The 55,454-nt window shown below is 36.6% G+C and overlaps 2 protein-coding genes and 1 long non-coding RNA gene across 3 annotated transcripts in view; 2 read left to right on the forward strand and 1 right to left on the reverse strand.

The window, feature by feature from the left end:
- The first annotated feature begins 11,752 nt into the window (after positions 1–11,752).
- LOC115226403 (mitogen-activated protein kinase kinase kinase 5) lies at positions 11,753–32,379 on the forward strand. Its single transcript, XM_029797404.2, has 3 exons — positions 11,753–11,912; positions 26,348–26,567; positions 32,179–32,379. The coding sequence occupies exons 1-3, from the start codon at positions 11,800–11,802 to the stop codon at positions 32,362–32,364; spliced, it is 519 nt and encodes a 172-aa protein (XP_029653264.2). The 5' UTR covers positions 11,753–11,799; the 3' UTR covers positions 32,365–32,379.
- An 11,073-nt stretch (positions 32,380–43,452) lies between these two features.
- Positions 43,453–43,737, reverse strand: LOC118762056. The gene is made up of 2 exons (XR_004997844.1): positions 43,604–43,737; positions 43,453–43,572 (listed from the first exon to the last, which is right to left on the reverse strand). It is a non-coding gene; the product is annotated as an uncharacterized LOC118762056 (long non-coding RNA).
- A 3,827-nt stretch (positions 43,738–47,564) lies between these two features.
- LOC115226414 (phosphoacetylglucosamine mutase-like) overlaps positions 47,565–55,454 on the forward strand; it is a 22,367-nt gene continuing 14,477 nt past the window's right edge. Inside the window, exons 1-4 of the mRNA XM_029797415.2 lie at positions 47,565–47,703; positions 48,535–48,690; positions 51,149–51,191; positions 54,984–55,064. Coding sequence (XP_029653275.2) covers positions 47,581–47,703; positions 48,535–48,690; positions 51,149–51,191; positions 54,984–55,064 — 403 coding nt within the window. The 5' untranslated portion in view covers positions 47,565–47,580. The remainder of the gene's footprint in view (positions 47,704–48,534; positions 48,691–51,148; positions 51,192–54,983; positions 55,065–55,454) is intronic.

The raw sequence follows: 55,454 nt of genomic DNA on the forward strand, positions 1-55,454 counted from the left end.
GTTAGAAAATCCACAATATCCTTAGGAGATGGCCCTGCTCGATCTGTAGAAAAGGTGTAGGTAGAAACTCTATAAGATGTACCCAGTGTAAGCTATGGACACATAAGAGGTGCAGCAATGTCAAAGGTAGGCTAACTGGGAAGATAGTTTTTGTATGTGGCAGATGCTTGGAGCATTACCTCCGAAAATCTGCAGAAAACAACTTCCATCACTTTCCGGGAGGAAAAACTAGAAGTAGTTGATAGCCTCCGCTATCTAGGTGACCAAGTCAGTAGTGGGGCGGGTGCGCTGAAAGTGTAACTGCTAGAATAAGAATAGCCTGGGCAAAAGTTTAGGGAGCTGCTTACCTTTGCTGGTGACTAAAGGCCTCTCGCTCAGAGTAAAAGGAGACTGTATGATGCATGTGTACGAACTGCTATGCTACATGGCAGTGAAACATGGGCCGTGACTGCTGAGGACATGCGTAAGCTCGTGAGGAACGAAGCCAGTATGCTCCGATGGATGTGTAATGTCAGTGTACTTACTCGACAGAGCGTTAGTACCTTGAGAGAAATGTTGACCTAAGAAGCATCAGTGTTGTGTGCAAGAGAGACGATTGCGCTGGTATGGTTCATGTGGCGAGAATGGATGAAGATAGGTGTGTGAGAAAGTGCCAATCCCTAGCAGTTGAGGGAACCCGTGGAGGAGTAGACCCAGGAAACCTGGGACGAAGTGGTGAAGCACGACCTTCGGACGTTAGGTCTCACCATGGAAATGACTAGAGACCGAGACCTACTGGAAGTATGCTGCGTGAGAAGACCCGCAAGACTAGTGAAGCCATAATCCGTGGTCCCTACCTGGGACGTAGTCAGTCCACCTGTGCATATTCCTTCTTGTGACAATTGTGAAGACCTGTTGAGGCAAGTGAGAATCGAATCGAATCAATCACAATCGAATCGAATCAAATCAAATCAAATCGAACCAAATCAAAATAGATGAACATCAATGGAATTTGTATCCTTGTGGTACCGTGCCGGTGGCACATAAGAAAACCATCCGAACGTGATCGTAGCCAGTAACCGCAATGACTGGCCTCCGTGATTGAGGGCACGTAGCAAACACCATCCGAGCGTGGCCGTCCGCCAGCCCCGTCTGGCACCTGTGTCGGTGACACATAAGAAAAACACCATCCGAGCGTGGGCGTCAGCCAGCCTGTCTGGCACCTGTGTCGTGGCACATAAAAAAAAACACCATCCGAGCGTGGCCGTCTGCCAGCCTGTCTGGCACCTGTGTCGGTGGCACATAAAATCACCCACTACACTCTCGGAGTGGTTGGCGTTAGGAAGGGCATCCAGCTGTAGAAACACTGCCAGATCTGACTGGCCTGGTGCAGCCTTCGGCTTGCCAGACCCCAGTTGAACCGTCCAAACCATGCTAGCATGGAAAGCGGCGTTAAACGATGATGATGATGATATATATATATGTGTATATGTATATATATGTATATATATATATGTATATATATATGTATATATATGTATATATATATATATATGTATATATAATATAGTATATATATATATATATATATATATATATATATGTATATGTATATATATGTATATGTATATATATGTATATGTAATATATGTTATATATAATGTATATGTATATATATGTATACATATATATGTATATATATGATATGTCTATGTATATATATGTAATATATTTATATGTATGTATATATCATCATCATCATCTCATCATCGTTTAACGTCCGTTTTCCGCGCTAGCACGGAGGGTTGGACGGTTTTTCGACCGGGGTCTGGGGAGCTCGGGACTGCCCAGGCTCCAGTCTAGTCTGGCAGTGTTTCTACAGCTGGATGCCTTCCTAACGCCAACCACTCCGCGAGTGTAGTGGGTGTTTTTTACGTGCCACCTGCACAGGTGCCAGAGGGGTCTGGCATCGGCCACGTTCGGATGGTGCTTTTTATGTGGGGGGGGGGGAATCTATAGGGGAGCACCGTGTGGGAGGGGTGGTTCAGAGAAATGATGACAGGTTAGGCAAGTAGAACGTAGGATATCAAGAGAGGGGTAATGCATGGTGAAATAGCGTATTGAAGAGGGGGGGGGTTCGAAGAGTAGACACCTATAATGGTGGTGGAGAAGCGACATCCGGTATAGATGGAGCAAAAATATAGAGATATCCGGTATTGGTGGTGGGGGTGGGCAAGGGCGGGTTGCACCGGGAATATGACGGGCTGGCTTAAAAATGCTCTTAGCAAAGGAAGAGGGGGGATGGCAGACAACGTAAAAGAGGGAGAGAGAGAAGGGAAATAGTGGAACCCCGCGAAAATGGGCCGCCATTGAAAAAAAACCCCTGTATGGAGAAATAATATGCAATACAAGGCGAAGCTGAAAATAGTAATAATAATAATAATACTAATAATAATAATAAGCAAATTTTTCGACGAGGATCAAGGGACAATACTAATACTACTAATAATAGTAATAATAATAAATAATAAACAGCTCAACCACAACATTAGATTAGAAAGACTCTCTTATCTTGGGAACATTTCGTTTTCGGCCTGACACGGGAATATGACGGGCTGGCTTAAAAATGCTCTTAGCAAAGGAAGAGGGGGGATGGCAGACAACGTAAAAGAGGGAGAGAGAGAAGGGAAATAGTGGAACCCCGCGAAAATGGGCCGCCATTGAAAAAACCCCTGTATGGAGAAATAATATGCAATACAAGGCGAAGCTGAAAATAGAATAATAATAAATAATAAATAATAATACTAATAATAATAATAAGCAAATTTTTCGACCGAGGATCAAAGGGACAATACTAATACTACTAATAATAGTAATAATAATAAATAATAAACAGCTCAACCACAACATTAGATTAGAAAGACTCTCTTATCTTGGGAACATTTCGTTCTTCGGCCTGACACGGGAATATGACGGGCTGGCTTAAAAATGCTCTTAGCAAAGGAAGAGGGGGGATGGCAGACAACGTAAAAGAGGGAGAGAGAGAAGGGAAATAGTGGAACCCCGCGAAAATGGGCCGCCATTGAAAAAACCCCTGTATGGAGAAATAATATGCAATACAAGGCGAAGCGAAATAGTAATAATAATAATAATAATAATAATACTAATAATAATAATAAGCAAATTTCGACCGAGGATCAAAGGGACAATACTAATACTACTAATAATAGTAATAAAAATAAATAATAAACAGCTCAACCACAACATTAGATTAGAAAGACTCTCTTATCTTGGGAACATTTCGTTCTTCGGCCTGACACGGGAATATGACGGGCTGGCTTAAAAATGCTCTTAGCAAAGGAAGAGGGGGGATGGCAGACAACGTAAAAGAGGGAGAGAGAGAGAAGGGAAATAGTGGAACCCCGCGAAAATGGGCCGCCATTGAAAAAACCGTATATATGTATATATATATATATATATATATGCATATATATATGTATATATATATATATATATGTATGCATATAATATATGTATATATATAATATATATATGTATATATATATATGTATATAATATATGTATATATATGTATATATATGTATATGTATATATGTATATGTATATGTATATATATATATATATGTATATATATATATATATGTATATGCGTTATATATGTGTATATGTATATATATGTGTATATGTATATGTATATGTATATATATGTGTATATGTATATGTATATATGTGTATATGTATATATATGTATATGTATATATATATATATATGTATATATATATATGTATATGTATATATATATATGTATGTATATATGTATATGTATATATATATATATATGTGTGTATATATATATATATGTATATGTATATATATATATGTGTATATATATGTATATATATATAGATATGATATATGTGATATATATATATGTATATATATATATATGTATATATGTATATGTATATATGTATATATATATATATATGTATATATGTATATGTATATATATATGTATATATAATATATGTATATATGTATAGTATATATATATGTATAATATATATATATATGTGTATATATATATATGTGTATATATAATGGTATATATGTATATTATTATATATGTATATATATATATATATATGTATATATATATATGTATATATATATATGTATATATATGTATATATATGTATATATGTATATGTATATATATATATATATGTATATATATATATATTGTATATGTATATATATATGTGTATATGTATATGTATATATATGTGTATATATATGTGTATATGTATATGTATATATATGTGTATATATATGTGTATATGTTATGTATATATATGTGTATATATATGGTATATGTATATGTAATATATGTGTATATGTATATGTATATATATGTATATGTATATATATATATATATATGTATATATATATATATGTATATGTATATAATATATGTATATATGATATAGTATATATATATATATAATATGTGTGTATTATATATGTATATGTATATATATATATATATGTGTATATATGTATATACTATATATGTATATATATGTGTATATATATATATATATATATATATATATATATGTATATATGTATATGTATATATGTATATATATATATATATGTATATATATATATTATATGTATATATGTAATGTATATGTATATAATAGTATATATGTATGTATATATATATTTTTTGTATATGTATATATATATATGTATATATGTATATGTATATATATATGTATATATATTATATATATATGTGTGTATATATATATATATGTGTATATATATATGTATATATATGTATATATATATATACGTATATATATATGTATATATATATGTATATATATATATGTATATATATGTATATACATATTACTCTTTTACTCTTTTACTTGTTTCAGCCATCTGGCTGAGGCCATGCTGGGGCACCGCCCTTGTTGCTACCCTCTCTGAGTCCAGTTTGCCGTGGCTGGCCACTGATCTAAGAGAGAGTTTGTAGCTGCTGCCCTTAGGTTACCTTCGTATCTTGCAGTGAGTTCATCTGGGATCCCGGAAAGCAGCTTGTCTAGATGTTTTTTGAAAATGTCCACATCCGCATCATGTAGATCTCTTAGTTTTCTTGGCAGTTTGTTGAAAAGCTGAGGGGCCCTGAACCCCAGGCTATTACAGTATCTGCTCCTTACCCTGGATGTGGAAGACGGGACCTTTGGCAACACACAGTGACGTCCTGTACGGGGATTGGAAACAGCTCTCAATTCCAAAATTTGGTGCTAGTCCCTCCAGGATTTTCCATATGTATATCACTGCATATCTCTCTCGTCTTCGTTCCAAGGAGTACAAATTGAGTTCCCTAAGCCTCTCCCAATAGTTCTTTTCTTTCATGGTGGAAATCCTCTTGGTGAAATGTCTTGGGATTTGTCTCAAGCTCTGTGGTTAGTTTGACACTATGCGGTGATCACAGTTGGGAGCAGTAGTCCAGGCGGCTTAGACAAATGTCCTCCATAGTGTCAACATGGTCTCGCAGTCTCTTGTCCGGAATGTCCTCAGGATCCAGCCAGTGAGTCGTCTGCACATTGTCGCCACCTTCGCGATGTGTGAAGAAAAAGATGCATCGTCACTCATGTCTATCCCCAGGTCCGGTATTGATTTCGATACTGGGATTTCGATCCCTCCTGGACCAGTATAGTTGTGTTGTAATGTATATGTGTTTACAGCTTGATATTGTAAGGCTTGAAATTTACCAGCATTAAATTGCATGTTGTTGTCTTCAGCCCATTTGTATATGGCATCCAGATCTTGTTGTAAAAGGTCAGCATCAGCTGGGTTTTTTTTATATATGTATATATATATGTATATATATATATATGTATATATATGTATATACATATATGTTTATATATATGTATATATATATATATCTATATATATTTGTATATATATATATGTATAATGTATTATATATATGTATATATATTTGTAATAGATATATGTAGTATATATATATATATTGTGTATATATTATATATATATATATTTGTATATATATATGTATATATATATATGTATATATATTTGTATGTATATATATGTATATATATGTATATATATATGTATGTATATATATATATATGTATATGTATATATATATTGTATATATATATATGTATATATATGTATGTATATATTTGTATATTATATTATGTATATATATATATGTATATATATATGTATATATATATATGATATATATAATTATATATGTATATATATATGTATATATATATATGTATATATGTATATGTATATATGTATATATATATATGTATATATCTATATATGTATATATATATATGTACATATATATATGTATATATATATATATGTATATGTATATATACATGTATATATATGTATATATACATATGGCCCTCTCAGACATGCCCTCAGCCACGCAGAGAGCCACGATCACAAGTTATGCAGATGATACAAAAGTTTCACAGGCAATACAGAACCCTGAGGACACTAAACACCTGCAATGTGAGCTAGACAAAATATACAAGTGGGCCGAAAAGAATAGCATGCAGTTCAATGCTGAAAAGTTTCAAGCTCTATACTATCAGCATGCAAAACTAAATGCAATACCCAATGAATACACTGGACCCGGAGGAATAGCAATCCTAGAGGCACAATCAGTGCGTGACCTAGGTATTTACATGAGTGATGACGCGACCTTTCGTGTACATGTTGCTAAATTTGCAATGAAATGTAGACGACTGGCCGGATGGATCCTCAGAACCTTTAGAACAAGAGAACAAGAAACCATGATGGTCCTCTGGAGGACACTTGTCCTAAGCCACTTTGACTACTGCTCTCAGTTATGGTCACCATCCAGTGTCAAGTTGATCACAGAGCTCGAGGCGATCCAACGTTGCTACACGAAGAAGATAGCCTCTATGCAGAATGTAAGTTACTGGGAAAGACTCAAGAGATTAAAACTATATTCCCTGGAGCGTAGGCGGGAAAGATATGCCATAATATACATCTGGAAGATCCTGGAGGGAAGTGTCCTGAACTTTGGCATCGAGAGTTACGCAAATGCCAGAACTGGGCGCCACTGCGTGGTGCCTAGGACTCCAAACTTGCCATCAAGATGTAGGACAAGATTCTGTGATAGCCTGGGCTTCCGAGGCCCACAGCTCTTCAATATCCTCCCGAAGAACCTGAGAGACCTGCATCGGGTGGATGCAGATGTCTTTAAAATGAAGCTGGATCTCTTCCTGTCAGATGTCCATATGGTGTTGCAACCGTGCGTTGGTGCGGATAATTGAAGTTTAATATAATTAGTGAATGGAAGAAATGGAGTTGAACGAAGATTGTACAGAATTCCTTTTATTACATTCTACACATGTTTCAAAGGCCACAATTTTCCAAATTCTGATTAAATAAGGATACCATATTGCAGCTTTCTCTTCAGGAAAAACCAGGAATTACGTTGTCAGAACAAAACAAAACAGAGGCGCAGCAAAGCAATTCGAACGAGGACGCTCCTTAAGAGCCCAAGGGTAAACTGTTTATCAATGTACGTTGAAATCGGGGGGTTGGTGGGGGCCGACAAAAGGTCCGTTGGAATACTTACAGGTCAGGCCGCGGTCAAATCTAGTAGGTGAGGAATTAATGAGAACAGGGGGTGTGGAGATGTTCTGTGTGACCAAAACTAATGTTCTGAATATTTAAAGAATACAGGGTGTATTTTTTAGGATTTAATTTAGCGAACATAGATAATTTACGGTCCAGGGGAGGTCATACTAAACCAAAACCTTTTATTCAAGCTAGAATCACCCACCCTAATGTCAGAGCTGGCTACCCGACCCATCACAAAAATAGGAATAAACATATCTGGTTTGTAATTCCCTTTGGTAAGCAGATTAGAACTAATCTTCCCCTCCTGTTTCGCCAAGCCATTGCCAGTAACTTCCCCAGAAATTCCAAATATTACTCCACGGTTAATTCACATAAAGTTAGGATAGCTTTCTCCAACACAAAACACCTTTCCCAGATAATCGCCTCCCATAATAATAGGCTGCTTATTAAGACCCTACCACCATTGTCCGGAGGCGCAGCTCCGTCTAATTCCAGTTTAACGCGCAGTAGGAATAATAATAGTAGTAATAATGATAAAAGAGCCAGTACAGTGACTGGTAATCTCAGTACCAACCAGGGAGTAAATAATAGGATTAGCGATAGAAGAAATGGTGATGCTAATAACGTTAGTAATGGTAATAGGGAGGTGAGCTCAGTTCGGGTCATTAATGTAGAGAGTCCTAATAGCAACTTTAGCATCGTTTCCGGCAATAGCAGGTCCACGGATACTAGCAATTACAGCATTCTCACTGATAGGGAATACACAGGGGATAGTCCGTTAATTAATAGTGATAATGAGGAGTATAATGTAGTAGGCGGCCGCAGTTTTCACAGTCAATATAGTAACAGAAACGCAGTATTAATATCAGAAGCTAATCCCAATAGAATAAGGTTCTTGTCTAGTAACTCCAAGATCAGAAATGCCATTTACCAATGCAATGTTTACACGGATTCAGATGTCTACTCGTATGTCGGGGCCTCATCGTCAAAATTGGTCTTGAGAATATCGAACCATTTCGCAACTTTTCGCGACGTTAATAAATACCAAGCTACAGGACTTAGCAAACTTATCTGGCGTTTGAAGAACGCGAATTCAATTTTTAGGCTGGAATGGTCGATTTTGTCGGTGGCCCTCCCGTTCGATAGGGGCAGAAGGAGGTGTAATCTTTGTAACTCTGAGCTTTTCCACATATTGTTCGCCAGAGGCCGTTTGGTAAACGGGCTTTTACAGACGGCTTTTCAATATCCCCATTGGCGGCGTCTTACTTATCTTACATATAAATGATACCTAAGACAATTAACACCTTGTTACCCTATTAAAATGAAAATAATTTTTGGAAATAATTTTTGCAAAAACTTTTTTAAAAAAATCTATGAATAACTCTAGCAAGGGGAAATTACTCCCCTTAGGCGATTGGTCGGTTTTTTGGTTTTTTTTAGAAGCAAACGCTGGAATTATATACCCTTATGATTCTTTGACGATGTTAATTTTTAGACAAGCAGGCCACAGACGAACACACGAACACAGAATTTTTTCAGCCGCCTGACAGGCTTTTTTCAGCAGTGCTCATTATCTAGCGCCCCTCGCCAACATACGGGGGCGCACACATAGGCCAGTATACACATACATGCTTTTAGGTAGGTTTTGTCTCGCTCCTAAAAAATACACCCTGTATTCTTTAAATATTCAGCACATTAGTTTTGGTCACACAGAACATCTCCACACCCCCTGTTCTCATTAATTCCTCACCTACTAGATTTGACCGCGGCCTGACCTGTAAGTATTCCAACGGACCTTTTGTCGGCCCCCACCAACCCCCCGATTTCAACGTACATTGATAAACAGTTTACCCATGGGCTCTTAAGGAGCGTCCTAGTTCGAATTGCTTTGCTGTGCCTCTGTTTTGTTTTGTTCTGACAACGTAATTCCTGGTTTTTCCTGAAGAGAAAGCTGCAATATGGTATCCTTATTTAATCAGAATTTGGAAAATTGTGGCCTTTGAAACATGTGTAGAATGTAATAAAAGGAATTCTGTACAATCTTCGTTCAACTCCATTTCTTCCATTCACTAATTATATATATATAATATATATATTATTTATTATATATATATATATATATATATATATATATTATTTATTATATATATATATATTATTTATTATATATATATATATATATTATTTATTATATATATATTATTTATTATATATATATATTATTTATTATATATATATATATAATATATATATTATATATATATATATATATATATTATATATATATATATTATATATATATATATATATATATATATTAATATATATATATATATATATATATATATATATATATATATATATATATATATATTATATATATATATATATATATATATATATATATATATATATATATATATTATTTATATTATATATATATATAGATATATATATATTATATTATATATATTATTATATATATATATATTATTTATTATATATATTATTATATTATATATATATATATATATATATTATATATTATATATATATATATTATATATATATATATTATTTATTATATATATATATATATATATATATATATATATGTATGTATTATATATATTTATATATGTACGTAAATATGTAAACACACCCAAGTCAGTACATGTATAAATTATTGATAATTTAATTTTCTACAAGAAATGACTTTTATAATTTTAATTAGTCAAATATGGCATTTGTCATTACAATTACACCTAGGAATCCATAGTTGTATATATTATTGCATAATATAGCAATATTCATGAGACTGAATTCAGATGAAACAATTGCACATAAACAATTTGGGAGTGCATGCACCATATTCTGGAGCCATCTTAAGGCCATAGAGGAAGCTGTTATCTCTGAGACATAATCTAGTTGGTATTTTTTGATTTTTCTGAGATACTTTTATTTTTGGATGGAATATTGTTTTGTTTTCCTTTTATGCAAACTGTCAAATTTTCTCCCAAATCCCTGTTTATGTATTTGTTGTGCATTCCATGTTAATAGTAAGCTTTTCATTGTAACTTATGTACTATAACTTATGCAACTTTCCACATGAATAATGAAATTGTGTCTTAAATTTAGTTTCCTTTGGAAAGCTTTCTCTTCTGCTATAAACATCTATCCAGTTATGCATAAATTTTTCTGTTATATTGTAGCATGTGTGCTCTCTAACTTGATATACTTTCCCCCTCTCAATGTTTTTGAAATCTCGTGTGTTTCTGACTTACATTTTCAGTAAAAAAAAGTTTGAAATCTATCCTCACACTGTCTATTTAGAATAGTTCTTATACAACGTATTTACAATCTACTTCATCTACTTTCTGTTGCCACCCCATTTATTCAAGCATAGATATTGATTTAGTATTAACACAATCATTTGCAACTCTTTGTGATGATGGCATCATGAAATGGTAAAAATGCAGTTAAATAGAAGAAAAGAGCAGGATTGTATCCCTGAAACACTTGGCTGTAGTAAAAGAAGTGCGGTGGCTTAGCATTGTCACTAGTTTCACTCTGGTGGAATTAATGGGAGCATATTTAAAACATGCTGGACCATGGGAGTTGCCAGGCTATGAGATGTTCTAGCCTGTGCTTATACATTTGTTTCATGTCTCATTTATAGTTACCTGTTCATACTGTAGATTTTTATGGAATTTTTGAAGAGAAAATATTGAATAAATTATTTTCTCATACCATCTTTTTATTTTTATGCATCTTTAATTGCCTCTTTATTTCTGAACTGAAATACATAATGTAGATATGGTTATATATTTAGTGAAGTGTTTACCAAGTATATAACTATATTTATGTTATGTATTCTCTGCTTGTTTAGAGTAAAGCACCAAAAGCTTGCTAGTAACCTCCTAGTTTTGAAATATAATTCATCAGTTTCAAACTAAAATCTTTAAGAATTAGAAATAAAATATTTATTGGAAATTATATTATGGTCTTATAAATGATTTATAATGAATTGCTGTCTTTATGAAAATGTCAAGAGAATTCCACTGTATATTTTTTGCTTCCTTTTGCAGCAGTTGCAGTAGCCATCATGCCTAAAAGCCGGCAGATGACTATCGTATGCATAATTAACCTAGAGCCAAGCAGTTCTTCAACCACTATCAAGAATAGGGCATTCACTGACATTGAGAAAGCATGTCAACGGTAAATTTATGCTTTTTTTTTCTCTGTGTTTATGTACAATGTTCTGCACAAGTTATTGTTGTCATTATATCACATCAGGTTAGCCATGACTGAACAGACTTGTGATAGATTGGTAGCCAATGGAGTAACAAAGTGAGTCACATCTGTTTTATACATTGCTTCTATCTAGCTAGTAATCATACTACACACTAAACATTCTGCTGGTGGCCACAACAGAGGCTGTCATGATGTATTCCATCAGAGCACAGCAGTTGTTCTGCATTTAGTATTTGTGATTTGCATTCCAGCACAGCATCTAAGGCTAGCAAGATTGTTGATGATGTTGCTCTTTCTATGCACATATTATTTCTTTTTTATGTTTTGTAATGGGTTGAATGGGAGAGTTAGTATTTTTAGGATGCTGTTGTACTGGTATTTTGGAATGTTTGGGTGTGTGAAGCTGATTTTTCATGAAGAGGCTGGAACTGTGAGGTTTGAAGTTTGTTGTGGCAACACTGCTCTTTGCATGTTCAGGTAGGCTTTCATTTTTAGTATTTTTTTGTTTCAAAGGTTGTCTGTGGGTATGGTCTGTGTGAAGCTCATGTTAGTGTTGTGGTTACTTGTGAAGATGAGTGCACTAAATATGTGTGTGTTGTTTCATTTTCTTTAGTAAATCTCCATTGCATGCTGTGGATGTTGAGAAAGTTTATGTCTCTGCTAGTATGTTGCCTTATATGTGAAATATATTTATATTGTTGAGTGTGATGATTGGTTGTACTTGAATTTCTCTAGTGTTGCTTATTAGAAGAGAGAGTTAGCTTTCTGAATAGTAAGCCCCTATCTTGCACTTAAAATTAGGCTGTTTCCAGTTAGCTACATATGAAACACAAAAATAATATAAACTAAAGAGGAATGAAGCTAGTATGCTCCATTGAATGTGCATTGCTGGTATGGATGTAGGACACAGTGCTAAGGTATTAAGAGAAAAATTAGGTATAAGAAGAATCAGATGGTTTGGCCGTGTGATGTGCATGGATGAGGATAGCTGCATAAAGAAGTGCTGGTTGCTTAAAATGGATGTAATCGCTTGAGTGCAGTACTAGTGCATATTATTCTTTCCCCTTTCTTTGCACCACCTGTGCCTTCAGTTATGTCTCTCCTCTGCTGTACTTCATTTAATACTTCACATATCTTCTTTCACTCTCAGCAGCTTGCCATATATGTCCTCATGTTCTGTCATTATAGCTACCCTTATGTACCTCTATACCCTCTTGCTCATCATCTCCTTACATTCTGATCTATTCTTCCTGAGCTACCTCTATCTCTCTCCTTACCTGCTCTCCATATTGATATTTCCTATCAACAAACCAGTTCAAAGATGGCTTTTATTCAAACTTTATTTCTGCTCGCCATCATCATCATCATCATTTAGCGTCCGCTTTCCATGCTAGCATGGGTTGGATGGTTCAACTGGGGTCTGTGAAGCCAGAAGGCTGCATCAGGCCCAGTCTGATCTGGCAGTGTTTCTACGGCTGGATGCCCTTCCTAACGCCAACCACTCCGTGAGTGTAGTGGGTGCTTTTTACGTGCCACCCGCACAGGTGCCAGACGGAGCTGGCAAAGGGCCACGAACGGATGGTGCTTTTACGTGGCACCGGCACGGGGGCCAGGGGAGGCTGGCAACGGCCACGAATGGATGGTGCTACGTGCCACCGGCACAGGGGCCAGGCGAGGCTGGCAACGGACACGAACGGATGGTGCTTTTATGTGCCACCGGCACGGAGGCCAGTCGGGGCGGCGCTGGCAACGGCCACGATCGGATGGTTCGCTTAACCACAGCTGCAATTTCCATTGATGTTGATCGACTTCGATTTTGGTTCTGCTTTCTGATATCTGATTTGATTTGGTTTGATTTTGATTTTGATTTGATTTTGATTTTCACTTGTCTCAACGGATCTTCACAAGTGGAGTTTTGTGTCCCAAGAAGGAAAGGTATGTAGGCCACAGGTTATGTTCTCACTAGTCTTGCCAGGTCTTCTCACGCACAGCATAATTCCATAGGTCTCGGTCTCTAGTCATTTCCTTGGTGAGACCTAAAGTTCGAAGGTCGTGCTTCACTACCTCGTCCCATGTTTTCCTGGGTCTACCTCTTCCACAGGTTCCCTCAACTGTTAGAGTGTGGCACTTTCGCACACAACTATCTTCAGACATTCTCGTCACATGACCATACCAGCGCAAACTTCTCTCTTGCACACCACAACTGATGCTTCTTAGGTCCAACTTTTCTCTCAAAGTACTTACACTCTGTCGATTATGAGGAATATAGCATCAGTAGTACTTTTCCCTGGCACGAACCCAAACTGCATCTCATCTAAGCTAATTCTCTCTCTTATTAGTTGGGCTATAACCCTCTCCGTGATCTTCATTACCTGATCCAGCAGCTTGATACTCCTGTAGTTATTTGTATCTAGAGCGTCACCTTTACCTTTGTAGCAGTTGACTATTATGCTGCTACACCAGTCATTGGGTATGACTCCTTCGTGTATCACCTGGTTAACTATACGGGTGACTAGGCTATAGCCAACACTACCAGATATTTTGAGCATCTCTGCAGTGATTCCTGATGGGCCAGGGGCTTTCCCTGTTTTTATGCTTGTAATTGCCTTAACTACTAAGGAACTGTCAACTCGGATTGCTGGTCCCTCTGTTGGGTCGACATTCGGCAGACTCTCTTTATCCCATTCATTTTCCTCATTCAGCAACCTTTCATAGTGGCGTCCCCAAACCTCTCTCTTTGCATCCTCATTTAGCGCAAGTGAGCCGTCATCCTTGCGAACACATTTCTCTCCTACCACGTCACGATTCTCTCTCACACACTGTCTTGCAATATGAAATACCTCAAGTCTTTCATCCTCATGGCGCAGAACATTGGCAAAATTTTTCTTATCTGTTTCCCCTCTGGCTAAATACACCTGCCTCCTAGCTTCCCTTCTGGCAGTCTTATACACATCCCTGCTACCACCGTTCTTCCAGTCCTTCCAAGCCTGTTTCTTTTGTCTAATAGCCCTGTCAACAATATTGTTCCACCACCACGTTATTTTGGGTCTTGAGGGGACTTTGCACCAGCCACAGATCTGGTCAGTGGCTTTCAGCAGGTTGTCCCTTAGAAGCATCCAGTTATCTTCTACCCCATGTGTAGTTATACCCCCTTCTATTTCATCGAAGGCTTCAAGTAACATGTCTCTAAATCTCTGTCCATTTGCAGGGTCTTTAAGCTTCCAGACCCTTCTTCTCCATGTTGGTCGTCCTCTTAGTCCTGATCCTAAAGTCACTAACTACCAGTCTATGTTGTGGGGTACATTCTTCGCCTGGGAAGGTTTTGGCATTTATAAGTAGCCATCTTTCCCTTTTTCTGGCAAGGATGTAGTCGATTTGGCTTGTATGCCGGCCCGATCGGTAGGTGACCAAGTGGCTTGTCGGTTTCCTGAAGTTAGTGTTGCCAACCATAAGACTATTCGCATCACAGAACTCCAGCAGCCTGGTTTCCTCCTCGTTGTGGGAACCATAACCGTAGTCTCCATGTACGCCATGGAAGCCCCCAGCATATTGTCAACATGCCCATTGAAGTCACCAGCCACAAAGAGAAGGTCCCTGTCATTCGTCAGTGAGGTGGTCTGCAGTAGGGTGTCATAGAAACGGTCTTTCTGTCCATCAGGTAGCCCTGGCTGAGGGGCATAGGCCGATATAATAGTTGCTAAACTATGATGGAGCCATCTAATCCATTAATCATTAAGATGTGTTGTTTTATATTAAGTAAGGACAGTATCCATCTATCAATGTCATTTGACACTGCCATATTTTCGTACTCAATACAAAATAAGATATCTATATTTTCATCTAATATTTGCTATTGTAGAAAGGAATTAATGATAGGATATTATAATTCATAACAGTCTTCTGTGCTGAGTGAAAAGTTAGTTACAGTGCATTCAAAACGTATAGCCTTTTAGATAAAAAGCATCTTAATAACTCGTCCTGATCTCCATTTTCTCCTCTCTTTGGCATTTTGTTACCCGTATTATCTTCATTCAGGTATTCTTTGCAAGTTTTGCTACCCTTATTATTCTCTTCCAGCCATTCTTCACCAGTTGCTAATCTGTTCATGTTTCCAGGTACCAGACTGTGAGCTCCATTTCTTTGTTGATACATTGCTTCTAATGGTGTACTGTCAGAGTCGGTTCCTTGTTGATTTATTATTTTTGTATTTGGTTGTTCTATATCAAATTCTGTTTTTGTAGTTAACCCTGGTTATGTTTGTGTGTTATCTTTGCTTCCTTGATTGAAAGATTGTCCTGGAGTGAGAGTCTGTCAACACTGTATCTATTTGTCAGTTTCCAAATTGTACATGTGCAAAGTGGGGGAAAATAGTCTCCAACAATTAAACATTTTCTATAAGTGGATCCCCCTTATTTCTGAGATGTCAGCGATGCAGTATTGTGCTTCTCATATTCTGGAGGAATTCAGGTAGAATGGTTCCCACTGTCGATGATCTTGAAAATTTAAACATTCACTCATGAGGGTTTGTGTTGGTAGCTGTACAGAGGAATGCTCTCATGGCTGATAGTATCATGAGAAGAACTGTCAACCATTGTTTTTTATCTAGTTGTAGTGAACTAAGTGCTAGTTTTATGGTCTTCATGAGAGTACCGTTGGTCCTTTCACAATGGCCATTGCTTTGCAGTCAATATGGAGATGTTCTAGTTTTTATTGTCCCATTAGCGTGAAGGAAGTCCTGGAGCTTCTTATCAAATTGGGTTCCTCTGTCAGAGTGGATACAACTTGGTGATCCAAACAATGAAAAGATGCTGAGCAGGGGGGTAGTTACTGTTTCGGTACTTATGTCTTTGCATGGGTACCTTGAGTACTCATCAACTGTTACCAATAAGTAGCGGTATTGTGTGGTAGGGGACCAACAACGTCAGTGGAGAGGCACTCCCAAGATCTTGATGCCTGTATTAATTGACCTATAAGGGGTTTGTGGAAGCAGGGTTTGAGCTTGTTGCATGTAGAGCAAGTGAGTGTCATTTCGCGGATTTTGTTGAAGAACTGCAGGTTTTGTGCTTTACAGTAGTGAAGTTGGCGGGTTACTCTTGAGTAGCCCAGTTGTTTGTGAAGAGTTATGAGTGTTGTAGTGTCTCTTGTTGCTGCACATCTTGATAGCGCATCTGCTGCTTTGTTTTGAGTTACTGGGCTATTGGAGATTGTATAATTTATGTCTGAGAGGTCCAAACGCCAGCGTATAATTTTACATTTTTGATTTTTGATGTCCTTGCTTATTGAAGATCATCACTACTGAGCGTTGATCGGAGATGATGTTGCAGTATGGGGAAACATGCATTAGGTGGTGCTATTTGTGGCAACATTCTATGATTGTGCAGGCTTCTCTCACGACGATGGATTGGTAAAGGGACCTTGAGTAGAAGGCCACTGGCCATCCTTCTTTTGATAGTGACCCTCATAAGGCTAGGTTGGAAGCATCTGTTTCAATAGTAATTGGTATTCCAGGTTGTGGATCGGCAAATATGGCATTTACCAATGCAGTCTTTAGAGATGCGATTGCTGTTTTAGCTTCTTTTGGCAGTCCTGCTTTGTTGAAATTCTTTATGCTCTTATGCTCTTGGTAAGTCTGGAGCACTTAGGTATCCACTTAGCACAATATGCAAAAATGCCTATTATTTAACTTTTCTCAATGTTCTTGGTTCTGGTATATCTAGTAGAGATTGATACCTTTTAGGGTCAGGTTTTATTGTTGAATTTCCAATAATATGTCCAAGGAAGCTGATTTGATTTTGAGAGAATTGACTCTTGCTCTTATTGATGGTCATGCCAGATATTTTGGTTGCCTGGATAAATCTGAGTTTATTGTCATGTTCATGATGATTTTTGCCAGCTATGATGATGTCATCTAGATAGGCAAAGGTTTTCTGAAGATTGTTTCTTTTTATGAATTCATCCATGACACGCTGGAAAATTGCTGCATACAACCAAATGGGAGGTGTTTAAAATCGTACAGTCTCCCCCCTGCTTTGAATGCAGTCAGTTTATAGTCTTTGAGTAGGAATTCCACATGGTGATATGCAGCTGTCTTTCTATGTTGCTGAAAATCTTGTTTGCTGCTACTTTATTTAGAAGATCATCGATCTGGCGGCAGATTGTATGCATCTAGTTGTATGTAGATATTTATAGTGTTCGAGTAGTTGATCACCAGTCTTTTCTTCCTTCCATTAGATGTCACAAAGCATTGAGCTCGCCAGGGGCTACAGTTTTCCTGAATTATTCCTCTGAAAGTAACCTGTCTATTTCATGCTTAATAAACTCTGTGTCTTGAAGTTGTTGAAATTGGTTTGAGCTTAGAGGCTTTTATGCCAGGAAGTAGTTTGTACGTGGTGCATTTTAGGCTTGACATGCAGAATGACATAGGTTTCAGTGTGCCCTTGAAGTTAATAGTAATTGTTGAGTGTTGACTGAGGATATCGATTCCAATGATGACTGGAGCTACAAGGTAGTTGACTGCAAGAAAATTAGCATTATATGCATTATTTCCCAGTTGTAGTTTGCTACTGAATTTGCCTTTAATTTCTAGTGCTGTATTGTTAGCCAAGTTAACTTTTTCTGGGCAAATATGATCTAACACATGTTATTCTCCCCCATACATTTATGGAAGTATCCACTCTCACCTCTCCTGACCCACTGACTATATCCTAGACTGTAAGAAGATTGAACTTCTATAAATGTCCTGTTAGAACCTGTGTTAAGAAGGGCTTGTGTATTGTTGTCCCATATTTTAATGGTTACCAGTTGTCCTGTACCATTTGTTACTGCTAAAATGATGGATGATAAGGTCCCATCACTGTTTTCCTTTGAGTTGCTCTCAGGCTCTGTGATAGCTGCTGTTTTAGGAAAATTTTCTTTATTTCTTGGTGGCTCTTTTGAGAGGCAGACTTTCTCCCAGTGGCCTTTCTTCTGAGACTTTTTACAAGTGGAGTTTCTCGCCGGGCATTGACTTTTTTTATGGATGTATCCACAGCACCAAAAGCATGCTGATTTAGTAGCTGCAAGATGAGGAGATTGATACTAGCTGAGCCTTGTGATAGGTTGCGAGTGTTTTCAGTGGCCATCTCCATGGTTTGAGCAAGCTTTTAGTGTTTCTAAGCTGTCATCTGATGACTCGAGAAGTCTTTGTCTGATTGATGGTGATTGAAGCCCAGCCACAAAGGCATCACCAATTAGAATTTCTTGATAACGGTCTGCCATTAGGGCTTCAATTTTACACTTCTTGGCCAGCACCTGAAGGCTTGACATAAATTCTTCTATAAACTTGTTTACCTTTTGTTTTCAAGTTCACAGCTTATGGCACATCATTATGTTTGAACTTTTCTTTATGATCTTTGAGTCCAGGCATTCTATTGCTGCTTTGAAGGTTTCAGGTTCTTTGATGATGGGATAGGTCCTTGCTCTGCAGAGTACTAAGAGTACCTCCTGCTTAGATTCACCTGGAACTTTTGCTTTTGCTATGTAGATGTGTAGATCCGTTTCCTCAGTTGGGTCATCTGGTAGGGTCTTCTCGAACACTTTGGCATCCATTTAGAATAAAGTTTGAATAAAATTTGTCATAAACCAGTTCAAAGAAAGCTTTTATTCTCACTTTATTTCTGCTCGCTATCTAATCTGTTAATCACTGCTGTCCAACGATTAAGACATATTGTTGTCTTGTAAAGTAAAGACAATATTCATCTATCAACGTCATTCAACACTATGTCACATTTTTGTACTCAATACAAAATAAGATACCTATATTTTTATCTATTATTTGCTATTGTAGAAAGGAATTAATGATAGGATATTATAATTCATGAGTGCTCTACTTCTGTTTCTTACCATACTCTCCCCTCACACATGTTATTCTCCCCCATACACTTATGGAAGTATCCACTCTCACCTCTCCTGACCCACTGACTATATCCTCTCTTAATCTCACCTTCCTGTACCTTGAGAGATCATTCTGGCACTCCATTACTACCATCTTTATCCCTTTCCCAACTACTCTCACCCACTAATCTATTATCCTCTTTATAACAAGACACATAGGCTTGTCCCTCGGTCATACTTTAGCCTTTTAACACATAGTATAAAGTCCCCCCAATACTTCGCCCTACTTACTTTTGGAAGTGTTTTTTTTCTCCTCAATTTCTTTGTGTCTTGCAAGTCACTTGTGCCAATGGCATAAAAAAAGCATCCAGTCACATTATGAAGGACATTCAGTGATAGAAACAATGCCAAAGTTGACACAGGAGCTTCGCACAGCTCTGCAGCTTCCTGGATCCTGTCAAACCATCCAGCCCTTTCCAGTATGGAAAATGGATATCAAATGATGATGATGATGATGATGAACAACACACACGCTTTATATATATCATCATCATCATCATTTAACGTCCGTTTTCCATGCTAGCATGGGTTGGACGGTTCGACCTGGGTCTGGAAAGCCAGGAGGCTGCACCAGGCTCCAGTTTGATCTGGCAATGTTTCTACAGCTGGATGCCCTTCCTAACGCCAACCACTCCATGAGTGTAGTGAGGGCTTTTTACATGCCACCGGCACAGGTGCCAGACGAGGCTGGCAACGGCCACGATTGGTTAGTGCTTTTTACGGCACAGAAGCCAGTGAAGGTGGCGCTGGCATCAGCCACGTTCGGATGGTGCTTTTTACGTGCCACCTGCACAGGTATCACAACTATAATTTCCATTTGATTTTTGATGTTGATGTACTTGACTCAATAGGTCTCCTCAAGCACAGCAGGTCGCCCTATGCTCCAAGGTAAGCACAGCAGGCCGTCCTGCGATCCAAGGCACTTTGGACGGGCTGGGGCTTCTATGTGAAGCTGGTGCAGGAAACAGCCATGAACTCAAATTATTTGTCGGGTCTTCGCAGTTACAGCATATCTCCAGATATTGCCTCTGTAAGACCCAACGTTTGAGGATCATGCTTGACCACCTCATCCTATGTCTTCCTAGGTCTACCTCTACCCTGGATTCCTTCAACTGTTTGGGAGTGGCACTTTTTAACACATCTCTCCTCATCCATCTGTAGTACATAACCATACCAGCACAGATGTCTCTCTTGTACGCCACATCCAATGCTTCTCAGGGCACTTACACTGTCGTGTATGCACACTGACATTACACATCCAGCGGATCATGCTAGCTTCATTTTTTTCAAGCCTACATGAAGGATGGCAGTTTGCACACATGCGTCGTACAATCTACCTTGTCACCAGTAGGGGTAGGAACTTTCTGAACTTTACCCAGGCTATTCTTATTCTAGTGGTACCACTCTGAGCATCCACCCCCACTACTAACTTGGTCACCTAGGTAGCGGAAACTATCAACTACTTCTAGTTTCTCCCCCAGGAGTGTAATGGAATCTGTTTTCTGAGTATCAGTAGTGTTATGGCCCCTGTGCATCTGCCGCACATGAAAGCTATCTTCTTGGTTAATTTTCCTTTGATGTTGCTGCGCCTCTTATGTGTCCATAGCTTACACTGGGTACATCTTATGGAGTTTCTACCTACACCTTTTCTACAAATCGAGCAGGGCCACCTGCCTGAAGGAGTGTGTGGTGTGTTTGCCTTCCTACTTACTAGAACTTTGGTCTTTGCTACATTGACTCTAAGGCCTTTTGATTCTAAACCTAGCTTCCACACCCGAAATTTCTTTTCTAGTTCCGGTAGTAATTTTGCTATGAAGGCCAAGCCATCAGCATAGAGGAGCTCCCAGGGGAAACCGGTCTTGAATTCCTCTGTTATTACATGGAGGACTATGATGAATAAAAGGGGACTGAGAGCTGAACCTTGGTGGACCCCTACTTCTACCCGGAATTCTTCACTATACTCATTGCCAATCTTAACCTTGCTGACGGTCTATCTGTATAGGGCCTGTACAGCCCTTATTAACCATTCGTCAATCTCCAGTTTCTGCATCGCCCACCAGATAAGGGATCGGGGGACCCTGTCAAAGGCTTTCTCCAAGTCCACGAAAGCTATGTAGAGGGGTTTATCTTTAGCTAGGTATTTCTCCTGCAATTGTTGAACCAGAAATATGGCATCAGTGGTGCTTCTATACGGCACAAAACCGAACTGCATCTCATCTAAGCAGACTCTCTCCCTAATGAGATGGCTATGAACCTCTCTGTGACCTTCATCACCTAATGAGATGGGCTATTAGGAGCTGATGTATATATATATATATATATGTAAATATATATTTCCTTTTAGACAGACATACGAGGTGTGATCAATAAGTATCGGGCCTGTTACCATAGTAAAGAAGCTAAAGTATGTAGAGTGAAGCTGTTTGGCAAAGATTGACCTTGAACTCTGCTGTGCACACACACTAAGTTTTAACATTCTAGCTCACTTCTGTTTACAGCAGTGCTTGGAAGGACAGTGTGTAGTGTGTGATTGTCACATTGATCATGACAGAGAAAGTTGTCATTGCAGTACCTGCTCAATGGAGAGGTGTATGAGTCACACACAAGTGTATGAGTGGTTCAGATGTTTCCAAGATGGCTGAAAAAATGTCGTTAGTGACGAACATTCTGGGAGACATTGTAGATATGCGTGCAGCTGTGAGGGGAAATCATCAAATCACCATCCGTGAGTTATAAGAGAATGTGCAGATTAGTTATTGTTCAGTTTAGTCTATTATCACTGAAGATTTGGATATGAGATGCGTGTCTGCCAAGTTTGTGCCAAAACTGCTTTCAGCTGACAAAGAAAACACTTGGGTTTCAGTTGCACAAGATCTTGATTGTGTTGAGAACAATGAAAACTTTTTGAAAGCTTTGTGTAGGCCTCTGAGCAGGTATCTTCAAGCTTTTGGCAAAATTTGATGCTGATTCTCTGTTCAAATATCTCTGTCAGGGTCAGTGAGACAATCACATGCTACACATGTTCCTTCCAACCACTGCTGTAAACTGCAGAAGTAAGCTAGAAAGTTAAAACTTAGTGTGCGTGCATAATAGAGTTCAAGGTCAATCTGTGCCAAGTGGTTTCACTCTGCATGCTTTAGCTTCATTTCTATTGGTCAGACCATGCATATGATAAATGGAAAAATTCAGATAAGCACTCTAACTTTTCTTCCCTCTCCTAATAGTCTTTTCTCCAATCTTTCATCATTATCCCAACATAAGTATTATTATTACTAACATGTTAAATTCTCACTTTGTTTCAGTTTTTCTTCTTTCCTCCCCGTTTAGACAATGTGTAGTATATTTTCTCTCTGTCTCTCTCTTTTTCCTTTCTCCATGAAACTTGAGGCTCGCTTATTTTCAATGTATCTGCCAATATCTACCCTCACTCACCCTTACTTGCAACACCATCTCTACTGGAAGTCTGTTTTTTCCCTCACTTCTGTTCAGTGTGAAGCCCCTACCTTCTCCCCTCTGAGATAATAAAGTATAAGTCATATCAAGACATATGTAATAATGTATTTATTCAAAATCCTTCACTGATAGTAGTTTGAATGTTATCTGTTGTAGTAAGTGTATGAGAATGAATGAATAAATGAATGATGGCTTATCTAATGAAAGGGAGAAAGTTACCAATATATGTAAAAATTCCCCAAATGCTGGCAAAGCACAGCTCAACTTTTCTTCTCCATAAGTACAATAGTGATCATGGGGGTGGGATAGGCATACTGTTAACTGAGAAATGGATAAAGTAATTGAGGTATACAAAAATGATTAAATTGAAACTGATTGTAGGTAGTTCAATGGCATCACAGGTAGGAATACTAGAAGAATGGATGGATTGCTTCTATGAGATCCTTCTGTAAACTATCTGGATAAAACTGCCTGTGACCTTATTATCATGGCTGGTGACAACAACAGTTATGTTGGTTAGCATGTCCATAGGATTATGGGTTCAGTTTGAGACATGAGGAAGGTGTAAGTCTCCTGGAGTTCCATGATGCAACTGATCTAACGATTTACAACATGCACTTTTGGATATCAGCCAGCCACCTCATCTCTACCAATGTAGCAAATACGGAACTCAAATAGATGACATTCTCATCAGGAAAGTACCACACAATATAGATTAGTGGGAAATGACTTTAGTCAGTTAGGCAAGACAACTTGGAGAAGGGAGTTATGGAAACTAAAAAGATCCAGTAATTGGCAACAGATTTAGAAAAATTCCACTTGATGCATATGATTCTAAGGAAGAAGACTTAGATTCCTGCAGTATAGATGACAAGAGGGAATTTCTGTGAGATAACCTGCTTAGGGCTACAGATCAGGTATGTGGATGGAGCAAAGTTCTAGCTGAACCAGAAGTAACAAAAGGTAGAGTGATAAGGTTGGTACAGTGATAAAAGGCTAAGAGATAGGCTTGGAAAAGAAAACGTTAACTTGGTGTCAGGCATACTTGACTAAAGGTGAGGTAGAAAAGAAGAGATTTGCACATATCCTGCAATGTGAGAGGTGTGGAAGTGTTCAGGATTGTGAGACAATGTGTAAGAGAACTGAGATGTCATTGGTGAGAAATGGAGAGTACAGGATCACCACCCAAGAAAGTAAATCAAGCTACACAAGAGTCATACCCAGACCATTATCATTGCAAAACTACTACAAAGACAAAGGGGATTCTTTGGAGAGAAGCAACTATAGAGAGCTCAAACTACTAGATTAGGTCATCAAGGTCACAGTCATATAACAATTGATTCATGACAGAGTAGACCTAGATGTGATGCGGTTTGGCTTTGTCCTTGAAAGCAGCTCCAAGGATGCGATCTTCCTAGTGAGGCAGCTGTAGAAGGGGAATTTGCTTGGTGTTGGAGTATGGATATCTTATTTCATTTTATTCTCAAACTGTTTTTGTTGACACTAATTCTATTTTGTTTTAATAAATAATTTATGAAGAACTAGCTTAACCCTTTTGATACCAACCTGGCTGAAACCACCTCTGGCTCTGAAGTACAAATGTCTTGTTTTCAAAGGTTCTGAATTAAAATCTTCCACCAAACCTTAGCCACAATTTATGCTCCTAACATCAGCTTAATGATAACTATGTTATTTTACTAAATTTTTTGTTGTACTTAAATTTAATTGAAAGAAACACACAGCATCTCTATAGAAATATGGTAATGAAAGGGTTAAAAGCCACACTCCATGTGGACTTTTAAGCTGGTTCCTTTAGGGAGATAATTGGGACCGCAGACCAAAACTAAAGAGGGAAATAATAAAGCATTTATTGGTGTCCTACCATCACAGGCTTATATCACAGAGTATCGCATTTGGAGATCACTATAAAGCAGCAGAATAAACAATATTCTTTGTTTTACTATTTGGTGTGAGTATGAAAAGATTGTTGTTATTTCCAACTCTGGAACAACCAGCATAGAGCTGACCATGGGAAAAGCACTACTGCATGAGGTGAAATCCAACAATTTTCAGCGATTGTCCTTGACTCTTGTTAATTGACATTGCAAAACTAACTCTTAATGAAAATTGAAGTCTCTTGAATTTAAAGAACATGTCTGCTGTAATCAGTGGAATTCTTGATATAAACACATTTTCTTCTTTTCCTTGTCCAGTAGGATTGTTGCTTCCAAAAGATGTGGATGCATTTGCCTGACAATCAACCTTGTTCCATTGCACAGCTTTGGGAGATTCAAATTTCTCATTTGATGTCAGTTTGTGAGAAGGCATTCCAGGAGGATCCAAAGAGTTAAGAAATTCAGTAGAAGATATTCATATAGAAGAGATGTATATATATATATATATATATATACACACACACACACACGTTTATGTACTGTGGCTTTGTGCCTGTCTTTGCCCCCCACCACTGCTTGGTAACTGGTATTGGTGTGTTTATGTTCATGCAACTTAGCGGCGTAGTAAAAGAGGTCAATAAAAAAATGGACCGGGCATAAAAAAGAAAGAACTGGTGTCGATTTGTTCAATTTAAATTCTTCAAGGCAGTGCCCCAACATGGTCATAGTCTGATGACTGTAAAAGATAAAATAACCACTAAATTCCTTTGTAAAACTTTAAGCTAAGGGAGGTAACCCTTGTTCAGCTGTCTGTAATGCTATGGCACTGAAACCTCTTGCACTCGCTTTACCTGCTAGAAATAGCAACCCAAATGCTTTGAAATCAGAATCTAATGCTGGATGTTCAAGAACCAAATAAAGAGTAGATTTTCAATCCTGGGATCATCCTATGTCTATGTGGAGTAAATGTAGACTGAGATATATGGGTCCCAGAATGACAAACAGAATTTTGCCTTTATCAATATAGAAATATTTACAAAAGTTCACGAATATTTGTAATATCTCATTTTAACGTTTAAAGTTATAAAATATTGATGTTAAAATTTAATTCATTTTCAGAATTAAAGCAAGTCTCACTGTTGTACCCTTCAAAAATCTTGATTTTGGTGAAACATCTGCTTTGGAAAGTTTTTACAATGCTGATGTTGTGATTGTGGATATATCGACAGGAATAGTTCAAGCTCTTGGCTATCATGTTGGTGTCCGCCACAGTATGGGTATGAAACACAACATCATAATTTCTTGTGAGATAGATACTGAAGTAACACATCCATTCAAGGTATACATATTTTTGTCTTTTAAGAATAACGTTCATTTACTTTTGTAGTTTATGTTTTGATATTGTCATCATTGTCACCACCACCACTTTATGTCCATTTTCCATGCTAGCATGGTTTGGATGGGTCTTCACTTCTAAGGTGGTTCTTACTTGGAGCTACTGTATACGTAAAAGGTTTGGAGACCATGTCTCATTTGTGTGCTCCATTTTGGCATGGTTTCTATGGCTAGATGCCCTACCTTATTCCAGCCACTGTATTTTATCATTGTTCTGGTATTAGGGAGGTTGCTTTGTCTCCTGCAAGATTGAAGAGTCATCCCTACTTTACTTTGTTCTAGATGTAACCAGGAATGTTGATACAAAAGAAAGTTATGACATCAAGAGAGTGACAGAAGAGAAAGTATGGAGGTAGAAACAGAGTGATAAAAGTAAGAGAGTTGTTGAAGTGGGAGAAATGGAAGAGAGACAATGATTATAGTTACACGTTTACTGGTAAGGGATTGAATTGAAACATGAGTGATTGGCTGAGGGAAGATAGTGTGACAAAGAACAAGACAGAGTAATGTAAGAGTAAAGAGAGTAATGAAAGTGTGAGTGATGAATGTTTACAATGAGCTAGAGATAGGAAAGTAATATTAGCAAAGGAAACTGATTGAGAGTGGTGAACATAGTTGATGTTTAAAGAGGGAGTGAGGGATCGGTAGTACTAGAAATGGGTAATGGTGAGGGAGAGAGTGAATGGCATTCATAATGCATAACCTGGTGAGAAGTAGTACAGAAGGGTGATAGTAGGTATTGGATACAGACAGGTACAAAATGTCATCTTTTGTTACACAGATAGTATAGTGAGCAAGAGAAAGGGTGAAAGATGTTAAAATAACAGAGAGAGGGAGGCAGTAGATGGAAACTTAGCAAGAACAAAATGAACGAGAGGCCCAAGAAGCCCAAATATAGATATATTATACATCCCAGATGCTTATATACTGCTACTAGCAGAGATACCCGGCATTGCCCGGTTACATTCAATAGAAGAATTAGACTTTTCTGTTATATATATATTTATATATATGGATACACACGCACACACACACAAATATATGTATATTAATATAAATACATGAAAGTACATGAAGTTTGTTAAAAAAAAGGGGATCATGTATATACCTCCTGGCTGTTGAGATTATAACACCTCGTTGTAAACAATGTTCCTTGTTTTTCCTTGTGGAGCATATACAAAAAGGTTTCTTTTGGTTCCTACTCTTGAGCAGCCAACATACAGTTGCCTATGCGAGAAGCAGGGCTCTTCCAAGAGAAGACCAGGTACAGAGAGGGTTTGACCCTGAGATTTGTTAATGGACATGGCAAAGCTGACACGAATGGGGAATTGCAGTCTTCTGAATGTAAATGGAATTTCTGCTCCTGATGGAGTAAGAGGAAATCTTGGAATAAAGACGTCATCACCTTTTCCACATCCAAAAAGAATGATCGCCTCGATAACGTGTAATATCATTTTCTTTATCACCAGTTGTGTTCCATTGCAAAGTCTTGGTGGTTCCAGATTGCGGAGTAGCATTACAGGAGTTCCAACTTTAAGTGGTAATATGTGTGGAGGTAGTCAAGGAGGGCTCCAGTGAATTGAGAAATTCAGGAGGATAGTTCACAACTTCAATTATATCTGGAATTGTATCAACAGACTTGTAAGTGTGTATAGTGCCGGGAAGAGAATGCATTAGCTGTTGATTAATTTTGTTAACAGCGACGTTTTTTGGAGCTAATATTGCTCTTTCACACAGCCAATTGTGATTTTGGTAGTTTTGTGTGAAGTTGGGAAAGACTTTGTTTTTGAGGTCATCTACAGAATTAACAACAGAGGAAAATGACCACACTTCCATTTGTCCTGCAGCATCGAGAGGCATCTTGCCTTCACCAAGTGTGAAAATGTCCTGTGCAAACTTTGTGGACATTTTGTCGCCATGTAGCTGAGCTCTCATGTTAGTGGTGAGACTAAAGATTGTAACATGATGACACAGGGTAGAGGACTTAAGGCATGCTTGAACTTCATCAGCTCTAGTGCCTTTCGGAATGACAGGAAGAGTTTGCCCGAAATCACCTGACAACAGAAGCGTTACATCTCCCATTGGAGCCTGACAGTCTCGGATGTCTTTCAGGGCTCTATCTAATGCTTCCAAAGCTCCCTTGTGAGCCATAGTGCACTCATCCCAGACAATTACATAACACATTTTAAGTACTTGTCCCTGATCTGAGCTTTTGTTGATGTTGCATGAAGGCATTTCGGATGCTGCTAAATTGAGAGGGAGTTTAAAAGTTGAGTGTGCTGTCCTGCCACCGAGTAACAAAGTAGCTGCAATGCCAGAGGTGGCTACAGCTACTGCAATGTCCTGATGCTGCCTAACTTCTGCAAGGAGAAGCTGTGTAATAAATGTTTTTCCTGTCCCTCCAGGAGCATCGAGGAAGAAGATTCGTCCCTCGCGTTGGCGTACACTGTTAAGAATAGTTCTGTAGGCCTGCAGCTGGTCCGGAAGTAATTTAGGCTCATTTTCAACAATGTACTTTGAAAGCATTTGAGTGTCGTAGGTTGTTTCACGAATGACAGCAGTGGGAAGGCTATTTGACCCTGACCGGAATGCTTGTGGCAGGCCATACGTCGACAATTCATTTCCACCCAGTTTAGCAATTCTATCTTCAACGTCAATGAGTGTTTTGTAATAGATTTCATTGCTGATACCCTCCATGTCAGGATAGAGCAGTTGAGCTTGGCGCTGAAGGGGACAATGTTTTTGAGATTCCGGTTCGAATGTAAGGCAGGTTTGAAAGTGTTCCCAACAGTTATTAGTTGTAGTGGTAGAGTGTTTATGCCGAATATGTACGTATGCATGTATATATATGTATGTATGCCTGTATATATGTACAAAATCCACTGAGAAGGCTTTTGTTGGTCTGAAGCTACAGCAGAAGACACATGTCAAGTCACCACACAGTGGGACTGAACCCAGGACCATGTGTTTGGAATGTAGTTTGTTACCACACAGCCACACCTGCCCCTATGTATGTGTGTGTGTGCGTATGTGTGTATGGGTAGATGTATTATGCATGTATATATGTGTATATATATGTGTACATATTACATGTACATCTATATACATACATCTACACATAAAATACAAAATACAAAGTTATATCTTGATATCGCTAGTGATAACAATACTCAAAATATATAACAGACTGGAATTGTTAGCCCGTCTCTTGTAATTTCGATCAATTGGATCTTGTCCTCCCTCTTGTATAGAAATTCATTTTTGGACTTTCTTCTATCGAAGGCATTTTAACAAAAATGCTTCCGTAAAGACGGTGAAAATATTGTCAATTTCCCCAAACAGGGACACAATTCAATTTTTAAACAATAACCAAAGCCCCTTCTCCGAAAAGGGGAGGGTTACGGTTTACAATTATTTAACAAATGCAACACAACAACGTTTCCCTGACAAGGAACCAACAAACCTTTTTAATTTATCCCCATTTATGTGAAACCACTTATTCAAGTTCAAGTCATTGATGCAATTCTATACGAATTGCTAATACACGCACACACACACACACACACATAATAAGGGTGAAAAATTGAATATTAATTTGATTAATATGAATTGAAAACCAGTGGTGTAGCATATAAGACTATAGTGGATCTTCCTCTAGCAAAAAGGATGACCACTATTAATGGCTCATCCCTGTTATATAATACTTTCACTTTAATAGTTTCACACTTGCAAAGAGAAAGTAGGAGAAAGTGTGGTGGTAATAGCAGGAGTAAACCACTTGAAATGAGAGAGGCAAATCGTAAAATATTGAGTTTTCTCGAATTTTTGCTTAATTGGGGGTCAAATTGAAAAAACTTTACATGCCATGACCCAATCAAATCTACTTCGAAAAATCATAGGTAAATTCCAATTGAAGAAATTCTATATTGTAGAATTGTATTAAAAAGGAACATGGGAACAGGCAGAGAAAATCTGCCTTTTATCATAAGAAATTTTAATGCCCGTTCTCCCACAGTTTCACAGTTGGACAAAACTTCAACTTGGTGTCACCATTTACTTTATAATTTCTCTCAGGTTCAGCTTCTCCAAATCAACATTTATGACTTTATCATATGTCTTCTTGGTCTCCATCTATGGATTCATCTATTTTGACTGCTTAGCATTTCTTTATCTAACTCATAACCTTGATATGTATCACACATTTACACCTACACAGGATTTTTTCTTGCATACTAATTCTTAGTTTTCTTATAGCCAGCTTTTCTTTCCACTGACTTGTGCTCCTTCATTTAGTGGAAAGAAAACATTAACATTACACAATCAGTAGAGCATGCTTATTATTTCTTTTTAGTTTTCATATGGCCTACATCTCACTATCATGTTGCATTGTACACATCTCACTGTCATGATGCATTGTACTTTGGATACAAGTATCTTAAAATCTGTTCTTTATGCTGAGAGAGAAACCTCTTATTAATATCTCCTTAAACTTCTTCCATCCTAGTCTTATTGTGGCTGCTAAGCTTTCAGAAAATCCATTTTCCCTGCTAGTTAGGTCACTTACCTATCAACAATTTCTAGGGAGCCTTTCAGTCATTTGAAAGAATCTATTTCACATGTTCTCTTCCTCCTGACTGTGTCAGTTGTTGTTTTGAATGCTGAAAGATGTTTGTGAAGATTCCTACTTTTCATTCTTTGAACAAGATGTCTCAATCAACTTCCGGTGCTCAAATTGCCATATTTGCATCTATTTTTGCACTTGATCTAATATTTAAAATGTGGGAAAAATATGCTGTCCAGCTCCAAACACATGTAAAACTGCTTCATTTGTTGTTTATAATCACTGAGTAATGAATGTGTTTTCTCAAGACAAAATGAAGCTACTGATTTCCCCCCTTAAAGACAGTATTTCTATATTTGTTTACATACATGTTAAACTATGTAATTTTTTTCTATCCTATAGCATGTACACAAAATAGAGAAGTACTCAACTTTTTTGTAAAAATAGGCACTTTTGCCTAATTTAATATCTTTATCATATTTTTCCTATCTTGAAATGGCTTTGAGGTCAATTCCTCCTAATCTTATAAATAAGTTAAATGATTATCATTATAAAGATGGAGCAAGCTTTACTTAGAGTGGTTGTCTGTTGTCAGCATATGACTAATTATTTGATGGATGCTTCTTGGTAGCTTGAAGAAAATTAAATCAAACAAATGTGTGTTTACACTTCCTGTGATTTTTAGTAAATGAAAAAGATATCACTAAAGAACATTTTAATAATGTAAATTATTGTGATGCTAAAAATATTAAAACAAACAAGGACTGAACCAGTTAGTTATACTCAAGTAGATGAATGCTTGGCTTGATAATAGTGCAAAACTTATCATGCCACCTTAAAAAATGTCACCAGACAGTGTACATTACATCCTCTGAACCTGGAAAAAAAGATGTGATAGTCATAGGTAAGTGAGCTGTGAAACAAAGAAATCTAAAGAACTTATGCAAACAGAATATACAATAAATAAACAATTGTTTATTTTATTATATTATAGTTATGCTGGGGCAATTCCTACAAATACTTGCCTTATACTCTTGATAACAATGGTGCTTGTGTAGTTGCTGATCCTGCAAGAGGGCAACAAATAGATACTCAAGTTGTGAACACAGGTGATGCTGCTCCTTTACTGTGCAATGCAATACAAAGTGTCTTGCTTGAGGTAGAAAAAGATAACAAGTAAGTGTCAATTTGTAATATTGTCATTCTTACATCTTGTAAAGCTTTCTTTTCATTTATCTTTTTGTTTTGAATATGTAATTATCCAATTTTTCTTTGATTTATTTATATATCTTTTATTTTTATCAGCAATGTATCAGCATAGTCACATATTTAATGACTGGCACTACAACATTACAGTTAACTATTACACTGGTATAGTAGATGCCTTTGGTAGAAGTAAATACAGAGGCATGAAATTGTTAGACCAGGTCATGAAAGTTATGGAGAGAGTTATGGCCCAATAATTTAGGAACAAAATTTGACAAGATGAGATACAGTTTGGTCTTGTGCCAGAAAGAAATACTATTGACACCTACTTTCTAATAAGTACAATGTAGAAATATTTTGATAAAAGAATACCATTGTACTTGGTATTCGTTTAGGTAGCGAAAGCCTTCAACAAGGTCCAGTGCTCTGATCTGGTGGCTGCTGAGGAAGCTGGGGTAGAGGAATGACTTGTTGAATAGGTGTTGCTATGAAGGTAAGAGTTAGGTACAAGTCATTTCAGTATGAAATTAGTCCAATAAAACTTATCTACAGGAAGTCAATTGATGAAAAGTTGTTTAATGGAGAATTGTTCATTAAAAAGTTGTTTGATAAAAAGCCATACCATGGAAGGCAGAATACACTCAATCCCTAAAAACCTATACTTTATCACTATCCAAGAATTATAAAACTACCAGTTACAAATCAACTAAATACAATGCATTAAGTATATGCTTACCAAGAAAACAGCTGGGAAAATACATTTATCAGGAGTAGAGTATGATAGTTAGTATTAACTCTACAATTCACAAACTGATTTGAGAACTTGTCCAAAATCACAGTAAGAAAAAGGGAAATTAAAACAAACATAAAAGTAGATAAAAATCTAGAAATCACAGTTTTGAGCCAAAAAATGTAGGTTCATCTAGGATTTTGGACAGCAGATGTTGAAATTGCATCATGAAACATCTACTCCGACTCCTTATAGATTTCTCAAGTTTTTTGGCAACACAGAGAGAGAGAGAGAGATGATAAGAAATGGAGCGATAATTACCAATGAGAAGTGGATCATTGGTGTTTTAAAGTCATTGTTTAATTTAATTTCGAGATTGTTTATACCTGTTTCTGTTTATTAAAATGGGGTAAATTTACATTTACTTCGTTACATTTAAGAAGCATCTTCAGAACGATTATGTGGAAAAGAAAGACAAAGAAAAGGAAAAAAAGAAAAGGGAAAGGAGAAAGGAGTTCATTAAAGCAATAATCTTACATTTTAGTGACTTGTATATTTCCATGTGTCAGTAGATTCCTTCATTCGAAAACATCAAATTAGGGTTAGGTACAAGGCCTTCGAGGATTCTCCAGATGAATATATGTTTATATAAATACATATATATATATATATATATATATGGGTGTGTGTGATTGTGTATAGAAGAATATATTAATAAAAATATATATATACAAGAAAAAAGCAACAAAAATGGATCAGTATTTCGGTACAATTGTTTCGTACGAAGACCACCTTTATTAAGGCTGCAAATATTGCAGCAAATACACGTGACCCGTACTCATCAGCCGAAAAAACATCTGAGTTCTCAAAACATCCAAGGGGGTGAGGCTACACTCATGAAACATCAGGGATAGTTCTATAAAAATCAGATTTAGATAATAAATGGACTTCCAAAGTTCTTTAATGTTGCACAGTTTAAAGCCTGTTATTTGACTGTGCAACATTAAAGAACTTTGGAAGTCCGTTTATTATCTAAATCTGATTTTTATAGTACTATCCCTGATGTTTCATGAGTGTAGCCTCACCCCCTTGGATGTTTTGAGAACTCAGATGTTTTTTCGGCTGATGAGTACGGGTCACGTGTATTTGCTGCAATATTTGCAGCCTTAATAAAGGTGGTCTTCGTACGAAACAATTGTACCGAAATATTGATCCATTTTTGTTGCTTTTTTCTTGTTTATAATCACCCCACATTATCTTATGGTTAATACCATATAGATTTCTGGTACATTTAAGTTAAGTACCTCATTCATGTGAATTCAACAGAACTCACTTGAATCTTAATTGCTTTTACTGTATATATATATGATTGATTGATTGATTGATTGATTGATTCTAGTTTCAGCTTATGAGCTGTGGCCATGCTGGGGCACCGCCATTTGGTGTTGCTACTTGGTTTCACTTCATGGAGGGGCTTTCTAGCAACTGCTATTTGGTGCATGAGAGAGTTCGATGCAGCTGCCCTCATCTGCCCCTCCTGTCGTGAAGTTGGTTCATCTGGGACACCTGACAGGAAGAGATCCAGCTTCATTTTAAAGACATCTGTATCCACCCCATGCAGGTCTCTCAGGTTCTTCGGGAGGATATTGAAGAGCTGTGGGCCTCGGAAGCCCAGGCTATCACAGAATCTTGTCCTACATCTTGATGGCAGGTTTGGAGTCCTAGGCACCACACAGTGGCGCCCAGTTCTGGCATTTGCGTAACTCTTGATGCCAAAGTTCAGGACACTTCCCTCCAGGATCTTCCAGATGTATATTATGGCATATCTTTCCCGCCTACGCTCCAGGGAATATAATTTTAATCTCTTGAGTTTTTCCCAGTAGCTTACATTCTGCATAGAGGCTATCTTCTTCGTGTAGCTTCGTTGGATCGCCTCAAGTTCTGTGATCAACTTGACACTGGATGGTGACCATAGCTGAGAGCAATAGTCAAAGTGGCTTAGGACAAGTGTCTTCCAGAGGACCATCATGGTTTCTTGTTCTCTTGTTCTAAAGGTTCTAAGAATCCATCCAGCCAGCCGTCTACATTTCATTGTCAGTTTAGCAACATGTACATGAAAGGTCACGTCATCACTCATGTGAATACCCAGGTCACGCACTGATTGTGCCTCTGGGATTGCAATCCCTCCGGATCCAGTGTATTCATTGGGTATTGCATTCAGTTTTGCATGCTGATAGTATAAAGCTTGAAACTTTCCAGCATTGAACTGCATGCTATTCTTTTCAGCCCACTTGTATATTTCGTCCAGCTCACATTGCAGGTGTTTAGTGTCCTCAGGGTTCTGTATTGCCTGTGAAACTTTTGTATCATCTGCATAACTTGTGATCGTGGCTCTCTGCGTGGCTGAGGGCATGTCTGAGAGGGCCATTATGAACAGTAGTGGTCCCAGAACAGTGCCTTGCGGAACACCGCTCACTATTTGTGTGTTAATGGAGGTGGCCCCATTGGCTACTACCACCTGACTTCTATCCTTCAGAAAGTCATGAAGCCATTCTCCCAGTTTTCCAACTATGTTGAGATCACGCAGTTTGTGACATATCATTCCATGATCGACTTTATCAAAGGCCTTTGCAAAGTCGAGATATATCACTTCCATATTTGAGTGGTTGAGCAGCCGTTTCAGCACCCAGTTATAGTGTTGTAGGAGCTGAGTTAAACAGCTTCTCCCTGGTTGGAAACCATGTTGGGTGTCGGGCAGCAAGTCATTCTCTTCAAGGAAGGTGATCAGCTTCCTTCTGACTATTCGTTCCATGACCTTGCTGATGTGTGAGGTCAGAGAGATAGGTCTATAGTTCTTGGCTTCCGCTCTGCTACCTCCTTTATGAATGGGGCATATTTTACCTTCCTTCAGTTTTCCTGGAAGTTTGCCAGCTGCAAGGAAGCTCTGAAAGAGGAACTGCAGTGGTCTTGCTAGGACTCTCTTACATGCTTTTAGGAGGATTGCCGGGAATCCATCAGGGCCAGTAGCTGAGTCTGTTTTCATTTCATCTATAGCCTTGGTTACATCGTCTTCCTTTATATCGATGTAATCTATCGTCGCCGCCTCTGATTTTATATCTGCAGTGGTAAAAAAGTCAGTTGGATTGGTGATTTGGAGATGCCCAAGGGGTGGAGTGAAAACACTCTTGAATTGCTCATTCAGTATTTCACTTACCCTCATTGGTTTTCCTGTAAGTGTGCCATCCTTTTCGAGGAGTGGCCCTATTCTACAGTGCACTGTAGCTGTTTCTTTGGCATACCTGTAGAAGCTCTGGGGTTAGATTTTATGTTTCTATAGCCCAGGCTTCTTTGTCTGCTCCTTCTTTTTCATGGGAGAGTTGCAGACATTTTTCGATTTCCAACAGTTTTATTTTTAGGCGGGACTTTTCACTGCTTTCAATCTGTTTGTTTAGGCGATTTGAAAATTTCGTACGCCGTCTCATTAAAATTTCCTCTCTCTGGGGATTTTGTTCTTGTGTACAGTGGCCTTTCTCTCTGGGACACATTTGTAGCATATGGCTTGCATTACAGACATGAATTGTTGAAGTTTCACGTCGATGTCTGGCGAGGAGAGACATTTAGGCCAGTTTTGTTTGAGGATCTCTTTCTCAATTTGTTTCCAGTTTGCCTTATGGTAGTTCAAGCTGGAAAGATTTTGAGGGTTTCTTGTAGGCTGCATGTCCGTGCTCTCTTTTGGCCCGTACATGGTCAGCTCTATCATGTTGTGATCCGAGAGTAGTGTCGGTGTCACTTTCACATTATGGATGAGATCCATGTCATTTGTGAAGCAGAGATCCAGTGTGTTACCTGCCCTGGTTGGTTGGAGTATTACCTGCTCCATGTACAGGGTGTTGATGAGGTTCAGGAGGGACCTCGCCTGTCCTCGTTCACATCTTGTCATTCCTGGGAGAGAAAGGCCCTCGGGCCATCTGACATTGGGCAGATTGAAGTCTCCCATAAGAAGCACACCTATGTGTTGTTCTAATGTGGTTAGAATTTCTTCTATTTTTTAAAGGCAGTCTTCAAACTTGCCCACATGGCTTGGGGCATCTGGAGGGCGATATGTAGCACACACAACTACATCAAGTTGCCTAATATGTACAATTAGTGTGTCACACACCGAGTTTGAGTATGACAAGAGGACCTGGGGTGTGAGGTCCTCACGGATGTACATAGCAACACCTCCATGACTCCTTTCTTTCCTGTCAGTCCGTAGTACAGCATACTGTGGTATGTGTAACTCCGCATCTGCTATGTCCGGTTTCAGGTGCGTTTCTGTAAGTGCTATGCATAAGGCTTGATTGCATGCAACAAAGTCTCTCAGGAACGGGATCTTTGTCCTGTTACTGAGTGTTTGCAGTCCTCTGATGTTCAGTAGGAGCATCGAGGTGAGGTGTACGTTGTTGCCGGCGGTGTCCATCCTGTGTCTGTTTGCTGTGGTGGTCTGGTATATAGTGGGTAGTCCCACCTGCGGGCTTGGGTTTGATGAAGCCAGGTCAGCTGCTGTACAATCTTTGTGCCATGCACAAAAAAGATTGTTGCTCAGCAGCTGCTCTTTCGACAACATCATGTTGGCGGTTTGTGGCGCGCACAACATCTGCGTACCTCCGCTTTGGGGCAGGTGGTGCGTGGTCCATCCCTTTTCTTTGTGTTGATGGTTTGTCCATCTGCCTCGTGTCTCTGTGGCAGGGTCCCGATGTGCAAAGCGGCAGCCTGCACCTTCCTTTCCATGCCAGCAGGAACCTCTCAGGTAGAACATACACACCCGTGTGCGCTGTTTGGTTCCATCCTTTGCGGTTCCACTTCTATTCCTGGTTGTTTCACCTTTGGTCCTGCTTGAGCTTTTTCTTTTCCTTTAGCTCTTCCAGTCCTTCTTTTAGTTCTTCTTCCTCCCTCTACCTCTTCACCGGGTTCCCGTCTCCATGGCCCTTGCTGCCGGTTGGAGAACTTGCACCTGGGTTCACTTCCCGGGCAGGTTTCTCATTCAAAACCTCCCCGGACGTCCACCAGGTGGGGGTGACTTCTTTCATCGTCTCCATTCTTGCCATCTTTGCCCCGCTCGTTCTCAAAGATGGCATCAAGTGCGCCAATGTGCGACCGTACAGCGCATATGAGCGCACGAATTCCTGTCTCTTTTGCTCCATCTGAACCGCTGTCCTCTTGTAGCCTCTGCTCTTCAGCGCAGCCGCAATCACCTCGCTAGGGCTATCTCCGCCGGCGCACTCCCATGCTTGTACGAATAAATCCAGCTCGTCAGGTCTCCATGCTCTGGACATGCTGGATAATCCGTCTATCCGTTTATCTATCTAATTATGTTCGAGAGAAGACAGGAAGATATTAAGGCTAATTAGAAGATAGAGTACTTGAAAAAGAAATATTAACAATATTAAAGTTTGCGGGTAAAAACGTTATTTAATCTTAAGGCTAATTAGGGGATAGAGTATCTGAAAATGTATTAGCAATATTAATATTATATTAGAGTGTGGGTAAAAACGTTGTTTAATCTTAAGGCTAATTAGGAGATAGAGTATCTGAAAATATATTAGCAATATTAATATTATATTAGAGTGTGGGTAATATTAAACGTTATTTAATTTAATCTTAAGGCTAATTAGAAGACAGAGTATCTGAAAAATTATTAACAATATTAAGCAATATTAACCGTTATTTAATTTAATCTTAAGGCTAATTAGACGTTATTAATATTAAACGTTATTTAATTTAATCTTAAGGCTAATTAGAAGATAGAGTATCTGAAAATATATTAGCAATGTTAATATTATATTAGAGTGTGGGTAATATTAAACGTTATTTAATTTAATCTTAAGGCTAATTAACAATAATTATTAACAATATTAAACAATATTAAACGTTATTTAATTTAATCCTAAGGCTAATTTGACGGTATCAATATTAAACGTTATTTAATTTAATCTTAAGGCTAATTAGAAGATAGAGTATCTGAAAAATTATTATATCGAGAACAGATATTGAAAATGTAAACAAACAAAGATTATATTAGAGTGTGGGTAATATTAAGCGTTATTTAATTTAATCTTAAGGCTAATTAGAAGATAGAGTATCTGAAAAATTATTAACAATATTAAACAATATTAAACGTTATTTAATTTAATCTTAAGGCTAATTAACAATAATTATTAACAATATTAAACAATATTAAACGTTATTTAATTTAATCTTAAGGCTAATTAGACGTTATCAATATTAAACGTTATTTAATTTAATCTTAAGGCTAATTAGAAGATAGAGTATCTGAGAAATTATTATATCGAGAACAGATATTGAAAATGTAAACAAACAAAGATTAAAAATTATATTAGAGTGTGGGTAATATTAAACGTTATTTAATTTAATCTTAAGGCTAATTAGAAGATAGAGTATCTGGAAAATTATTATATCGAGAACAGACATTGAAAATGTAAACAAACAAAGTGACGATCGCAACTTTAACTAAGATGTGGGCCTAAGTGAAGGATAAAATAGAATAATAAATAAAATATGAAATAGATGAAAGTGATACTTAATCCAAACAAGGTGGTCTGGGTTTTTTTTTTTTGGTTTACGGGATTTTTTTCAGGAGAGATGCTTCTTTTTTCTTTCTTGCAGGAGATAACTTGATTCAGTTATTTTTGCACCATGTGCGTTTCGGCGAAAATGAAAATACTGTGTATATGTATATATTATATATATATTTTAAAAATATTTTTAACCAAAGTGTTGTAGTGATCTCTATGACTTAGAGTTTTCGTTTTGCAACTACAGTGGTTATTTCGCCGATCTATGCAAACTTTTCACAGAGAAGAGGCAACGTCTCTCTCTGTTGAAAACGGAACCGGATATGTATATATATATGTATATATATTATATATATATATATATATATATGTATATATATATATATGTATATATATGTATGAAAAAACAAGTCAAAATAGAAAATGCTAAAATAATTTTATAAAGAACATTTCAGTACCGGTTTCGGTTATTTTGAGACCTTTTCAACTGTAACGATTAAATAATTAAATTTAGAAAAATTAGAAGAAAAGTTTTTTTAAAGGAATATTTGTATAGTTTTCAAATATAAGTGGCATTCTGCCTTTCTCTGACTCCCTTGTTTGCACTTGTGTGTTCGAGGTCGAACACACATCGAACTCTCTCATGCACCAAATGGCAGTCGCTAAAAAGCTTTCGTGAAGTAAAACTGTGTAGCAACACCAAGTGGCGGTGCCCCAGCATGGCCACAGCTCAATGAGCTGAAACTAAAATCAATCAATCATATGTATATATATATATATATATATAATAACATATACATATATCTATATATATATATATATATATGGATATATATATATATATAATTTATGTATATATATATATAATATATATTTATGTATATATATATATATATTATGTATATATATATATTTATATTTATATTATGTATATATATATTTATGTATATATATATATATTTATGTATATATATATATATATATACATATATATATATATTTATGTATATATATATACGTATATATGTAATATATTTTATAGATATATATATATATATCTATATATTTATTGTATATAGATATCTATATATATATTATAGTATATATATCTATTTATGTATATGTATATTTTATTTTATATATTATGTATATATATATATATATCTATATTTTGTATAGGTATATATATATATATATGGTATATATAGAGATATATATGTATAGATATATATAGTCTAATATATATACATATATATAATATATATATAGATATGTTATAATATATATATATATTTATATATTAGTATGTATATATATATATATATATTTATGATATATATATATATATATATATATATATATTATTTATGTATATATATATATATATATATATATTTATGTATATATATATATATATTACATATATATATATATATTTATGTATATATATAATATATATTACATATATATTATATATATTATGTATATATATATATATTATGTATATATATATATGTATATACGTATCTATATATATATATAGTATATACGTATCTATATATATATATATATATATATATAATATATATATATACATATATATATATATAGGCAACATACACACATACATACATACACCTATTGCGTTCATGTTTGTGTGTGTTGCCCGTATATCAACAAAACACTTTCTTCTCGATGGAAAAAAAGCAATAAAAGTCTTAACAAAAACTTACTCGTTGCTAGAAGGGGACTTAACTCCTGTTTGCAAACAATGGTGATATCTCCGACTTGAAAATTGTTAAAAGTTTGGGTTGAAAATTTATTTTTATTGCTATTCGTTGGATAGGGTATATTTTAGCATGTTGGGAAGTTTACCACATGCAAGGAAACGCTGAAAGAGTATCAGCCGAGGGTCTGCAAGGGCCTTTTTATGTCTTTAAGAGAACAGCTGTGTGTCCATCTGGGCTTGTTGCTGAGTTTGATCTCATTTCATCAATGTCCAATATTACATCCTTCTGTTATGTTGATTTAATAAATGGTTGCCTCTTTTCCAAATAGATTCATTATATTGAAAAGCTCCCTCGACTTGTTTATTTGCATATTTTCCAGTGGAGAAGTGAAAACACTTCAAAATTGTTTATTTAGTGCTTCACTTATCTTCCCCAGATCTGCAGTTAGCGAGCCATTTTTACCAAATAGTGGCCCAATCTGATAGTGTTCTGAGGCAGACTCCTTTGCTGTCTAGAGGGCTTTAAGATTTCTTTTTATATTCTCGACTGCCCAGATTTCTCTTTCTTCTCTATGGAAGATTTTGAGTTTATTTTCTATCTCAAAGAGTTCCTCTGTTAGGTGGGATTTCACACTGTCATTAAGGTGTTTGTTTAAATGATTTGAGAACTTTATTCTCTGCCACATGAGTATTCTCCTGTCTTGGGGAATGATGTTTTTGTGTCTATTGGTTCCCTTCCCTGGGACATATTTAATGCTTGCATTATTGATATGAATATATTGAGTTTCATATCTATGTCTTGCATAGAGAGGCTTTTACGCCAGTCCTGCTGGAGTATCTGTTTTTCAAATGACTTTCAGTCAGCCTTATAGAAATTTAGGCTGGATAGGGTTTGAGTGCCATCTGTGTGGAGTTTAGTTAATTCCAGGCCATACATTGTCAGTTCTATCATGTTATGGTCTGTGAATATTGTCGGTGATATATTTATGTTGTGGATAATTTCTACATTGTTTGTAAAACAGAGGTCCAGGATATTTATGTGCCTGGTTGGAGAGAGTATGATCTGCTCCATGAATAACATTTTTGTAAGATCAAGTAGAGATTCTGCTTGATTTTCGTCTTTGTGCATCATTCTTGGGGTTATATTGCCATCAGTCCACCTGATGTTGGGTAAGTTGAAGTCACCCATCAGGAATATAATAGTACATTGATCCAATTGTGTTAGTGCTTACTTTATTGCACTGAGGCTTTCCTCAAATTTTCCATCATGATTTGAGCCATCAGGTGGGTGACACAGTATGTGAATATCACTATATGAAATTGTTTTAGATGTACTATGAGTGTGTCAAAAACTGAGTTTGAGTTTGATAACAGGGTTAATGGTGTAACATCTTTGCGGATATACATTGGAACTCCACCGTAACTTCTTTTTTTTTCTGTCAGTACGGAAGGTAGCATACATACATTGGTATGTGTATCTCCACATCACTTATGTCTGCAGATGTGTTTCTGTAAATGCAATGCCTATAGCTTGATTACATGCAGAAAGATTCTTCAGGTGCTGAATTTTGCATTTGCTGTTGTTAAGCAGTATGCCACTTATATTCATCAGTAGAAATGGCATTGGTGTTGGTATGTTGGGTGGTTTGGTGGCAGTGGTGGCCAACCAGGGTCCATCAATTATGGCGGTCTTGTGTGCAAGGGTGCATAGCTCAGCTTTGTTTGTAGCCACGACAACTGTTGCACTATTTCCTGTGCCACGCTTAAAAAAGTTCTGGCCTTCTTTTCTGCAGGTTTGTGCTGGAATATAGATTTTTCTAAGTGTGGTTGTTTCCTTCGTTGGGTGAGTGATGGCTTTTGATTCAGCATTGGGTGCACAAAGCAGCAGTTGGTCCCACTTTCTCCATGCCAGCAGAAACCTTTTTTGTGGAACTTGTAGATAGACCTTTTTCTTTGAGAGGGTGTGGTTTGGGTTTTTATTTTAGAACCATTTTCACTTGGCTTTCGTCTGCTGTCTTCTTTTTCTAATTCTACATTGCTGCTTTGGGAGGTGTTGGGACTGTGGTTGTTTGCACTTTTCTCATTTCCTTCCTTGTTGAGCTTTTTAACTTTGGCATTGATGTTGTCACTGCTTTCTGTGTGCGGTTTCTCACAGGCAGTGTCATCATTATTTTGCCACTTTCGAAAATGATGTCCAGTTTTTCTAGGTGTGGCTGTATGAGCACATAAGATCAGATGAACTCATTCTTCTTCTGCTCTATTTGTGCCACTGATCTGGAGAAACAATTGCTCTTCAGGTCAGCTGTAATTAAATTATTTGGCGAATCAGTTTCTGCAATTTCCCTGGCACATAGGAACAATCCTATTTCTGTAGACTTCCAATTTCTTATCTTCCTTGTGGTGTATGGTTGTGGTGGTGCGTGCAGTTAGTTTTTGAGTGCAAGTATGGAGAGAGCAGAGGTGTGATGCGAGAAAACATGAAGGACAGTGAGAAGTTGGGTAGGTGAGGGGGAAAGCAAGCTGGGGGAGGGAAGAGACCAAAGGAGGTGATGGAGAGATGTGAGGGGACAGACAGGAAAATTGAGCCAGAGAAGGGAGCAGAGAGGAGATTGAGAGGGAAGCAGAGATGAGGGAGGTAGTATTGCAGGGGAGAGGAGGAGAGGATGGGGATTGGGTTGTAGGTGTGGGTGGATAGTGATAGGAGAGGGGAGTAAGTGGGAGTGAGAGAGAGGGAAAGAGAGAGACTAGAATATTTGTAAATAAGAGCAAAGTTGTGGAGATAAAAAGAGTGAGAGGAAGAAAGGATACATATTTGGAGAAAGTGAGAGAAAGGGGAGAGAGACTAGATACACATTGATTCTAATACAGATAGAAATAGAGAGAGAGAGAAAGGAGCATTTATTGTTAGTGTTTGAGTGAGAAAGTAAGTAAATATATTTGTGAATAAGAGTAAAGTTGTGGAGAGAAAAAGAATAAGAGGAAAAAAAAATATTTTGAGAAAGTGCGAGAGAGATTAGATACACATTTATTTTAGTACAGAGAGAAAGGGGGAGGAGGAGGATGTATCACTAGTTAGATGTAAAAGTCTTCAAGAAAGAGTAAAGGGATGAAGAGGAAAAAGAGGAAAAAAAGGATATATATTTGGAGAAAGCGAGAGAGAGAGACTAGATACACATTGATTCTAGTGCAGAGAGAGAGAGGAGTATATATATCGCTAGTGTTTGAGTGAGAGAGTAAGTCAGTAGATATATTTGGAGAAAGTGAGAGAGAGACTTGATACACATTGATTCTAGTATAAAGAGAGAGAGTGAGAAAAGTAAAGTGAGAAGTGTTAATATATTTGTATATAAGAACAAAGTAATGGAGAGAAAAGAAAGTGGAAGTTACAGGAGATGTATATATATTCCAGCCTGGTTTGGTTTGTTTTTGTTTTGTAAGCTCCTGAGAGAAAAATGAATTATTCGAATAGAGAGGAAACGCTTAGAAGAAATAGAAAGCCAGTATTTATCACACCTCGTTAGAAAGAAAAATATATAAAAAAAGAAGAGAAGGAAAGAAAAGAAAATGTTGTTGCACAGGTCAGAATCAAAAACAAAATACAGAAAGGGAGGGTCGATAACTTATAACTATTTTTTTTTGTTGGACCTTTCATTAATTTAATTATAATGCATGTATACTTATCTTATCTTGAGTTTTTCTTAAAGTTGTGGTGTATCTTAGGAATTTTCTTTACTTTCCCATAAGCACATGGGGGATTTTTTTGATAGAAGAAACAGTGATGCTTTGACTTAATGTTTTTGTCAAAGATTCTTTCTGCTCAGTATATTTATGTAGGTGATTTGAAATATATCGTAATTTTATAGATATACAGTATTTTAGTATACTTTCCTGATCAGTTTACTGTTTTCTTTGAAATATTTTTATGGGTTTTCCGAAGCACAGAAAAACATGTGTGGACCACACAAAACTGGAAGTATGTATGTATGTATGCATGCATACATACATGTAGAAGGTTGAAAAGGAACACACGAGTTGATATATTTTGAAAAAAAAGTCAAGGTACAAAATGCTATAATAATTTTATAAAAAAACATCTCAGTACCGGTTTCAGTCATTGAGACTTTTTCAACTATAAGTATGGAAAACAATTAAATTTTGGAAAAATTAAAAGAAAAGTTTTTTAAAAGACTATTTGCATAGTATTCAAATACAAGTGGCATTTTTCTTGTTTTTGCCTGTCTCTGTCTCTCTTGTTTACTCTTGTGGGTTTGAGGTCATTGTGAATTCTTGGCAGGGAAGAAAAAAAAGAAGGAGATGGAGAAGAAGAATGCAGGAGTGCCATGATAGTAGTAGGATGTTAAATGGTCAAGTGACTTGTTGTGGATGGTTGTAGTGATTGAATTCGTGAGACATCTCTTTTGAATGTATTGTTTATAATATTTGTGTAGGTGTTATTCTAAACAACAATAGTGGTAAAGTTAGAAAGGAATGTAGGTGGTATGATAGTATTAGGATGTTAAATGGTCAAGTGACCTAAAAATGGCTCTTTATGGATTACAGCAGTGATTGAGACATTTTTAATGAATTCTTGAGTGTATCATTTGTAATATTTGCATGTGTGTTTGTGTTATTCTAAGGCTGTGGTGGATATGTTGTTTGTTGCAGATGTGTTCAAAAGGGGTCTGTATTTTGTAATAAAGAGAGTCTCTTTACTAATTCGTTGGATACAGGTTGTATCATCCTTGAATTGGTAGAAGGGTAAAATTCTGAAGCTTGGATCTTGGATTTTTGGTATGGGCACAAATGTACGTACGTACGTACGTACGTACGTGTGGTGTGTGTGTGTGTGTGTGTGTGTGTGTGTGTGTGTATGTATGTATGTATGTATGTATGTACGTACGTACGTATGTACGTACATACATACACGTCCGTCCGTACGGACGCATGCATGCACGAATGACAGAGTGTAAGAAATGTTGGACATAAGAGGCATCAAATATGGTGTGCGAGAGAGACAACTGCACTGGTATGGTCATGCGATGCATAAGGACAAGGACAGTTGTGTAAAGAAGTGCTGATCACTAACTGTGGAAGGAACCTGTGGTAGAGGTAGACAAGGAAGACATGAAATGAGGTGGTGAAGAATGATCTTCAAACTTTGGGCCTCATGGAGGCAATGACTAGTGACTGAGACCATTGGCAATATGCTGTGCCTGACAAAACCCGTCAAGCCAAGTGAAATCATAGTCATGGCCAATGCTGGTGTCATGTAAGAAGCACCTTTTGAGTGTTGGGCCTCATGGAGGCAAGGTGGCCAATGCTTGTAGCACATGAAAAGCACCTTTCGAGTGTTAGGCCTCATGGAGGTAATGACAAATGACTGAGACCTTTAGCATTATGCCGTGCTTTAGAAGAAGACCCATCAAGCCAAGTAAAATTGCAGTTGTGACAGACACTGGTGTCATGCAAATGGCACCCATGCAAGTGGCATGTAAAAGCACCCATTACATTTCCAGAGTGGTTGGCATTAGGAAGGGCATCTAACTGCAGAAACCATGCCAAATTAAACTGGAGTCTGGTGCAGCCTTCCAGCTTGCCAGCCCTGGTCAAATCATCCAAATCATGCCAGCATTGACAACAGATGTTAAATAATGTTGATGATGTGGGTGCTAGTATCACATAAGAGTGTCTATGCCAGTGCCATGTAAGAGTATCTGTGCTGGTGCTTCACAAAAATGTTTGTGTTGGAGTCACATTAAAAGCACCAAGTGCACTCTGTAAAGTGGTTTGCATTAGGAAGGGCATTCAGCCATAGAAACCATGCCAAAACAGACGAATGGAGCCTGGGCAGCTCTCCAGCTGGCCAGCTCTTGTCAGTGACCCATTCAGACAAAGTTTTTTGTCAGTGAACAGGTCACAGTTTTAAGTGGTGAAAATTTTGATACCATATTACAAGTAACTGTTCAAGTGAAGTTCACAGTCTTTTGTGTGTTTCTGAATGGTTAACTTATGCCTTCTATGCTGCAATCCCTCTTTTCTATATTCTTCAATTTTACTACCTGACTATTTTGACTAAAAACAGGAGAATTATGTGTTTTGCCAAAGGGTACTTGATGGCTACTGACACTTTATTTTATTTTCTTTTTCGTAGGCCAGATGACAACTCCCATGCTTCATTATGTTGTTCGTTGTCAAAACACTCAAATGAGATATGGTAAACCAACAGAGAATGGTTATTATGAGAAACTATCCACTGCCTTTCTTAAGCTAAGAGGATCAGTAAGTATGAATCTTTATGTGTTTGACTGTTATCATTGGCTTGAACATTGTTATATTTGAATTGAAAGACGTTTTGAGAAACCTGTAAAGGTTCCTTTCTTTAATAATTCAAGGGTTGATACATTGAAATAGTTTTCTTCTTGACATAAATCATCTAAAAAACTAAGGCAGGAAATGAATTATCGTCACCAAAAAGTGATATGAATTTTTTACCATCAATTTACTGTCATTTTGACAATTTGTTAACAATGTTCTCTCTAATTTTTAGTAGTGTGAGTGTACAAAACTCTTACATTGTACAATTTGTTTTTCTGTGACAAAAGTATATGTGCACTAAATGTATAATATATAAAATTATTATTACTATATCATTTTAGGCAATAAGCCTTGTGTGTGCAATTTAATTTATTTAGTCCGCTAGTGACAAAACTTGTGAGAGGGACAGTGCTTGGCATTCTGTTTCGAATTTGACTTACATTAGATATGTCAGCATATCAACATTCTTCAAAATTAACTCAATAATTTCTGATCTTTTGAAGATATTTTTTACTTAACTAATAATTACGTATGCAGTGCAAATTCAGAAGACCAACTATCAAGTGTAAAAAGAATTTACTGCTGATTATAAATTAATTTCCTGCAGATTTAGTGGTTGTGAAGTGAATTAGCTGATTAGAACTGAAAACTAAAAGGAGCCCAAAACTAAAGTCAGATTTCATTAACATTTCAGAAAAAGACCTTTTCAAACATAATAGTATAGTCTTGACTATTTTCCTGTGATAAAATCTGATAGCAAAGACTACATTTTTGTTTTTGTTTTGCTTTAAACAGGGTCGCTCTTGTCCTGGACTGTATAAGCCTAAATTGGTGCTAGATGCTGCAAATGGTGTTGGTGCTGCTAAAGTAGAATTATTAAAGCGTCATTTAAATGATGCTTTGGACATAGAGCTGAGAAATGATGGCAGTGATGGCATATTAAATTATCAAGTAAGCTTTGTATCACTTCTTTTTATTTTTCATTTTACAAATGTAGATTAATATAGACAGTAAATAAATCTGAACTTAGAATTAAACCTTTCTCATTAAGGATTATTTATTTTCCACATTTAAAAGCTTTCTAAAGGTTAACTATTGCACAGACTTGGATTTTAAGTCTATATTTAACTATGAATATGTTACATGTACCTTATGTACCATTGTACCTTCATTACTGTCAAAATATTTGTCAAAATATATATTCCTAGAGGCACTCTACATGGATTTTAAAAAAATGATGGGATGGTCATGGCTGGAATACTTTTGATTGTAGGTCTGCTTAATCAGGTCTAAACAACATTTTTTTTTCAAGTAGTCTACACTCTACATCTTGCAACAGACTCTCTCTCTCTCTTTCTATTTTATTTCAGCTTCTTATCTCTTTGCGATATTTTATTTTCATTTTTGACAAGTGCCTCTTGCTTACACAAGATGAGCAGGTTTTTAAGGAATATTGAAAGTAATCTTTCCTGACAACTTTTCTAAGCTAATGGTGCATAATATACCAATCTAACTTTGTTTTTGTGGTTTCTCTGTGTTTCAACTGGACAAATATTCATTTAGCAAATGTATTTTATGGTTATAAAATATATTTGCTAAATGAGTAATTGTCCGATTTGATGCAGAGACAGTGGTGATAATAATGATTACTGTATTCCATTTCATTCTCTTGTGTCATTAAAAAAATGAATAAAGTAATATTTTACTATTCTAATTCCATATTTGGGAGCCATTCCACTTACACCTTACCAATAAAGAAATTATTCGGCATGTGAATAATTTCATTGTGAAACAATTACTGTGCCAAATTATTTCACATCTTCATTCATACAAAAAAAAAAAAAAAAAAAAAAAAAACTGGTGTAGAAATGCCTCTGGCAGGAAATGAATTATAGTCACCAAAAAGTGATATGTATTTTTTACCATCAATTATGTATTTTACAAAAGTTTGTGTGTGTCTTGTGAGCAAAATTTGATTTCTGACAACGCCCCACCAGCCATTGGAAATCCTTTTCTTGTCAGTTAAAATCCTTCAGGGGTGTTGCTATCAACATTGGTACAATGAAAAATAGTTCTGGGAATATTGTAGATGTGAGGAGATGTGTGTTGTGTACCAAATATAAGATGTAGGGGCTCAGTCAGATTTCACACAATCAAAGAAAAAAACATTCTTCTGAGTGGTGAATAATGATGGCATGGATGGAAAATGTATATTGTTGATAGAAAAATGAATGAAGTAACTGGGGGCATCAGTGTGTAATGATAAGTAAAGTCAAAGGTAATTTTATCCCTGTTTAGGCACAATAATTGAGACTGACAGATGAGCAAAAGGACTGTTTTTATAAAAAACTAATTGCTCTGGATTGACCAATACCTTGTGAGTAAAATTTGGTAGATGGAAACTGTAGGAATTCCTTGTGTGTATGTGTGTGTATTGACATAGCAATGAACAAAACTAGTGTGATGAACAAGAATACCCTGTGACATTTAGTTGCCTTTCACTTCTTAACAAGCTCAATAAAATACACGAAGTACTGAAGTTGACATAATCATCTAAAACTCTTGAAAGTGGTATTCCAGCTTGGCTATTGTCCAGGCACTGAAGTCAGTAAAATAAGACAAATTAGTAATGACAGTGTCATCATCATCATCATTTAACGTCCACTTTCTATGCTGGCATGGATTGGATGGTTTGACAGGAGCCAGGTAGATGACTAAACCAGGCTACTGTGTCTGTTTTAGCATGGGTTTTATGGTTGGATGCCTTTCCTAACATCAACCACCCTGCAAAGTGAACTAGGTGCTTTTTATCTGGTACCAGCCCAGGTGAATTCAGTTTTGGCATGAGTTTTACAGATGGATGCCAACCAGTTCACAGTGTGAACTGGATGCTTTTTACATGGCACCAGCACTGGCAGTCACCAAGTAACTTGTAAGACAAAGAATTTTGAGAGAGCAAGAGCTTTGGAGGAGGTGATCTTGTGTCAGATGATGAAATATTAGAGTGTAGCAGATGATAGATGGTTTTATGTTTCATTTAAAATTAATTTTAACGTCAGCTTGTTGTAACCTAAGAAATTAATAAAACATGCTGATTTTATGAGTTATACTGAACAACTTAGTGTTACAAATTTAACCAAATCACTAATAATATAACATATGCACCAGAGAAGTTCTATTTCTTCTACCAACTTGAGATTCTTCTTCTTTTCTCACACATATGATAAGCTTATAGAGAATCCAAGATAGAATGAAAGTTGTCAATAATTGCATATCAGCTAAGTTTACCTTAATTTAACTACTTTTCATTTAATATTTTGATATTTTTATTACTAGTTTCATACATTTATAAACCCTGTTTTGATCTATCTAATGAAACTCATTATTTAAACTATTTTTCCGTTAACAGTGTGGTGCTGATTATGTCAAGACTCAGCAGAAATTTCCTATAGGTATATATTATTTTAAAAAATTATTTTATGTTTTATTAGGTTGAGTCAATATAGTATTCATTGATTGCTCTGACTGTCAATCATGTATGTGTGTGTATTGACATAGCAATGAACAAAACTAGTGTGGTGAACAAGAATACCCTGTGACATTTAGTTGCCTTTCACTTCTTAACAAGCTCAATAAAATACACGAAGTACTGAAGTTGACATAATCATCTAAAACTCTTGAAAGTGGTATTCCAGCTTGGCTATTCAAAGTATGATGTTTGATATTCAGGTGATATCCATCAAAGTATGATGTTTGATATTCAGGTGATATAGAGTCTGTGGAAACAAAACAAAAATAAGAGATTTTCAGTTTCTATTTGAAATCAGATTTCTTAAAGGCAATGCTTTCTGGAATTAGGAATCATAATGCACTGAGCATCCTTTACTAACATATAGCAAAACAATTTATGAGAGGTTACTGGAAAATGTGATTTGATATGAGGACCAAATTTTCAAAGTCAATGGTGGTAGTTCATGTTTTAGACATACTTCTTTGAAACATGATTTACAAGTATAAAGTTTAATTTTGTTTCAGGATAATAAATCTTCTGACTTTCTGATTATTTGAAGAGCTAAGTATAAGTGACTCATGATTCTGGTTGATGTAATATTTAAAGGTCATTTGTTGATATGCATTATAGTAAAAACTTGCCTTTCATGCCATCAGGACATATGATTTCAATAATACACTTTTCATACTTATTTCCAATTTCAGGATATTAAGTTTAAGGGGGCTGTGACCATTTATGCAATTGTTATATTGATAATAATGAATGGAAAATAGCATGAAGTGGATGAAATTAAATACTTACCTTTTTGATTGTTGTAATTTTATGAACATGAATTTGACTTGATGAGTAATATTGGAATTTGGAAGCTTATATTTTGTGTGTGTGTCTGTGTGTGGGCACATGCCCAACTTATGCCAGCTTGCAGCCCATGCCAGCATAAAACATAGACATTGAAAGATGATTGTATATATGTATGTGTATGTCTATGTATATATAAGGGATTTAAAAAATATCTTTAAATAGTGATACTTTATCAATATTAAAAATACTTGGTAAATGAAAGCAACTTATATATCATCTTTAGAAAAGAATAACTATGTATTTGTAGCTAAGGGGTAAAATAAGATGATTATCTGAAATATTCTTTAGGCTATGTATATATATATATATATATATATATATATCATCATCATCCTCTCTCTCTTTCAGAGAGGCACAAGCACCTACACGCACATATACACACACGGCAGTAACTTCCGCCTACCGAATTCAATCACAAAGCTTCGGTCGGCTCGGGGCTATAGCAGAAGACACCTACCCAAAGTGCCACGCAGTGGGACCAAACCCGAAACCATGTAGCTAAGAAGCAAGCTCCCTAACCACACAGCCATCATCATATATATATATGCTTAGCCATATTGAATCAATGCAAAATAATAATAATCTTTCTACTGTAGGCACAAAGCCTGAAATTTTGTGGGGAGGGGATTAGTCAATTACATCAACTCCCAGTGTTTCACTGGTACTTAATTTATCACTCTGAAAGGATGAAAGCAAAGTTGACCTTGGCAGAATCTGAACTCAGAACGTAGCAACACCTGAAATACCATTAAGCATTTCATCCAGCGGGCTAATGATTCTGCCTGCTCGCTGAGGAAATAGTCTGGGATAGGTTGAACTTTTGGTTGTTGCTGTTAGAAATAACAACACAGTACCTAGGGAAAATGTGACACACCCAAAAGAATTTAAGATACAAGATGGAGAGCAAAAATTGAACAACTGGGAAGTGAAGGCAAAGCATGGGAAATACCTCAGAGGCATGGAAGGGAAAAAAACAAGACCAACACTTAGAGGTGACTAAGAAAAAGTAATCTGAAGGGATGCACTGAGGCATTGATTTGCAGCACTCAAGAACAAGCTTTAAGAACCAAGTTTCAAATAGATAAGAATATCATATCACCCCCTTGTAGAATTTGTGACACCGAAAGTGAAATAATCTCACATATTGTGAGTGTAGTAAACTGGCTCAAAAGGAATACAAAAGGAGGCATATTATAGCTAGGTTCTTTGGAGACTGTGAGAAGTACTGAAAGGACATTGAAATGATATGAGCATAAGCTAGAATGTGTGACCAAAAATAATGAGTATAAGATCTTGTAGGATTTTACAATCCAGTGTGATTCAGTGATCAGACATTGTATAGTTGATAAAATGATGAAGGAAATGAAGATCATAGATATTGCCATACCTGGGGATGTATGAATGGATGATAAAGAACTGGAAAAGTAGAACATGAATAGAACATGCTCAGGAAACTGCTTTAGGGTGAGGATTTTGAGACTGGTACCTGGATGTTAAGTATTGTAGAAGAAGACCCTGTAAGTGCAGACAACAAGTTATTGTCTGCTCTTACAGAATTAGCCTGAGCAAATGAAATCAAGAGCTCTGAGAAGTGAAATGTACAACAAAAATAATGATAAAATTATATAAAGTTTAGGAAGATGGAAGAGAATATTTCATCATCCAAATTTTACTATGGTTGATATATTCTCTGTCTGTAATCTTCTTTGTACAAAAGTTTGATGTCATTGAGATGCTTTAGTTCATTGAGTATTGAGATGCTTTAGTTCATTGTTGTTCAGTGTTGATATTGTCTACCAAGTAGTTCTTTTAATTGCATGAAAGACTAATACCAACTATCTAGAAGCTGAGCAGCTTCTTTGGTAACTTATACTCATCAGTTGTAAGTAACCAAATCACTGTAAGACTGCATTTGCCAGTCTAATCAAAACTGAAAAGCCTTTTAGCTCTGTCAAGAGCTTTCTAGCCAAGGGTGCAAACTGTTCCATATTTACAGCTCAGATTTTTCTTGTACAATGTAGTATACTGTTGAATCATTATATTAACATGATAATATTACATCTTGTTAAATATGTCCCAAATTGATATTATGTCAACTTCTTTCAGTGTATTCCTTATGTATTTTTTTCCTTCAATAATCAAAATGAGGATGGAGAGTTCAGATTAGGGAGGCTGATGTATTTAATGTTTACTTTGGACATTTGTATGTCAGTGACTGCCAGAAAAACTTAGAGAAGCATAAATTCCAGAGTACTGCATCACTAGGTACAAATGATTAAAGCAAAGTGTTTAAAGTGGGATTGGTTGTGGATGAGGTGAGGCAGTAAGAACAATGAGAGATGAATGTATTTGAAGGGTATGCAGCTAACTACTTCAGACAAGTTGATGCCAATACAGTAATAGTAGGAGTATAAAGAAAAAATAGCATATATGTGAGCCAGTACTTGTTGCATGTTAATAAGTGAGTTTTTTTTCAATCTGCTAAATACCCTGTTTTGAATGTGCTCTAAAATGTTTGTATATGTAAAAGCAGAACTATCGTATATATGTGAGTAGCACAATAAAGGTGGGTCTTATTTTGAGATTCATATAGTCAGGACCAGAAAGAAGTACCTTCTGGCCTTGAAAAAGAAGCTTAGTCATTAGGATTCAGATTTGGTAATGTTACAGAAATGAAGTTCCAAAGAGTTGCAGTTTTGGAGAAAAAAGCATTGGGCAAAGTGTTAGTCCAGGATCTGGCTGATCACAAACAAGAGAAGTTGGTATGCTGAAATGTCAGAGTATATAGTTATCAAATTGTAATTGCTGTGGAAGAAACAAATAGCTTTGTTTTGATGCATTCTCTGAAATTTATTTTCTTTTTCTTCTTTAGATGTATCAGTTGAACCTGACTGCCGCTATGTATCATTTGATGGAGATGCTGATCGAATTGTTTATTACTTTATTGATAAAAGTAAGATATTCTTTTATTCTTTCACTGGTTTCAGTAAATGAACTCCAGCCATGCTGGGGCTCCAATTTCAAGGGTTTTTTTGGTGATTATATTGATCCTAGTAATTTGTTTGGTATTTATTTTATTGATTTTGTAAGACGCAGAATGCATATCGGGTATTGGCTTAAATATAAGTAATTAAAAGTTCTGATATGTTGATATAAAAATATATATGATAGACTTCTGCACAGTTTCTGTATGCAAATTTCACTCAATCACAAGGTATTGGCAGAAGAGATTTATCCACAGTACTATACAGCATAGTGGGATCCATGCATATCATGTAATTTGCACACCTGTGTAATTTACACAAGCAATTTTCAGGATTAAAAAAATTGTTAAAAAAGCTTA

This window comes from Octopus sinensis, linkage group LG2, assembly GCF_006345805.1.
Source record: "Octopus sinensis linkage group LG2, ASM634580v1, whole genome shotgun sequence".
Lineage (NCBI taxonomy): Eukaryota > Metazoa > Mollusca > Cephalopoda > Octopoda > Octopodidae > Octopus > Octopus sinensis.

What these genes read in the sequence shown, in the direction of transcription:
- LOC115226403 (XM_029797404.2), top strand. Translation starts at nt 11,800, where the DNA reads ATGCCTAAAAGCCGGCAGATGACTATCGTATGCATAATTAACCTAGAG. An exon ending in ATTGAGAAAGCATGTCAACG is followed by an intron (nt 11,913 to 26,347) that starts GTAAATTTATGC and finishes ATTCATTTTCAG; the next exon opens with AATTAAAGCAAGTCTCACTG. An exon ending in AAGTAACACATCCATTCAAG is followed by an intron (nt 26,568 to 32,178) that starts GTATACATATTT and finishes ATTATATTATAG; the next exon opens with TTATGCTGGGGCAATTCCTA.